Here is a 72,089-nt window from a genome sequence, read left to right as displayed (position 1 = left end):
CAAGCTTCTGCCCGTAGACTAGTATGCGGACCTCGAGATCCAATCCCGAGTCACGTTAGCCTCTTGTGCAGGGCCCGGAAGGCGAGGGATTTACGGCCAGAGCCCCCCCTGGCACCCAAGCGTCCTCCTGCTCCAAGTAGAACTCAACGGAGAGACCTCTCACGGCGGGTTCGGTCCACGTTCCCGGCGCGGTCAACAACCCCCTTGGTTAGGGTCAGGCAGGCAGTCGGGGGTAACTGAAGTTGCCTCTCCCTTCAGGCCTTCAACCTGAAGTATTTAGATATCTTTTCATCCTTTAGTTCATTGAGCAAACAATGCAAACAGTGCTTCTAAACTGTTACAAGCACAATCAATTCCAGTGGACGTTTAGCTGGCAAACTGTTAAGGAGTGATTCCTTCTCTCCGAATGCAACCCGCATTCGATTCCGGAATCAATTGCAACTTGGCAAGATTCCTATCGTCCTTGGGTTAGGGTCATACCCTGCCAATACTTTAGGTTTTGTTTATGGTAGATTCCGGCGACCATGTCGCTTTAGTTTATTGACTAATCATTTGCGTCCAAGCAAATACCTAGCTTCCCTTAACTTGACAAATTTTCCCTAATGAGGATAGAGTAAGAGGATGACTACCCTTTCCCCTTTGCAAGTTAAACTTGTGCAAGAACCTGCCAACCTTAATCCACGGAATGGCAAAACTTCTTACGATCAACCCGCAAGGCTAAGTGACGTTGCAATTTACTGCACAAGTGTCGCCTCCATCATTTTGCCTAATGAATGGCGTATTCAGGTCACGGAATTAACTTCAAACGAGAAGGAGGGTTTAGGGTGTCTTTTTACCCACCCCATCCTTAATTTCACTAAATCGACAACGTTTAGTCCTAGGGATCCAACTCAATTCGAGTTTCATTATTTTGAATGCTTGGTCCTTAAGGTAGGAATCCTAGATTGTTGTTTACATGAGCATCCAATTAGCTCAACATTTTTGGGAATATGGTTAGGACTATTGGCTTGAAGGTTTTGACTTAGCGGCAATTGGAAAACTTGGCCGAATCCTTAACCTAGTTAGTGTTTGGGGTGTCTATCGTACCATATGATTCCTTTGTGGCTAGGTGATTTGGATAATTCATTATGCTTGTCTCGCGACAAGGATGAATCCTTCCTAGAGACAATAAACTAGATCTAAAGGAAAAAAAATAGTTGCAACTAACACAATACATGTAAACATGTGCTTCATTGCTCCTACGCATCACATGGTTCACAATAACTCTATCTTTCCTTGGTATAGTAAAAATGCATGATAATCTGGATACTAACCTTCCTAGGACCTACTAGGACTTACATCAAATAATCATGCTTACAACCTTGTTGTCTACACTTTAGAATCTCATGCTTTGATAAACCATGCAACCTTTCCTAAATACGGCTCCTGATGAATGAAATTTCTGCATGATGACTATGCAACACGCAACTTTCCCCTAGCTACAATGTAGTTAATGAAGTTCATACCAAACTAAAGCTAGTGTTAACTTATTCCATGTTACATGCTACTTGCAAGTCCATAAGATCATTTTCGTACTCTTCTATTTCTTTTCGGATAATATCTTATGGGTGTTAACTTTTCCTCATGAATCATTACAAGGAAGATGTTGCCTAAAATGCGGCACACGCTTATTCCTACCATGTCTAGTAACCAAATGCACTTATCAATTTCATTTCTTTGCCCTATATGTTTAGACTCATTACTTTGATAATGTTCCAAAATAGCAACATGCAGCTAGTCTTTTAAGGCGGACAACTCTGGAAATGCAACCGTTTCAATTTCATGACATGCATCAACCTTGTCTAATGTTTAAAGAGATAATTTATCAAATGTATTTTTAACGCTGCCACATGCATTAAAAATAAGCGTAAAATGCATTCTCCCTTATGGAATTAAGCGCGCCTAAACATTTCTTTATGCGAGAATAAACTCGAAAAAAACCTGGACTTGTGGGCTCGGGGAGATATCCACTTGAATGCTTGGAGATGAACCTCCCGCAGTCGCGCCTTGCAACTTCTTAGGAGCCATTGTAGTCATGGTTAGGGACTCCTTTACTCTCGCTTTTCGAGAAGGCTAGGAAATCGATATCTTCTCCTCGCTTGGGAATAAGAATGTCCCTAACCGGATTCAAAAACCGAAAAGTCGCATAGCATCAAGGCCTATGGCCTTAATCCTTAGAAGCTTCTTAAGAAGCTTCTAAGAAGCTTCTGGGCCTGCAGCAACGTCGAGGGGGGGGGGTATCCAATGATTGGGAAGGGTTCGTCGTGAAGAGGGCGGAATGGCGGCGGACTATGGCGGGCTGGCGGACTGTGGCGGCAGCGCGGCGGCTTCCTGCACGACGGCGACGGCCTGATCTCCCTCCTTTCCCCAACGGCGGGGCAGCAACGTCCTCTCCTCCTTCTCACAGCACCGTCCCCTCCTTTCTCTTCTCTCCCTAACGGGAGTTCATATAGGCAAGGGGGGGGGAGGGAAGAGAAAGCCTCCACACACGTGGCCAGTGCATGGGTTCCCCCCTCCCATGCAGGCCACGACTCATCCATGGGCCATCCCCCCCCACACTCCCTCTTCTCCAGCCATGCATCGGCTGGGGAAAAGGGATTAAAGTAAAAAAAAATTGCCTTGAATATTCAGAATTGCCCCTTCCAAGAGGGTGTTTCCTCGCGGCTTTTACGGTCTTCAACCCCAGCCTCTAATTCACAATGTGGAGACCTCATTTTTGAGCGTGCATGGTATGGATTAAGCTACCAATAATTACGATGTAGGGGATAACCTTGCACAGGATTTACACGGCGTGTGTGGAGTCAAGTTAAAAAATATTTTTGAGCGGAAAATATTACAGATCTTCCCTCAAAAAAACCCACGAAACAACACTACTAAACACATGATCCAAAATTCTTGATCACTTACTCCTTAATGAAACTTCAACTCAACATTTAAAATTTTAAAACCTTCAATCTCTGATTTTACCACTTTTAGAGAAATTTGATATTGAAACAACTATGGCATAGACTATGATAACACGAGCTTTCAGATTCACACAACTCCTAATTTTTTAGGGATGGCAACCCCAAGCAGCAAAATGCCCCACAAAGCGTGGTTGCATCAATCAGTGTAAAACCAGTTGTAGATCTTTTCTATTCTTCTTTTCTCAGAGCACACATAAATAGAATCCAAATACATAGGTAACCAAAGCTTTTTATGGCAAATTTTCATGTCAATTCAATGGCTACAAGCATTTCACTATTGTAGACATTCCATTACTACATCAAAACAGAGCTTTCATTGATATAGCAATGGAAAATCATGATGACTTTCATGGGAAATTGAGTTGGTGATGTAGATGCTGCTAAATTTACATATTTTCTCATAGAGCACAGAAATTGCCTCTTAGATCATTACACAAAATAGTTCATAACTTTCTAATCAAACCTCCGATTGCGAAGATTTAAAAAAGAAAGTTGTAGCTCTCTTTCCAATATACAACTCTTCAAAACAACTCAGAGTCAAATTCCTTAATTTGCTACCTTGAGATAGCTATGCGTTGTCTGCAGTCCTAAGTTTCTGCATACTCTACACAATAGACACAACTACTCTGTTTCAAAAGCACAAACTCGCAAATGGGAAGACACATTCTTTGACTTCAGACTGTCATTTTAGCATACCAACAGATACATCTCAGTATATCTTGCATTGATGAAGAGTTGCGAGAGCTACAAACTTTATGAACTCTAATCTATTATTTTCCTGGCTGCAAATCCTTTCAGATTTCTACTAACTCAAACCCGTGCATTCAACGCTTGCTCATAATACATATTGCGTGCCTCATACCCAGTTTTAGATGTAGAGGCCCTTTAGTTCTATTCTTCTCTCTAACTGAAAGCTCACGCAACAACTAACAAACATCACTCTCATCATGAAGAAGAACAACCCTTTGTTGTCTTTCACTCATATCCATATACCACAACTAATCTGCAAACTCTCTGCCCCACAAAGTAGTAGAAGAAAAAAAGACAAAAGGAAGACTCTTATTACCATCATCTAAAAACTAAGAACTTGCATCAGCCCTGCCATCATGCTCCACGGCTCCAATTACTTCAACTTCACAGTCTCTTTCTTCTGACAATTTATTCTTCTTCTTCTGAGCTTTAGGTTTCTCCCTTCTTTAGCCTACAAGATCCTTCTTCTCCCTCCCTTGAAGTATGTGAAGTACATTTGGCATACTTGCAGGGGTAGTATCTCTCGAAGTAGCACCCATAGGGGTACCACCTACGGACAACTAAGTGAAATCTAGAGTCATGGGAGTAGACATCCCTATAGGTGTGATGAACCTTGGAGGTGATAAGTTTCCACTAGCCCCAATGAGATGGGGACACTACATCGGTACCACCACAACATCCACCTAAGCTACCCTCTCTGGAACCAGTACAAGAGCGAGGATAGTAATCGGCCATAGGCTCACAACATCTATACCTCTATAGCACCTCCACAATACCCACTTGATTCATCCTCTCTAGAATTTTTGCGAGAGTGAGGAGTAGCAACCAATTGTGGGCTCACAATATCTACATCTCTAGAGCACATTGTAGGACTACTTCCTCGCTCTAGGTCTAGTCTAGAACATTGCCTCTGTCTACTACTGGAGATCGAAGCATCAAAGCGTACTAAGATAGACCACACAAAAAGGCCAAAGACAACTCCTAGTCTACCATACCTTTAAAGTAGTCAATCTGATCCGAAGACATACAAGTGAAGATCTCCTATAGCTCCTCATCTATCATCCCTCGGCTCATTCGGATCTCTAGGTATCGTCAAAGATACTACATAATTAGAAAACAATGTTCCCGTAATCAATATAAGGATTTAGGTAAAGCACAAAAATATAACTTTATAAAAAATAATATTAATTAAAATGCATATACTAAAGTATCCTTAAAAGCAGATTATCAACAAATTGAGCAAGGGGACAGAAATACCACACTAGGCCTATGGCTCCATGTTAAGATATTGGAATGGCTCAGCATACACTAGAAGGTCTATACATAGGTCTCCACAAAAAGACGAGTCTAGTTCATTCTCCAAAAATTCTAGGCCTCCTATCTCTTCATCTACATTACTCATGCATATCTTCTCCACATGCTTCAAGCCCTCCTCTGTTAGAAATCAAGCTCACCATCAGTGTGTCTTCATCTATGACCGACATCTATGACAGTTAGTGTGTACAACTGTCTACATGTGACTACATTAAATAAGTCGGGTTAGTAGTCAGTCAGTGACCTGACTAGAGTTAGTCAGTCTAGTCTACATTTACACTAGGTCACTTTATCTTGTAGTGTGTGTGTGCTTTTCAGTTTAGTATGTGGAAATGAAGGAATGAGCTTGAGAGCCTGAAGGCTCATGGATATGGAGTTTCTCCCTTTCTCTCTCTCTATTCTTTGAACATGGTATCAGAGCCTCATCCATGAGGCTATGGGAGAATGGGCATGACAACTTGCAGTGCAAAGGAGATGGAAGTAAGGAATGAGGAAGAAGCTAGACACTTGCAAATGAAGCCATAGTCAAAGGAAGGAATCAGCGTGGACTGCCTCCTGAAAATCAACGTGGACTGGCCTGAAAATCTGCGCCCCCTAGTCTGAAAATCTACGCCTGCTGATCTGAGTGGACAGCAACCTGTCAATCTTCAGTGGGGCACCTGGACAAGGTTCATAGAGCATGTATGCTCACTATTGAAGGTATTTGAAGTGTGCAAGGAGTAAATGCTTGTGTGGGAGCTTTGTTATGAGCTGGAGTGACAGACACAGACCTGTAATCATTTCTGAACTGCTGTAAACATGAATGGATAGCATGCATTCAGTCATTACTGACACACAGGAGCCTTGTACTACACTCAGAAGGCATCTTTGGAGCACAAGAATGTGTCAAAGCATGTATACATTGGATCAAATGTCTTGGAGCTAAGATCTTTTGCTCAGAATACTCAGATCTGAAAATCAACAACAGGCTGAAAACTGTCATACACAGTCAATGACAAGTACTGTGCATTACTGAAGCAATACAGGTCATCTTGGGGGTTCCATCATCTATATGAACTGGCCTATACATGCTGAATGCATGGAGAATTGAAGCAAGCAATGAGCATCATTGAAAACTAAATTTTGAAGCTGAAGTGAATGCAGTTACACTGTCCTGGTTAATTACAAACAGCTCATGAAGGTTATGTCATTGGTCAATGAAGACAGGTTGTCTATGCCTACTCAGATGCTCATGTATTGAACTTGCCACTACAAAGTAAATGTATGGCATGGTCAAAAGACATTTTGGAGCTACTTGGAGCTTGGTATGCTGAATTTTGGTTGATTGCAACCTGCAACTGAATTTGTTGGCACTTGTATGTGATGGTTATGCACTGTTCTGTGCCCTTATGATCATGTCTTGACTGCCAAATGTACTAGCAGCTACCTGGGAGATTTTGGAACATGTATGACATGATTACCACTCAGTTTTGGACTTGAAATTGCTGCTGGTTACTCACAGTTTACAGTTTTCAGACTGCCTGTATGTACCCTGACAGTGAGGTTACATAAGCTTAAGCTGAAGCAAACACATAGCTTATGTATTGACAGTTATATCTACAGTTGAGATCACTTGTTTGAGGGTTGTTTTGGGGTGTCAGTGGGCTGAAATACCCTGGTTTTTTTCTGCAATTTAGTGCAGAAAACTGTCATAAACTGTTACGGACTGAATTTAGTCAGTCATACTTATTGGACTGCAGGGAGTCAGGCACTTGCTAGACAGTCTATTGCATCATGGCTAATGCACATGGGACTGACAATATCACTCAGATAGTTGGAGAGAAGTTGGATAATAAGAACTTTGTATTATGGAAATTCAGAATGAAAAACTTTCTGGTTGGCAGAGGTTATTGGGATCTATGTACAGGAGATGAAGTTGCTCCTGAGTTGCCTGCACACAATCCAACAAATGAACAGAAAAGAGCCTACAAGCTATGGAATGAAAGAGCATGCAAGGTGCTACATTGGTTTTCCTTATGTATATCTGATGCTATGGTAATTCAAATCACTAGATGTGAGACTCCGAAGGATGCTTGGGACATAATGATGAAAAATTATGGAACCATGACACATGCAAGAAAGATCCAGCTGAAACAATAGTTCAACAACATGTCTAGGAATGGCAAGAGCATCCAGACGTATACCACGGAGATTAAGACCATAGCTGATCAACTTGCTACTATTGGCTCAAGTGTATCAGAAGATGATATGATTGCTGTTGCTTTGAATGCTTAGGCAAAGAGTACAAAGCTTTTGATACTTCCATTTCTGTCAGAGAAGAGCCCCCTAGCTGGGAAGTACTAGTTGCTTTGTTGCTACATGAGGAAGTCAAACTTGGTTTGAATACAGGTTCTAGTGCATCTCAGAGTAGAGACACTGTGTTGTACTCTAGCCAGCGTGGCAGAGGATCTAGAGGTTGTGGCTCATTTCGAGGTCGTGGTGACACTCGTAATACTTATGGACACCAGCAGCAGCAGAGTAACTGGCATGGTGCAAATACACAAGGCCAGCGTGGATCTGGTGGGTTTAGAGGCAGGGGGAGATCACCCCGAGGTAGAGGTGGTGGTTCTGGTTCATGGCAATCGTCTGATCAGTCCAACAGGGACAAGGACTGCCATTATTGTGGCCGGTATGGGCATATTGCAAAGGATTGTTACAAGAAGCAAGGAGATATGAAGACAAAAGGGAAACAACATGGGCATTATGCATCCTCTAGTGGTGGTCAAGATGATCAGGTTGATAGACTCTTTGCCATGCAGCATGTGTCCAAGACTGTGTCAAGGCAGAACAGAGATGAGAGGTGGTACATTGACTCTGGTGCGTCAAACCACATGACCCCGCATGGAGAGTGGTTTGATGAGTTGGTTGCAGGTACACATGGTCATGTATGTACTGGGGATGATACCCAACATGACATAAAGCATAAAGGGATTGTTCCATTGATGATGCCTGATGGAAAGAAGAAAGGCCTGCATGATGTATTACATGTACCGACCATAACAAAGAATTTGTTGTCTCTGGGTCAAATGGCAGAACAGAATCTGCAAGTGAGGTTTAACAAGGATGGATGTTTCATTGAGGAGTATGGAAATGGCTGCAAGCTAATTGCCAAGGGAAGAAGGGATGGCACAAGAGAATCGGACATGTCAATGTACAAAAGCTGAAATCTATGCAGGAGAAAGAAGTAGTACTTGGATTATCTAAATTCAAGTATAATGATTTTGGTCATGTATGCCCTGCATGTCAGTTTGGGAAGCAGGCACGGTTTCCTTTCATGAGACATGTAAAAAACAACACTAGGGCTTTACAGTTGGTACACTCTGATGTCTAGGGTCCTTCACATAATGCTTCCTTTGGCGGTGCACGATATTATGTCTCATTTATTGATGATTTCAGCAGGTACACTTGGCTTTATATCTTGAAACATAAGGATGATGTATTTGATGCATTCAAAGGCTTCAAGAAACATGCTGAAAATGAATTGGGTTGTTACATATCATGTTTGAGATCACATGGAGGAGCTGAATATGTCTCAAACTACTTTGACAGGTATCTTGCTAAACATGGGATCAGAAGACAGCTCACATGCAGTTATACACCGCAGCAAAACGGTGTTACAGAGAGGAAAAACAGGCTTTTGATGGAGTCAGCTAGAGCTATGCTGAATGAAAAATGTCTGCCAAATGGTTATTGGGCTGAAGCAGTGGTGACTGCTGTATATGTGCTGAATCGAACCCCTACAGCAGGGATTCATGATGTCACTCCATATGAACGGCTGTATGGTCATAAACCTGATATTTCACACTTGAAGGTATTTGGCAGCATTGCATATGTGCATATATCGGATGAGAAGAGGAAGAAATTGGATCCTAAGGCAGTGAAAAGTGTGTTTATTAGATATGCACAGGAACGGAAAGCTTATAAGTGTTATGTACCTTTTACGCATGAGACACTCATAAGCAGAGATGTGGTATTTGATGAGTTAGCATCTTGGTATGGGAATCCTGTTGCAGTGCCTACTGATGGCTCACCCAGTATGAGTCATGCTGAAAATACTCCTGTAGAGAGTACTTCCATGACTGGTCAGACATGTGATGTATCATCTACAGTGAGTCCTTGGACAGGACGATTACGGAGTCGCACTACTGCATCCACTGACACGGATATGTTAGTGAGGGGGAGAACAGATAAGGGAAAAGAAAAGGTTTTTGAAGATGTAGCAGGTCCACTCACTGCAGGTTATGATTCATCTAGCAGTGACAGCTTAGATAGTGAATTGGGGATTCTTTCTGTTATGACGCCAGGTGCTAGACAGAGCCGTTATGTGCCGCCTCATGAGAGGCAAGCTCACAGTGAGCCACAGCTCAGGAGATCAGAGAGGGTCAGACGACCTGTTGACAGGTATACTTACACTGGATATTCAGCCCGTCATTATGCTTATATGACGAAAGTAACAGGTTTTAGAGAACCAAGTAAGTTTGATGAGGCAGTTTTAGATGAGAATTGGCGTGCTGCTATGGATGAGGAATATTCAGCTTTGGCTGAAAATGGTACATGGGATTTGGTACAGTTGCCTGAGGGCAAAACACTTATTGGATGCAAGTGGGTGTGGAAAGATATAAGGCCAGGCTGGTTGCAAAAAGGTATGCGCAGCAGTATGGTCTTGATTATGAGGAAACTTTCAGCCCTGTAGCAAAGATGGCTACAGTTAGAACTGTGATTGCTTTGGCAGCAGCTAGAGGCTGGAAACTATGGCAGATGGATGTAAAGAATGCATTTCTCAATGGACAATTACAGGAAGAGGTTTACATGGAACAGCCTGAAGGCTATGTACATCCAGAATTTCTAGCACATGTATGTCGGCTGAAAAAGGCATTATATGGGTTGAAACAGGCACCTAGAGCATGGAATGCTCGCATCAGCAGTTATTTACAACAACATGGTTTCCGATTGGGAGATGCTGATCATAGTCTATTTGCGAAGAAGACATATAGTGGCTATGTTTTTCTAGTTGTCTATGTTGATGACTTAATCATTACAGGAGATGATGAAAATGGGATTGCAGACATAAAGACATGTTTACAGGCTGAGTTTAAGGTCAAGGATCTTGGAGAGCTGAAATATTTTTTGGGGATTGAGGTTGTCTCTACACCTCGAGGTATATGGCTGCTACAGAAGCAGTATGCTCATGACATGTTACAGAAATATGGTATGGCTGATTGCAAGCCCATGGATACGCCTTTGGAGCAGAATGTCAAGCTGCAGATTGATGTTGGGACAATGATTGAGAATGTTAATATGTACAGACAGATGGTAGGCAACTTGATCTATCTCACGATCACTAGACCTGACTTGAGTTATGCTGTGGGGCTGATCAGTCAATTCATGCAGAAGCCTTGCAAACCACACTTGGATGCAGTCAGAAGAATTCTAAGATACGTAAAGGGTACCACAGATCAAGGGCTGTTTTATGCATATGGGAAACCCCTTGACTTGATGGGGTACACTGATGCTGACTGGGCTGGTTGCACATATGATAGGAGGTCAACCAGTGGCTATGCATTTGGATTGGGTAGTAGCATGATCAGTTGGCAGAGTAAGAAACAACCTACAGTTGCATTGTCCAGTACGGAACCAGAGTATCATGGTGCGGCCTTAGCGGCCTGTGAAGCTAAGTGGTTACAGAAGTTGCTGAATGACTTGGGAGTACACTTGGATAGCAAAGTCAAGCTGTACTATGACAATTTGAGCAGTGTTATGTTAGCAAGCAATCCTGTTTATCATGCAAGATCAAAACACATTGAGGTTCACTACCATTTCATCAAGGAAATGGTTTTAGCAGATCAGATTGACTTGGAGCATGTGAAGACTAAAGACCAGGTGTAGCAGACATCTTTACCAAATCACTTGATAAAGATAAGTTCATTCACTTTAGACAGCTACTTGGAGTGATGCAGATGATTTGAGTTTTGTTTTTGAGCTTGAGGGGGAGTGTTAGAAATCAAGCTCACCATCAGTGTGTCTTCATCTATGACCGACATCTATGATAGCTAGTGTGTACAGCTGTCTACATGTGACTACATTAAATAAGTCGGGTTAGTAGTTAGTCAGTGACCTGACTAGAGTTAGTCAGTCTAGTCTACATTTACACTAGGTCACTTTATCTTGTATTGTGTGTGTGCTTTTCAGTTTAGTGTGTGGAAATGAAGGAATGATCTTGAGAGCCTGAAGGCTCATGGATATGGAGTTTCTCCCTTTCTCTCTCTCTACTCTTTGAACATCCTCACCCTCCACCCCCCGCAACATCAACCTCTCTACTTGTATACTCTCCACGACCACATTGGGGACATTTCTTTCATCAAACACTTGCACACTCTGAGGTGTTGACATCACAACATGCCGCCATCGAGGTTGTTGGGGATTTGGATAGAAGATTATATGTTCAATATCACATATAAGTGTGTCCCAAAGAGTAAGTCAATATTTGTGACTATTTTGTACTGTGAGAAAATTAATAAAAAAGGTCATGCACCTATTCACAATCACCTAGCAAGACAAACATGTTGTGTAGATCTTTCCATCTTTTCTTGAAATCTACCTCTAGGAATCCAAATGAACCTCATCGAACGATTGTCCTAGCTCCTTTCAATATCACTTTAAACCACTGTACATCGAATATGAGCATGGAGAAGCTATGGTATCTACTGAGATAACACTTTGCAAGTTGCCAAAATACTGCATCTCATCTACTATTGTACTTGGATCCGTGTCGTGATGTTATGAGGATAGAGTGTGAAAAAGCATGAAATGCATCATCATCTGAATTCTTTATTGATTTAGAGAGTCAATGTGATCTCAGCCATTAGTACTAGTGTGAGTTGCATGGATTATCCAAAAATACTAGATTTTTGGATAATTTTATATTTTTTATATTATTTATTGTAAAAATTTGAAAAAGTTAGAAAAGTTTCTAGATTAGAATGGCATGCAAAAAGCTAGTTGCTTTTCAGCCAATTATGGGATTTTCACAAGAGGAACAGATTGACAAAATTGCACACATCGCGATCGTTGTAAACAAACTAAAAACTGCAGATTGAACTTAAAGAAGAAGAAGGAGTGATCTGGGAGATCTGTGATCAGATGTCGTGGAGTTTTACCCCCCCTTCGGAGCCAACGGAGCCATCAGATTTGGGTTTCGAGAAGCAGAGAAGGACCTGTAATTTTTTATGCACGTTTTGTTCTACGAAGAAGCTCCAGGAGATGTAATTCCTAGAGATTGCTTCTGAGTAGTGCAAAGATTCCAGGTTCTTTTAATACATATTGATTCAATTCAGTGTGCTTTGTCTTTGTAGTGTTTACCACTTCGGTATTCTCTATCTTCTCTTCCATCTCTTATCTCTACTGCCTTTTACTTCTAATCCCCAGTGGATTCGACCTTTCGATAAAAACCCCTCTGACATTAGTCAACGTGACGTGAAATGTTGTCAGAAGAAGGAAAGATAAGATGGGAGAATATTTGAATATAATCTTCGATGATGTTATGCAATAGTTGGTGCAAAATATGAATATGCTTATGCATGTACAACAACAACAGGTGATGCAAGCTTCAACTCAAACAATTAGTGTTGTGATGAATGCTTTGCAAAAAGATGAGTGTGAGGTGAATTTATTCAATTGTAGGAATGTATCTCCCTATGTATATGCCTATGTATATGCCTATGCTCAGAAGATGGAATTCTTTGGGGTGGCTCAATTTGCATGGAGCCGATATTGCGTACGTGTTACTGTACATGAACTAAAAGCACAGATTACTGAATTATACATGTATGATGCTGACTGGGTAGCTTTCAAGAAGACACTTACAGATAAGAATTTTACATTGAAGATACTAATTTGATTACATGCAATACTTTTTAGGAGTGGGTTTTATAACCCAATAGGGGTCTTGTGGCTACAGAATTGTTAACAGAATTTGAAAGTCAATTTGAGCAGTTGGATCTTGTAGAACAACAAGATTTTGCAAGTCAGAAAATTAAATTGTTTCTACAGGCAGCTGATCCTGAGCTTCAAGAGAAGCTTGATGATTTGCTGGAGGATCAAACTACAGAGACAGGTTTGAAAATAGAGTGGAGATATGTCAAGGAAGCTGTTACTGCACTTGTGAAAAAAAATTGAAGAAGAGAAAGATTGCGGAAAAACAGTTGAAGTATCCAGTAAGCCACCCACTTCTGTGGCTAACCCTATGGCTGTACCTGTTATTGTTCCCTCTGTTTAGGGAAGTTGTCTTAGATGAATTGTTCAAAGGCATGTGGGATCTTCAATTGAAGGTTGCAAAATTGGATGAAAAAGGACATGAGGAAAGGGGACGGGTAGCAGCCCCTAAGCCTGGAAAAAGGTATATGTGAACTGGCATGTACGTAAAAATGTGCATGGTTACGAGCATTCCTAGGCCTTGCTAGTTTCTATAGGAAGTTTGTGCGTAATTTTTCATTACTTGCTTTACCATTGACTAAACTTTTGAAGAAAGGTATTGTTTATCATTGGTCCGATAATCAACAGAAATCCTTTCACTTATTGAAACATGCATTAACCCATGCCCTTGTTTTACAATTGCCTAATTTTAATAGACCATTCTTTTTAGTAGTGACCGATGCTAGCGGATCTGGAATAGGAGCCGTACTTATGCAGGACAATCATCCCATAGCCTATTCTAGTTGTAAGCTGAAACCCTCTGAACTGAAATATTCCACATATGATAAAGAATTATTAGCTGTGGTACAAGCCTTAAGACAATGGAAACACTACTTAATGGGCTCTGAATTTATGATTAAGATCGATCAACAAAGTATTAGATATTTACTTAGCCAACCACAAATATCTGACCGACATATCAAATGGGCAGCCTTTATTCAGAGTTTTCATCCTATCATTCAATATCAACCCGGTAAAGAAAATGTAGTGGTCGATGCATTAAGTAGAAGACCTGCCATTCATAATATTTCTGTTATATCATTTGATTCTTTGATTGCTATGAAAGATACTTATCATCAGGACATTACTTTTCATGCTGATTGGAATAAATTAGTTCAAAATAACTTGATTCCTATTGATTCACTATCTTATAATGATGGATTCATGTTTTACGAAAAGCGATTATGTGTTACAATTTCATTCAGATCTTTTGTTTTGAATGAGATTCATTGTCCTCCATATCAAGGTCATAGAGGTATCATATCTACTTTGCGTACATTAACTGAAGATTTTTATTGGCCGCATATGGACACTGATGTATCTAACTTTTTTTCTGAATGTTTGATTTGTCAAAGAGTTAAGAGACATCATGGTAAACAGTATGGGATTACTTATGCCTTTATCTATTCCATCGAGACCTTGGGAACAAATTTCTATGGATTTTATTACTGGTTTACCTAATAATAAATCTAACCATGATATGATTTGGATAGTAGTAGATAGGTTTAGTAAACAAGCATATTTCATTCCATGTAAGAAAACTTTAACAGCATCACAAGCAGCACAATTATTTTTGAAAACTATTTTCACTAACCATGGATTACCAAAAGTTATTATTTCTGATTGTGATTCTAGATTTTGTAACAACTTTTGAATTACTTTGTTTGCTAACCTAGGCACAAAAATTGATTTCTCATCTGCATTTCATCCTGAAACTAATGGACAAACAGAAGCCACTAACAGTACTATACTAGATCTTTTACGTGCTTACACTATTTCTAAACCACAGACATGGGATACGCATTTGCATTTATAGCAGTTTTCATATAACAATACACCACACACATCTACAAAGAAAGCACCGTTTGAAGTGATTTATGGTTATAGATTGTCTACACCTATTGCATCTTTATCAAATAGAATTCAGAGTGCTGATGATATTGCTAGTATGCACAATGCTATTTTTGATGAGGTTAAAGACATGATTGCCAAAGCCCAGCAATTATATACCCAACAACCCAATAAGAAAAGACAAGCAATGTATTTCAAAGTTGACGACTATGTTTGGTTGAGAATAGAAAAACGTAGACTACAAAGTTTAGATAGACACCCAGTTGTGAAATTAGCCCCTCGATTCTATGGACCATTTAGGATTATTCACAAAATTAATGACAATGCACTCAAGTTAGAATTACCACCTAACTGGAAAATTCACAACACATTTCATATTAGTTTATTAAGACCCTTTAGAGGCCAATTACATGTACACCCTGTTTATGAAAACCCACCTTTGTTAGAGGAAGAGACTAAAATACTTGAACCTGAAGCTATCATAGATACTGATTTTATGACCACCAGAACTGGCCGAAGATATTCTAGATATCTAGTCAAATTTAAGAACCATCCTGTAGAAGAAGCCCAATGGATGCACGCTAGAGACTTAAATTCTTTCCCCACTCTGTTAGCTCCACATTGAGCTAATAGCAATTGAGGTCAATTGCTATCCCACCCCTGGGGTTTTGATGCCAGGAGGCATATTTCACGGTGGATTCCATGCCACGGTGGATTCCGTGAGGTTTTACGGTGGATTCCGTAAACTTTGATGACCGGGGCTCATACAAAAAGTGGATTCTTTGTGCGAGAAGTTGATGGGGACGCCTTTTCTTTTCGGGCATTTCATTAATTTAGTGTGTACATGGGTGATTCCATAGCGGGTGATTCCGCAAAATGCATATTAAACTAATAAACGTTTATGAGTTTAGAGTGCGCACTCGTAATAAATTAAGGTTAGGATTGATTTCTAACCAGTTAATTTATTTATGTAGCTGAAGACTGCTAGGTATTCACTTTTGTCAGTTTAATTGTATTATTTTACTAACGATTGTGAATGCTTCAGTTGATGTGTAGAGATAGCAGCAGTGGTGGCGGAGGAAAGTATTGGAGGATAGCGAGTATTCGATTTATCATTTATATTTTGATGGGTGCATACCTTAGGCATGGGGCATATATTTTGTCGCACCTATTTATTGAGGCGTTGGATATTTATTTATTATTTTGTATGCGCATGGGTGCACGATTATGTTATTTGTACTTGGACATTGTATTGGGCATGCCAGACTCTTTGGGCACCGCCCACTAGCTTTATTTCTATTTTGTGCTAAAGAAAACTCAAAAGCTAAAAGCTTGCTATTTTGTAATATGGGCTATTATTTGAGCTTAAAGATGATTAATACATAAAATACATGCTTTGTGGAGCGCTCACACAAGGCATGGGAGGAGATTGCATCCAATTGGTCTCTTGTTCATGTCGTGCATGATTTTTACCTTGAGTTTTGTTCAAAAAGTAGAGTTCTTTTGTTCTTGGGGACCTTTCGGCGTTCACTACGCGAGCGTACAGCATCCAATCTGCGCACCATAATAATCATCACATAATCTCCGGATAGCACTGTACTAGTTGTCTACACTACTGTCATAGACCAACACCCAATCTCCCTCCTAAATCTCTCTAGGTCTTTATCTGTGTCTACTATCAAGTCGGTCTTTGCTAAGAATTCTAGCCTCTTTGAGCTTCTCATTAGCTCTCTCAATATCCTTAGATCTCCTCTCCAGTTGATGAATAGGAAGAGCCAAAAGATCCTCTCTAGTCATCTCATCCTGCTAACAAGGTAAAGCACTCCAAGTGAGTGTGCAAGTCTCTGTAGGCATGGCTGGTTTTTATCCATATATCAACTCAGCTGGCATATAACATGTCATCACACTGTGGGTAGTGCGATCAACCCATAAGGATAAGGCAACAATCTAGGCCACTCCCTAACCTGTCCACGGCATGCTTTGGCCAAGGCTTTCACAATCGGCGGATGGCCCTTCTTACTCTTCCCATTACCTTTTGGATTATATGCTGAAGTCAAAGCAAGTTTAATATCAAGGTAAGAGAAAAACTCCCTAGCATCATCAACATCCAACTCACCTCTATCTGCTGTAATTTTCCCAATGTGACCATACCTACAAATAACATCATCCAACATAAACTTACAAACCACTGAAGTAGTCTTCGTCCTCAATGCTCTTCCTTCCACCTAGTTCATGAGATCCTCTCGTGCCAAAGCAATGTAACACATTTTCCATAATCCAACTGGCATAATAATCAAATCAAGAACCCACTTATAATGAATACATAGCGAGTAAGTAGGGTGAAGCTCATCTTTATGCCTCACTGAAGAAAACAACTAACAATCAGTGCATATCTCAACAAACTGTGAGATATCACTATATGTGCCTCTCCATCGGTAGCGATATCTAATCTTCTCATAGATTGCCCAAACAACTCTATGTCCTGCCTAAAGAATTTCATGAAACTCTCTCATGATTCACACTTGTGAAGCTCTGTCACATACAACTCTCAATGGTTGTCCTCCTAGCTTCCGTGGATGCTTCAAAAGCAGCCCACTCCACAAGAAGAAACCGTAAGCTTTCCTCCTGATCTTCTTGAAGTCTGCATCAGTCCATCCATCCTGTCGAGACATGGTACTCAAATAATGGCCAATCTGCAAATATTCTCCTATATACAAAGACTTATCAAAGCTCTCCAAAGAATATATATGACAAGTATGATCAGTATACATGGTTGAAAGATCAGGTCCATAATCAACATCATCAGTGCAAGAAGAATCCATATCATCATACCTCGCTTGTGAAAGCATATTAGCTACTAGGCTATCTTTAGTTGCTATGTGCCTAAACTCGGGATTCATGAATTTTATGTACCCAATCCACCTAAGCATGGAAATGTCTGGAGTAGAACAACTCGTGATCATACCGTACCTTCACTACCGCTCATTTAGGACTCTCGGCCCAAAATGAATGGCCTACCTATTCCCATCTGCATTGTTGTGCCCAACAACCCATCCAATGCCGATATGACTAATATCATCAATGAGTACAATAGATCTCCCACACTCATAATCTTTTTTTTTGAAAGAGTCAGAGCAGCTCTCAACAATATCTTTAGCATTTTCTGCATAGCTCTAGTGTGTCTCATGTCCTAAGAAAAAAATTTCCCTTTCATCAAGAGTTGGTAGAGATAATCTACAATATGAGTGAAATGAGAAATCCAAATAAGATAAAATACACAAGATCCAAGAAACCTATGATCCTCCAAAGTAGAAGATCAAGTCTCTACAATCTTCTCTATGGCATCAACCTTTGTAGTAGTAAGGGAAGGCCTCCGACCATAAAAACCACACATATGTCCAACAACCAAAACCTCTCTTGCACTAAAAATGGACTTCAATCCCGACAAGGTAAAACTCACTTCCTCTAGCTTGCAAAGAGTCCTCTCAACATCTCTGATATGCATAGCCACAAAGTACCTGCATCCATGATCATCTAAAGTCTCATCCTTTTCTTTCTCCAAACAAACCTTTGATAGGAAGGTCATCAATGAAAGGCATGGTAAGCTCTGGAATAAAATCCCATAAGGCCTTTTTCATCCCATTCATCATATGAGCAACCATATTAGTAGCTCCATGTGGAAGTGTATACATTTGGACAAGGCCTAAAGGTGTCTTCATTATAGTCAAATCTCTACTCTCAAGGGCAAGCTCGAACTGGTCATAGCCAAAATAAAGATCACCAAGTGAATAGGTAGCATGTCCAACAAAAGCCTTTGCAAAATCATCCACAATAGGTCCTGCACCAACATTTGATATAGTGACCACGTTCACCAGTTGTAAGTCCTGTATGAATCTGAGTGTCCCATTCTTCTTGGAAACTATGAACCATCTATTAGAGTACAAAGCTGAAGATGGTTCCAGAATCTCGATTCCCCATCCTGATCCATTCATTCAAAAGCTCCACCAATTTAGGCAAGTGATCCCTAGGCACAAGAATAGGCCATAGATTCCAAGAAACATGCAGAATGGTAAAAATTAACCATACGCATCACAACCCTAAGATCAACGCATCCTATCTCATGAGGGAAAAAAACAAAGGCTCTCCCATGTCAACTCAACATCTTCTAAAAACATCTCACCTCTGTTGGAAGTAAAAAAATCTTCAGTCCAAATCTTCATCTCTTTTAGTGTCTCAGTTGAAAATATGTGTTCAATACCTACAGGATCTCGCAAAGGAGGTTGCATAGCTACTCTCTTAATCATGTCATTAGTGTCCAAAGGTAGCGGTCCTTTAACAAGGCAGACATGTCTCTTCTCAAAACTCCAAAATGAGAAGACCACCACCAATGTTGAGGCTAAGAGATGCATAATAAATTATGGCAATGCACTCGGTAAGGTCATCAACATAGCCTTGGGACACTTGAGCCATTACAAGTGGCTCTAATAATAGCAAAGGAGAGTCTAGTGATGGAATCTAGAACGGGCTGGCACTGGCTCGTGCACTAGCCGGACCTCTATCACATGCACTCAACAACCCCACGGCCTCGCGGCCAGGAGCGTTGATGACACATATATTGCCTTCCTAAATGTCTTGCGTTTGTACTACATTGTTCGTAGTCCACTCTTCTCTCACCCACTACTCCTCAGAGGGACTCCCTTACACATTGCCTAATGGCACGAAGCACACATATAGGGGGTCCTCCAACGGCTGAATGCCGCCACCCCTCTGCGACTCTCCTACACCTTGGGGATTGGCCCCTCGGTGCGTCGCTCAACATATAAACATTTCGTACAAAATCCACTCAAGGTACCATTTAATCGTATATAGGAATGTACCATTGTCCTTACTTCTCTTTTCCCTAGACCCCACGACTAGCCTATGGCTTAGGGTGTCCTGTCTCACTGAACGTGGGTCAAGATCCTAATGAAAACAATTGCTGTGCATCCAGGATTTCTGATACCTTTAAATATTTCCATGATTTATGCATAGTGTGGATGCTAAGTGCTCAAACAATTATAAAATCAATATTGCGCACATGTGAAAAATATCCTTTCAATGATTTTCAACTACCGTTCTTATGCGGCGTTGCACGAACCTAGCATCGAGGAAACCCTTGTGCTACTAGGCCCTTATTTTATAATTATTCACCGACCTATATGGCATGCAAACAAAAACAAAAATCTTTTCATCATCTTACTTCACATTTAGACACATTTTAACCATTCTACCCTCCCATCAATCAAATGTTGCATTGTGGTATGGATTTATAGGGTATTTTGCCATCATTTTATGTGTAAAAAGTGGGAAAAACACACTAGAACAAGAAGGTGGGGTTGAACTGAGGCAAATCCTCATGCTTCAGTCCCCAAAAACATTCACAAACATTGTTCTTAATTTTCATTAATTTTCCGCACCCAAAATGCATTTTTCCCCTATTTTTAGTGTTTTTTCTCTCTTTTTCTTGTATTTTCCCTTATTTTTTGAATTATTTAATTACTGAAAATTCAAAATAGGTTATGGGCTGTGGCCCTTAGTTCCTTTTTGCGTCAAAAATGAAAATTTAGTTGGTGTTCCTATTGATTCTTCCATTTTTATGCCCAAAAATATCATTTTCCCTTGATTTTCCATATTTTACGTGTTTTAGTGTATTATTTTGAGCCACAAGATGCATATTTTTCTGATTTTCTGATTATGATCAACAAGTACTCATGGAAAATAGCAACATAAACAATTTTTATCCCACACCCCATGAAATCTCAAATTTCCTTTAAAAATTTTGAATTACCGCTTATTTGCGTGTTTCAGGTTTTATGTCCATGGCTGCAAATCTGAAAATCAGCAGCACTTCATGCCTAGCACGATCACAAATCACCATTTCCAGCCCGGGAAGCAATCCGATCCATGCCGGACAAGCCTCCACCATTCTTTCTTCTTCCTTCTTCTTCCCACATGAACTCCCGCTTAGAAGAGAGAGAGGGAGGAGAGAGAAAGACTAGATTTCTATCTCAACATTCAGGCCATCAATTGAGGAGCGAAGGGCGGCGAAATGACCAGCATACAGAGGGGAATGAGGGCCAATGATCTGCTTGATAGGTTGTATACAACCTCCATGCCATGATGAAGGAGGAGGAGGCGCATTTTTCGGGCGCATCCTGGCGCCTCCTCTCTCCACGATTTCATGCTTCTTTTTGCATCAAACTTTCATGTGACATTTAAATTTCTTGGGCTCCCAAAAGTGATGCCCACTTTGGCCACTCTAATGTCCACCTCTTCGCATCTTGCCCAACTTCTTGGCCATTTCCCCGTCCAGACTCGGAATTGAGCTCTGAAAAATCCTGGGCGTCCGGCTTAGCCTCCCGCATTGGCTAGTAGCTCGTGTCAACCCGCACGTCTGCCTAAAAATTTATGAAAAATCAACAAGTGTCACTCGGGCACCTTTAAAGCACTTTGATGCTTAAAATCGTCCTAGATCGAGCTGCCGCCTTTCACATTGAATATTTTTCCCTTGATATTCATAATTTTTAGCTATTTTTAAGCACTTCTCGGCATAGTATTGGTAAAATTCACCCCGAGATAAGCAGCTAACTTCATGACAATGCGTCGTCGGGGGTCTTGGATGACAACTCCTACACTGCCTTTTTTGCATGCACCCCTGGACGCCCCATCAAAGTACAAGGTGTACGTCCATAAAGGGTTTACATATCCCGCCATCCAGAACTCTACTCGTAATTATGGTAATCGAAATTCAGCATATTCAACAGGTGGACTGTAGGCTCCATCTCTCCATCATCATTGAATTCAACAGGGATGCTCGTCAAAATTTGTAGGCAGTGATGGCAGAAGACCTTGATCTCCCAAATAAATGTCCCGCCTTCTTGCTCAGTCACCTTATATCCTTTGCTCCACCAAATGAGCTTTCCCTGATGATACCTCTGTTCTAAATATGGGTGTTCTAAATAAGGGATCAGACAACCCATCAACCTCTATCACAATGTCCTTGCAGATATTTGATTGATCTCTCTCAGACCTGCAAGGCAGTCATAGTATTAGTGCAATCAGAAATAATAAGTTTTAATCTTATTAAGATTAACCTTATTTTTAGATTCTATCCCCTCAAGGTCAGCTAACAAGACTGTGGACTTATTCTTTCCTATTCTAACGATCCTATAGGCCTCGTCCCATTTGGGCTCTAGCTTGCCTGGAAATAATTCACGTCGTGCGTCATAATATAGAACAAGCTGTCCTTTCTTGAAGGTGTATTTCTTGGCTTAAAGGTCGTGTAGCTGCTTCATTCGGTGCTTTGCCACTTCTTGGTGCAATAAGCTCTGTAGCTTAAGCTCATCTAAATGTGCTAGTGTCGTCAAGCGCTCAAAAAGTGCATCTTCATCACTCAAAGAATGATTGATAGCAAACCGAATAGTCGGCAGCTCAATCTCCAAAGGCAAGACACACTCCTCCCCATATACTAACTTGAACGGGGTATGGCCAGTGGCTCGTTTGAAGGTCGTATTATAGGCCTACACTGCCACGTATAACTTTTTATCCCAATCCCGTTTCTTTTCCGACACAATTTTGGACAGGATGTCCACAAGCTGCTTGTTGGTACTTTCAACTTGCCCATTGGCTTGCGGGTTATATGGGGTTGTCTTGTTATGCTTGATTTGCCACATCTCTGTCAAACCTTTGATTACCTTATTCAGGAAATGGGTTCCGCGGTCCGACACTAATTCTTTCGGTGGACCAAAACGGCATATTATCTGCTCTAAAAGGAAACTAGCAGTTTCTTTAGCATCATCTTTCCTTGTTGCACGTGCTTCTGACCACTTTGTGAAGTAGTCAGTTGCTACAATGATGTACCTCTTTTGCGTAGTTGACGACGGAGTAATAGGACCCACAAAGTCTATTCCCCACTTCTCAAATGGAAGTATCGCCATAATAGGGGTGAGTGGTCGTTTCCTATTCTCTCGACTATCATGTCGTTGACAAATATCGCATCTCTTAACATACGCAAACGCATCCTGGAAGATGGCAGGCCACCAATAACCTGTTCTTAAAGCCTTTTGTGTTGTAAGCCGTCCCGCAAAATGGCCGCCGCAAGTAGAATCATGGCACTCTTCCAAAATGAATGGCACCTCATCAGGCATCACACATCGGCGATAGATGTCATCAACCCCTTGATATAATGTACCTGCGATCAGGGCAAACTTTAACGCTTGCTGCTTAATTTTCCTTCTCTCAACTTTAGATAATTCGGATCCCGCCTCTCCCGTCGATAAATAATGCGTTATTGCAGCATACCAGGAGGGAATAGATGCCGTATCTATTTTAAATAACAACTACATGTCACTACCTTCAGCCACAGACTCTTTTCAGCTCCCCAAAGTCTAAAGACATTCCACAATACCTTGCAACCTTGGTGGCTTACTCCTAATTTCATAATCAAACTCGTGCAAAGTGATTAACCACTTCGCTAGACGATCAGGCGGCTGTAGCTTATTCATCAATAATCGAAGTCCCTCCGCCTTCATATAAAGCACAACTTTCTCATAGAGAATATAATGCCTAAATTTCTTGGTTCCAAAGACCATCGCTAGACACAACTTCTCCATGTAGGTATAATTGATTTTGGATACCCCCAGTTTCCGGCTAGCAAAAGCAATCGGGTGGTACCACTTCTCTTCCCAAATTTTGGCTAAACAACAACTGATACTATACATGGTGGCTGTTGAGAATATATAGAACACCTCACCTCTTTTAGGTGATTTTAAAACAGGAGCTCTTGCTAGCTCTTGTTTCACATCCTCAAATGCTACCTTACAAGGGTTACCCCATTCAAACGAACAGCTAAAGGACAGTAAATTTGTAAGCGGCAACGTTCTTTCTGCCAAGGCGTTTATGAATCTACGGTAATAACCAACCAAAGACAGAAAGCTATGAACTTCTTTTGGAGTGCGTGGTGGACCCATGGCAACTATAACTTTGACCTTCTCGGGGTCTGTCGCAATTCCAACCGAACTGACCACATGACCCAGCAATAGCCCATAAGGTACTCCAAAAACACACTTCCGTGGGTTTAAGGCGATGCAAAATTATCTACAGGGCTCAAAGCATTTTCTTAAAATGATCAGCTGCCTTCCTCTCACGGTGGCGGCCCCTAAGTCATCAATAAACACCTTTAACTCTTCAGGGGATATGTCACCGAATGTCTTATCTGCTGTTCGTTGCCACGAACCAGGCGCATTGCATAAACCAAAGGCCATCACATGGTATGCAAACGTACCAAATACAGTGATAAAAGTTGTTTTCAACTTGTCCTCTTCTGCAATTGCCATCTGGTTATATCCTGCAAAGCAATCCATAAACGAATATATCTCCCTACCTGCTAATTGATCCAAAATCTGGTCAATAAATGGCAACGGGTAGTAGTCCTTAACTGTCTGCTTATTCAGCTCCCTAAAGTCTACACATAATCGAATTTGATTATTCTTCTTCTTTCTGATCACAACTGGCGAACACCATTCCGTGTGTTGCACAGGAAAAATCAAACCCGCTTTTCGAAGCCTCTGTAACTCTTCAAACAGCCCGTCCCTCAGTTCGAAAGGCATACGCCTTACTTTCTGCCGTACAGGACGACTGCCCTCTTTCAATGGAATTGTATGAACAACAAGACTAGGAGGAATGCCTCTCAACTCATCATAACTCCAAGCAAAGATATCACGGAATTCAGCAGGTGCGCTTACCATCATGAGGCAGTGCAAATTCTGTGTCTTCCTCGCAAGGGAAAGTAGATTCAAGGGATCCCAAATTGCTGTGGCATCTACAGCTTCCTGGGCACCTTGTTTCATCATGAGGTCCACAGTTACAAAGTCAAGCTTGGTAATATGTGGGTCCTCCCACGATTGCTCTGCAAGGCTCTAATGTACCCCTTTTAGCTGTACCAGATCTAAATGTCAGTCTGCCCTCTGCCAAAACTCATCTCTTTCCCTCAGAAGCGAGGAGTGAATAGTCCTGTTACCATACAAGCAAAGATATCACGGAATTTGCAGATATCAACAAGACTAGGACGAGAGAGTGGAAACAGCAGGTGCGCTTACCATCATGAGGCAGTGCAAATTCTGTGTCTTCCTCGCAAGGGAAAGTAGATTCAAGGGATCCCAAATTGCTGTGGCATCTACAGCTTCCTGGGCACCTTGTTTCATCATGAGGTCCACAGTTACAAAGTCAAGCTTGGTAATATGTGGGTCCTCCCACGATTGCTCTGCAAGGCTCTAATGTACCCCTTTCAGCTGTACCAGATCTAAATGTCAGTCTGCCCTCTGCCAAAACTCATCTCTTTCCCTCAGAAGCGAGGAGTGAACAGTCCTGTTACTATCTACAAAGAGCAGAAAGTTTTTTTTTGTACCAAGAAATTCTGAGATGCTGAAGTCTTCTTGAGATACTACTGATAAGATCTAATCATTTTTTAGATGATATTGATCAGCTCACGGCCCTTGATTGGTTCTTCCAACCTCCCGGTACCTGTTTAAGAACAGGGCTGCACTGCTTTGAGATCCCATATATTACTGGTTTTGTGTATATGATAGAAAGCTCTGAGAGTATCAGAAATCAGATGTGTTGAACAACAGCTGGTTCTCTCATTGTCAATGCACTAAGGGACATGCTTGACTGGATTATTAGATAATGCCCATTATTATGTTCAATGTAACTGTCATCATATACCTGAATGCAAAACAGTTTATGAGAAACTTCAGATTTTTCTGAACAAGAACCTCATGCAACTCACTTGACAAGGAATATAGTGAACTTTGGCATCAAAAACTCGATTTCTTCTTATTAGTCTCTTCCCTTGTTGCAACTTGAACTCCATGTTCAGCAGCCCTTACACGAAATCTATGACATTTCTGGTGAACCCGACGTGAAAGTGCTGCGTCAAATTTTCAGCAAGATGGGAGACTCGCAAGAAGAGATGACAGATGACAATGTCATGAAGAACCTGTTTCAGTCATTTACAACCTATATGCAGCAGCAAGCTCACGTGAAACGTGATAGTGATGCCATGGATGCCTTGAAATTTGTCCAACAGGAGATGAAGCAGTTTAATGGCCAACAAGTGTCAACTTACCTGCATTTGTATGAAGAAAAGATGAAGTTTTTTGGGGTTTCTCAAGATGTTTGGAGCCGCTACTTCTTGCGGATCGTGGTGCGCGCTCCTGAAGTCTGAATTTCAGAAATTCAAGAAACACATGCAAGTTGGGCAGAGTTTAGGAAGGCATTAAAAGATGAATATTTCCTGGAGGATACAGGTCTTATGAACCGCAGGAATTTCTTATCATGGGTTTCTATGCCTAATAAGGGACTTTCAGTTACCGCCCTTCTGCGAGAGTTTGAGAGCCGCTATGATCAGTTGGATGGAACTGAGCAGAAGCTTTGGAGATGCAGAAAGTGGAATTATTTTTACAAGCCGCTGATGCTGATTTATAGGAAAAGTTGGATGATCTTTTGGAAGATCAAGCTACTGATTCAGGTTTAAAGACCGAGTGGAGACATGTCATTGATGTTGTGAATGCTCTTGTTAAGAAATAGCGTAGGAGAGTACGATTGCATCGTAATACAGGATCTGCTTCTGAAAAATCCTTGGAGATCTCTTCTTCTACCCCTGCTGCAAGTTCTATGCCTAAGCCTACTCCTCCTGTTGTAAATCCACCAGTTTCTACTGCTCCAGTGCCCTTATCTGTAGATGATGTTATTAAAGGCTTGGCAGATTTGACGATTGAAGCAGTCAAAGCTGAAGTTGGTAAGTTAAAAGAGCAACTTATGTTAGTACCTGCTGTAGCACCTGCTCCAGTGACTGCTTTTCCAGCTGGCCAAAGAAAAGGGAGACGATGTATTTGGTGTGATAGTACAGAGCACCAACACTGCAGAGATTGTGATGCTTTTTAGGAAGTGCGTAAGAAGAATGTAGTGTTCTGGGGACAAGATGGGAAGATATGGCTGACAGAGATTGGTGCTCCTCTTGACACGAACTTTGGTAAGGGAGGCATGAAGAAACTTGTTGATGATATGGCTGCGCGATCAGCTTATGTGAGTGTTAGAGGAGATGCTTCAGCTTATGGAGTCCAGCTTGAGCAGAAATCAGATGGAGACTCTGCTTTATGGTCCTCTGCCTTGGAGATAGCGAGAAGAGGGAAAGTTCAGGCATCTACTATGACTTGTGTGGGCTCCAGCATTCGAGGAGAAACGGGATGGGATTCTCCTGTTGACAAGTATTCTATTTTTGCTTATATGGCAAAAACACAGGGTTTAGATGCCATGGTTGAGGAAAAGAGAAGAAGAGAAGAGGAGGGTCTCAGCACCTCCAAAAAGACTAGAGGGGGTGACTTTGTTTCACCACCTGTTACAGCTCCACCTATGACGAGTTCTCCAGCTCAATCAGGTCCTGAACAATCTGTGGGAGACAAGCAGATGAAAGAGAAGAGGCAACCAAGAAAGGAACCAGGATTCAAGCTCTTGTCAGACCTTGATATGCAGACGGATATGAGTAAGATTTTTCATGAAAGAATTTTGAATAGTAAAGTCACTTTTACTATTGGAGAAGCTCTTGGGATTGCTAGAAGAGAAATACAGGATCAGATGCAGGATCTTTTGCAGAGGAAACGACATGCGATGGAAGGACCTGCTTTACAGGGATTATGGCATGGAGCTCTTGGGGAAGAGCATGATGATGCAGTGATGGTTGAGAATGCTTCTGTCAATCCGCAATTGGAGAAAATAGTTCAGCCTATGCAGTATGAAGATGATGATACCCCTATTCTCATTCCTCGCATCCATTTTTCATGTAGTCATTGGGCTAGAGCAACCACTGAGACAGTGGTAAGGATTGGAGAGAAACAGATTCCTTTGGTCGCTTTAGTCGATCATGGTTCCAAGATTAATCTTATTGCTCGAGGTGTTTATGAAAGTGGCAAGTGGCCTATGGATGCAGAGCATGGCTGGCACATGAGAGCCGCCAATAATACTTCTGGTGATATGTATGCTGCTTGTCCGAGTATCAGAATTTCTATTGGTAATGTTGAAGAGGATTATCATTGCTTTGTTCAGGATTCTTGCTCTTATCCGATTATTCTTGGACAGCCTTTCATTATAGAAGCAAGAATGGAAACGAAAGTGATGGATGACGGCTCAGCTTATGCACGGATACGCACTAAGGATGGTATGCGAGCTGTTCAGTTTATGACTGTTGGGGTAAATCATTCGAGAAACAGGGACTCCTTACGTGAGGCACCACTACCTGCGAAGGAGTTGGATTTTCATTAGGTACCGCTGTCTTGCAAGACGCCAGTGGTACGGAGCGGACAAAAGAGATCTCGCCTCCTGGCAGCCAGTCTTTCTCCACTAATTTTGTTGGTTTTTCTTCAGATAGTTCAGTGAGTTATCAGAAAATTTCAGATTTGCCTAGAGCTGCCAAGCAGTACATTGGTCGTAAGGAGAAAGAGTTGAAGATTGCAGGAATTTTGCAAGCAGAAGAGCATGTAGATGGACTGTATGAAGGGATGTCTTATGCAGATACATTGTTTGAGATGGGAACAATGCTGAAAACTGATGTATGTAAGGGTTCAAAGATCATACATGTGCAAACCTTGGATATGTTTCAGGAAATTTCTGATTTTGTGCTGAAAACAGAGTTAGAGGCTGAGAAAACTCAGCAAACTGAATTTATGGCTGATTTTAATTAGCTTACAGAGTTGCAAAGGGCTGAAACCTTTCAGCCAACAGAGTTAAATGCTGGAAAAATTCAACATATGGAGTATGAGGCTGCATCCATGTAGTCCATAGAGCCGAGGGTTGAATTCATTCAGCCAACAGAGTTTAATGCTGAAAATTTTCAGCATACAGAGTTTCAGGCTGCACCCATGCAGTCCATAGAGCAAAGGGCTGAAATCTTTCAGCCAACAGAGTTGAGAGTTGCTGAAAATTTGCATAAATTGCAGCAAAGAAAAGAGTGCATGACTGATGCCAAGGTTGACACGAAGTATAAAACAGTTGATAATAAGGTTAAGCCGGTTGCAGGGCCGCTTCCTCCTGATAGTGATGAGCAGATAGAAAAAGCTATGAAGCAGCCTATGTTAAGAGATCCTGCAAATATTGGACATAAATTTACAGCTGAAACTCTTGTAGAATTGAAGATTGGAAATGATGATTTCTTGTTTCCAGTGGAAAAAGAATGTTTTAGAGAGATGCTTGGACGTCATGGTAAGGCATTTGCTTTCTTTCCTCATGAAATTGGCTGCATTAGTCCCGAATTGGTTGCGCCTATGGTCATCTTCACTCTCCCTCATGTGCCATGGAATATACATCCTATACTTGTGCCTAAAGCACACTTGCCAAAGCTGATAGAGTTGTTGAATGAGAAGATTAAGATGGGGATTTTGGAACCCTCTTCTGCACCCTATTCTAACAGGTGGTTTACTGTACCAAAGAAGAATGGTACTTTGAGGTTTATTCAGGATATGCAGCTCGTGAACAAAGTGACAATCAGGAATGTGGAAACAGGTCCAGTTGTGGATGAATTTGTTGAGGCTTTTGCAGGACGAGCCATCTATTCTCTAGGTGACTTGTATTCAGGTTATGATCAGTTTCAGCTTGCCTTGGAAAGCAGGGACATTACTACTATGCGGATACCTATTGGTCTTGTGAGGATGTGTACCTTGCCTCAAGGTGCCACCAACTCAGTTGCTCATATGATGAATGCTATGCATAGAGTTCTACGAGACTATATTCCGCAGTATACCATGCCTTTACTAGATGATGTGCCTATTAAGGGTTGTGCAGAAGAAGAAAAGAATGAAAGTCTTGATTTGCGAGGATGTAGACAGTTTGTGGCTGAACACTTGGATGCTTGTGAGCAAATATTGACACGATTAGAGGAGGTAAACTTGACTCTTTCAGGGCTGAAATCTATCTTTGGTGTTAATGAAGTCATCATAGTTGGGCATATGGTTGGATATTATGGTAGGAAGCCTTCACCTGCAAAGGTGGATGCCATAAGCAGGATTGCAGAGTATTGCTCGACTACTTCAAAGGTGCAGAGATTTGTGGGAGCTTGTGTATTTTACATGATTTGGATTCCTCATTTTTCTCACATAGCAGATGTTCTCTATCAGCTGCTTCGAAAGGGGCAGAAATTTCATTGGGATGAGAAGCATTCGAAAGCCATGCGTAAACTCAAGAAGCTGTTGCAGTCAACTACTCTTCGCAAGGCGGATTATCAGTGTGGATGGCCAATCATGTTGACAGTTGATACTAGCCCTATCGGCATAGGTTGGGCAGTGGGACAAGACGATGCTGATGGAAATAGATATGCAATCCGTTTTGGAGCTAAAGTTCTTAATGAGCGGCAGAGCAGATATCTGCAAATTAAAAGAGAGTTGTGGGGAGTAGTCACTGCACTGAAGTGTGACAAAGGGTATTTTATTGGAGCTTCAGTTGTTGTGGAAACAGATTGTTTGCCTTTGCTTGGCATGATTACTAGCTGCTGGACTCCAAATATAGCGATGCTTCGGTGGATTGTCTATATCAAATCATTGAATCCAAAATTTCGACACATAGCAGGGAAAGATAATCCAGTTGCTGACATGCTATCTAGAGCGAGATATGAGGATGAGGAGTCAATGCTTGCAGAAGATGATGAGACAGAGTTTGCAGCTTCTGTCCTTGTTCATGATTGTCATGTATCTACTGTTGAAGCCTTTATTGAAGAACTTTATGTTGATGAGTGGCTGCAAATTGGACAATATCTAAGTTCATTGACTCGAAGAGCTGATTGGACAGATGATGAATTCAAGAAAATCAGAAGGAAGGCTTATGGGTATTTCTTGAAAGATGGTTTTCTTTGGAAGCATCCAAAGAAGAGAGGTAGCCTACCCTTGAGAGTAGTTTGTGAGGTAGCGATGCAGATACAGATTATGCGAGAGTTTCATGAGAGCTCATGGGCTGGACATAGAGGTGTGTGGGCTACCTATGAGAAAATCAAAGAAAGATACTGGTGGAAAGGGATGTATAAAGATGTTTCTCACTTTGTGGAGACTTGCAGGGACTGCCAGCTTTACTCTCTAGTGCGGCATCGTGAATGAGTTGCATCCGACCTATCCACTATGTATGCATTATAAGTGGGTGGTAGACTTGGTTACTTTGCCAGTGGGACTTTGGCAAATGAGATATCTTGTCTTGGCTAGGGAGGATCTTACAAACTATGTTGAAGGCAGATCTTTGCGGTCGAAGACCACCACTACAGTATGTAAATTCTTGTTGGAAGAAATATTTTGCAGGTATGGATGTATAGGCAAGATTACAGCTGATCCTGGAGAGCTAGATGCAGACGAGGCTAGAGAATTTTTCTCACGGCTTGGGATTAAGTTGGCTCTTACTACTGCCTATAATCCAGAGGGAAATGGGAAGAGCGAAAGAGGACATCCGCCGATAGTTAAAGCATTGGCAAAAGCTTGTAGAGGTTGGATTGGAGATTGGCCGAGATTAATACCTTTTGCATTGTGGGCAAACCGCTCTACACATAGTGTGACTACTGGATATATGCCTGCAGAGTTGATGTATGGGCAAAAGCCTGTCATGCCTATAGAAATTTGTGCTCTCACGTGGAGTGTTCTTCCATGGCATGAGAATTTATCAAGGGAGGAGCTTCTAGCTCTTCAGATTCGTCAACTAGAGAGAAGGACAGAAGATGTGCAATTAGCAGTTGATCGTTTGAAGGCAGCCCGAATCAGAAACAAGGACAGGTTTGATTTAAGGCATCGCTTGAGGCCTAGAGCCATAAAAGAAGGAGATTGGGTTCTAGTCTACGACAGTAGTCTAGAGAATCAGCATAGTAGCATTAGAAAAATGGTTCAAAGATGGTTTGGACCGTATGAGGTGAAACAGGTTTTTGGCAATGGAACCTATGAATTGGCTGAATTAGATGGAACAGTATTAAGGGTGCCCATTGCTGGAAAACGGGTCAAGATTTTCAAGAGAAGAGAAGATGAAGAATATTCACTTGAAGCATTGGCAGAAGAAGAGCAGGTAGAAGAAAGTCAAGCAGAAGAAGCAGAGAATATGGATGATGAAGCAGATGGAGAAACAGGTCCACTAGAAACTGATGAAGGACTCGACCTGTTTGTGGACTTGAATGATCCTGGATAGTTGGCTCATCCGGAGGATGCGCAGGTTTAGAGGGGGTGGATGTCGTGCTGCTGCGCATCCAAGCCGTATACACCTCCATATTTTATTTTATTTTTGCATTTGTGCTATTTTTCCGCGTGTGATTCATTGTGTGTGAGATGCATTACGATAACCCGCATCCAATGTATATATTCCGTAAGTGTGTGTGTGTGTGATTCTGTTTGGATGCATGATGTATGTGTGTTAGAAAAATATGAAAAACTGATGCTAAAGGACATTATCAAGCTGATAATTTCAATGATGATCTCTAAGAAAAGTGCAGGGAATTGTGGAATCAAAGGAAGCTTTGTGAAAGCCGATCATCAAATGAAATAGAGTTGAAGGAAGTCTCTCAAAAGCTGCTTAAGCGAGTAAAGGAATCCTTCAACGGGCTATTGACAGCACTAGTGAAGCACGAGGGAGCATTTTGCAACCCAGTCCTCAAGGCTGAAGTCGAAGTTTGTGCGCAGATCACCCATCGTAAAGCTGACTATTAATGGGGCAATTCATGACTCCAAAGATACCCTACGTTAGTCCTCAAGGTCAAAATCAAAGTTGGTGCATAGATCTCCTATGGGTGTAAAGAAACTAGAGTAATTCTTGTCAAAGAGGAGTTTTTTTTAAAGCTCAGCTAAAAGAGGAGAAGGGGAGACTAATTTGGTCTGAACTATTTTTGGGGTGGGAAGAACCGAGCAACGTCCTGTACCTCAAGGATGAAAACTGTTTTGAAAATACTGAATGTTTTTTTTGCCGCCTACCAGTAAAGGAGTTGTTGTTGCGCATTCTTTCTAAAGGAAGGCTTCGTCCGGGAAAAACAATATGGCGTTGAGCTGGTGACAAGTGATCATTCAAGTTGGCGATGGAGAAGCAGCTTCATCATCGACAAAAGCAGCGTTCTGAACTTCATGTCTTTCGTTGTAGACCCCAGGAATCTGAAATTCATGGAGCACACCAGTGACATTAGCTAGATGAAATTTCATTGAGCTAAGCCTATAATTGAATCAATGGGCGTGGATTTGCCATCATCAGCATCCTCTGCAAGAAAGCAGTTTGTTTTTGGACGGTTGGTCAAGTTCATCCAGGAGAAAACGAAAAGGAGAAGATACATCATGGAGGCAGAGGAAGCGAAACAATAACAAAGTTTACTGATCTTTCAATTCGATATTGGTGCACAGGTTCGGAGAGCTGGACGGAAGGGAACAGAAGGATGAGGCAACGGAAGATTGCACTTTCTGGTGGAGCCTTACAACAGTGTGCTCTCCACTCACTCCCTATTGGAGCATACAGATGTTGCTATACTTTTGGATAATGAAGCTATCTATGATATCTCAGAAGGTCACTTGAAATTGAGAGACCCACCTACACCAATTTGAACAGATCGGTCTCTCAGATTATTTCTTCACTTACAACTTCTCTTCGTTTCGATGGAGGCTCAGTCACTGCTACGACTGAGAAGAGCATGAATAGAGGATGTAGAAGCCACGTGTTCTTGACGTTGCTTTCAGGCTTATCACCAAAAGGAACTCTGACTACATCTTGTTTATCCTCATCGGCATTCTTGTTGGCGAACGGATTGTGGTAGCTGGCAGCAACCAGTTATGGGAGTACATGAACCGTGAGAAATTGTATGAGGATAGCCCTGTGTTGGACGAGAGAGTGGAAACAGCAGGTGCGCTTACCATCATGAGGCAGTGCAAATTCTGTGTCTTCCTCGCAAGGGAAAGTGGATTCAAGGGATCCCAAATTGCTATGGCATCTACAGCTTCCTGGGCACCTTGTTTCATCATGAGGTCCACAGTTACAAAGTCAAGCTTGGTAATATGTGGGTCCTCCCACGATTGCTCTGCAAGGCTCTAATGTAGCCCTTTCAGCTGTATAGATCTAAATGTCAGTTTGCCCTCTGCCAGAACTCATCTCTTTCCCTCAGAAGCGAGGAGTGAACAGTCTTGTTACTATCTACAAAGAGCAGAAAGTTTTTTTTTGTACCAAGAAATTCTGAGATGCTGAAGTCTTCTTGAGATACTACTGATAAGATCTAATCATTTTTGAGATGATACTGATCAGCTCACGGCCCTTGATTGGTTCTTCCAACCGCTGCACTGCTTTGAGATCCCATATATTACTGGTTTTGTGTATATGATGGAAAGCTCTAAGAGTATCAGAAATTAGATGTGTTGAACAACAGCTGGTTCTCTCATTGTCAATGCACTAAGGGACATGCTTGACTGGATTATTAGATAATGCCCATTATTCTGTTCAATGTAACTGTCATCATATACCTGAATGCAAAACAATTTATGAGAAACTTCAGATTTTTCTGAACAAGAACCTCATGTAACTCACTTGATAAGGAATATAGTGAACTTTGGCATCAAAAATTCGATTTCTTCTTGTTAGTCTCTTCCCTTGTTGCAACTTGAACTCCGTGTTCAGCAGCCCTTACACGAAATCTATGACAACGTGTATGTGTCATTGGAGGTACAGAGGTAAGAGTTTTAAAGTCATGATATGCTCATGTTGGAAATTGTTTATGTATCACACTTGTTGGCTCTATTTAGTGAGTATAATGACTAAAATTAGTATTTCAATCTTTAAATGCACGTGCATGTGCTATATATTCTAGCTTACATGCGTTCAGATATCGCTTAGTATGGAATCATCCCTCTTGAGTTCATAAAAGACAATATTACTGCAAATGAGTGGGTGTGAGATACATCACAATCCCCAATGAGAGATCAATATGAGATCCAATGATGTTAAACTATTGTAGATATGTTTTGTAAACATATAGTAGACTCCTAATCCGTTATATGACTACCAAATACTATAGGTGGCATCCAACGTGGTAAGGCTTTTTGGAGCTCATTCTTGCAAACATACACAAAAGAAGGGGATACCATTTTAGATTGCAACGCAGGATGTGGTGACTTTGCATCGGTAGCACTACATTCCAATAGACTGATTGCATGTCTGTATGGCTTCGCCAAGGATGGAAGATATCTAAGAGAAAAGGTAACATGTTTACATAAACTTATACAATATGTTATTGTAATGTAGTGTTCTTTTCCGTCATACCAATACATGGGTGCTCACCCTTCCACGTATGCATGTAAAGCTCCCTCCCACAACCCAAAATTTAATTTTGTTCGATATGAATGGAGTGCTTCTACATAGGCGGCCAAAGAAAAAGGGATCGTTACCAGTGAAGCCCCTAGAAGTGGGAAGATATTGGATGATTTTGCAGCTAGGGCTCGCCAGGTTTTTGAAGGAAATATCTACATTGTTTGGCATTGCCATTTGGAACTCCATGAAGGAAGACAACTTAAATGAGCTACTCCAATTGGTTAGAAGTGAATATGTGAAGTCATCAAAGCAAGCATCAACATTTGTATTCCAATATGAACAAGGAAAGTGCAAAGCAACTCCCACAACAACTTCTGCTAGAACGAGTTATGAAAAGCCCCTTTTTATGAAATGTTTTGATGACATTGATTGGCCGCACTTCAACCCCCAACAACAACACTATTTGTGGATGATAGCATGGAGAGGATGCAAATGAACCCACCCAACACCTGTATATGCCGACCCCCATTTGAGGGAAATCCCATGGACACTATCCTTCTAGAGCACATGCTTCTCTACTTGACCAAGCTAGCGTGCTTCCATGGTTCAGTCCTAGACTTTGTTAGGGATTACCAATTCCACCCCCCAACAATGGAACTCGATTGATATTTAATGTGCATGATGAATATGTACTTTCAAAATTATTAGATTCTTTTTATTTACAAGTGCAATAAAATGAGGATGAGAGGGAAGAGGAGAAAGAGAGAGGAATGTGCAAGTGAAGGAGATTCTGTATAGGCATTCGCTCAATTGCAATACTACAATATGTGTAAACGGAGCACATGAAAAATATCTAGGGAAGGGTGGAGTGTAGAAACATGCATGCATGTGAATGTATATGTGCAGTAAATTGAGTAACAATGAGATAATATTGTTTTCTCGATATTAACTATTCAAACAAAGTGAAAAACAATAGATATCACATATTACTGCAGTGAATGTAACAAATATTTGATACCCTACCCTCTTGTAGTAAGTCCACACAATAATGCTCGATTGAAAGTAGCGAAAACATGTGCAATGTAGTTTTGCTTATGTGTGCACAATGGAAGTGATATATCATGATATAATATCAAATCATGCACATAAAAGTGAGAGTTATGTGAATGTATATATGCATGTGGGATAACAATGTGATATTCTTTTTGTCCTGATATTAACAGCCAAAAGTGTTAAAGATATTTTACCTCATGCAAACCCTTGACCCTTGTAATAATAAGAGGGTTGTGAAAAATGGATGGATGACCCTTGCAAAATTAAGAGGGGGAGAGAGAGAGAGAGAGAGAGAGAGAGAGAGAAGTTGCTAATTTAGAGAGTGTGTGTGTGAGAGAGGGGGGAGAGAGGTTGCTATTTGTGTGTGTGTGTGTGTGTGAGAGAGAGAGAGAGTGTGTGTGTGTGTGTGTGAGTGAGGGAGGGAAGGGTGAGTGCAGGAGAGGGAGAAAGTAAAAAGATGCTAATTGAGAGAGAGAGAGAGAGAGAGTATGTGCGTATGTGTATGTGTGTGTAAGAGGAGGAGAAAGAGAGGAGTTGCTTATTTGGTCTAGTGCTCTCTAATCTAGTATTCATTAGTTGCTTTATCTAGTTGCAATATTTGAGAGAGAAAGGGGGAACGAGAGAGAGAGAGAGAGAGAGAGAGAGAGAGAGAGAGAGAGGAAAGGAAAGAGGGATAGAGAGAGAGTGCGTGTATATGTATTTGTGAGCGACACAAGGAGAAAGAGAGCAAGCGAGAGAGAAGGTGAGTGTAAGAGAGGGAGAACCGAGAAGTTGCCAATAGAGAGAGAGAGAGAGAGAGAGAGAGAGAGAGAGAGAGAGATCTTAATTAACATGGGGGCAGAAACATGGGAGGGGACGGTAGTGGTGGAAGCAGTAGAGGTGGAGGTGGTGGTGGTGATGGTGGCAATAGTGGTGGTGGTGGTGGTAGTGGTGGAGATGGTGGTGGCAGTAGGGGCAGTAGTGATGCTTGATATGTGCACAAGAGAATAGGAGGAATATGTGGAATATGTGGAGCAAGAAATGGAGGTTGCCCAGAAAAGATCGCTTAAATGCTCACTCGAAAAGCTTGCTTCTTGCCTTCCTCATGTCTTACCATCCATTGTAGGCTCTAGTTCCCAGGTGCATGAAAAGGAGCATTTTTTGAAAGTAAATTATTTAGAAGAATATCCAAAATAGGGTACTTTTTCGAACATTTTAAAACAATGTATATATTATTAATAAAGGTTGGGCCAACTACATTGAGCTACAATGGGACAACTACCCTGCTTATTATGATAAGCAATCTATTTCTTCTATTTATGAGGTTCGGGAACCATCCCAAGCAAGGGACACAAATCAAAATATGAATCTTCATTCCAAGTACACCATGAGCGATAGATAGCAATTTTCTCCTAAGAGCCAAGAGCATCAAGAACATTCTCAACACCTTTCTAAAGAAGGAGAGCCGCATGGTTGTGGCCCATTTTACAAGTCATTTTATTCTCATCCCTCTCATATATCTTACAAAGTTGAGATTCATTGATCAGCTCATTCATCAGGATCCTCGTCATTTGGAGAAATGTCATCACAACGCTATTTCCAAGTCAAACTAGCACAACCTTGTTGCTTCCTAACATTGGAAATTAAGTTGTCTTGGGTTTCCTTGGTTTTTGTGTAGCTTTGTCATGATGGTATATCATGACAATATCCATGTGGCCTTTTATTGCTATTGCATTTGTGGGCTGAAGGTATTCCATGTGGATAGCCTTTTCTTGAACATTTTTGACTGATCAAGTTGCGATTTCCAAGCCAAGATTTCATAGATCCTTTCATTGTGAATGCCCTTGATGAAGGATTTTGTGACTACCTTGGTGGTGGGTCTCTCTATGTGGTAGGGATTCATTTATATAGACTCCAAATTTAGAGACATAATCTCTCATGCTTTTGTCCTATGACTACTCAATGTTCTTGAGCCAAACAATGAGGTTATCCCCATAGCCACCTTGGGTGAACTATTTGATGATCAGGTCCTAGAGCAGTATGAAAGAGGTCTTCTCAGTAACATCTCTACGAATAAACTAGGTTCACCCGTTTTCTCCTAAGAAAATTCTAAAAGCTTACGCTTGCTTTGCATCACCAAGAGGATTATTGGCCTCATAGAATTGCTCAAATTTTTACTAAACTCTTGATAAAGCTATAGGGGTAAACACCAACATGATACTTGTCAATTTACTTTGCAACAACTAAGGAAATGTCGGCCTAGTCTCTAGGACCTACATTGTTTCCGATTCTAGTTAGGATGGATTTTGCAATGTGGGTCCAACTCGCATCATATCAAAGCCAGGAAACTAATGTCATTACACAAGATCCAAGAGGATAGAATCCTATGATGAGCCTATTGCTCCTGCATTCAACAACATTCTACAAATACTTACCATTTCCACTTGCATAGTCCCAAACTAATTTCTATTGTCATTGTTGATCTTTAGTCGTCAATTTGAGGGTGTTTGTCCTTAGGCCTTTCAACTCTTGAAATTTCCTTTTCATAGCCTTACGGATCATGGTTGAGGCGTCAAATTTTGTAGCTTGTTGGCAGCTATTGATTGAGGCCTTGAAGTATCTAAGGCTTCTCATGTGTCCTCACCTCTCTACATTATGCTTAGTGTCATCCCCATGCCTCTAGATGGACTAATTAGATAACTTGGTTGATTAGGTCATTGATAGGGATGTTTTCAATATCTATAGATTTGTTAGGACTAGGATCTCTACTCAATGTGAGCATTGGAAGGTCATGTCCACTCCACAAGTGCATGCACCTACATTATGAACTTAAGTCGTAGGTAGTCCTGTTAGTTCATTGTTTTGGTTCTTATTTTTGGTCCCTAGTTTTCTTAAGTCTCGTATCTTTATCTTTTTCCTTTTACGATCATTGAATATTGAGAAAACAAGGTTTTTTAAATTACAATTCGGCTTGTGCTTGCACATTATGCACAAATAGACTTTCTATTTTCTTCAAAAAACGTGTGTAAAACACTTATATGTAGCACTTTAATTATCGAGTGAATATGCTTTTGAATTCAAGTTCAACATGGGTTCTTTAAGTTTTCTTGATAGTTTGTTTTGGCCTATTGAGTTTGCCTTTTACTGGAGTTTCATTTTTTTATTGTGGCAATTCATCATTTCTATTCACTATGTGTAAGTAATATGACTACATGCCAATGGTAGAATGTTGTGACTGAGCCGGGGTGCATTAGTTCATGTGTACCCTAGATTATGTACTAGGAAGATGTACTAATATGTGTATTCACTAATGTCTAGAATGTCTAAGTATGGTGCTCAACATGCAAGCTTTGTTAGGGTGAATAGATGGGGGTGACATAGTGCACAACATGTTAACACATCTCCCCCTTCCCTTTGAGCCTCCCTTGTGAACACAGTGGGTATTGAGACAAAAGAGATTCTCGCAAGTACATGTCAATGTGGCAAGGTGTTAAGCACCTATCTATGCACTTGGTGGTCCTAGTTCTAGTAGTGAGTGCACAAGGTGTGTATGTCTAGTGTAGGTGGTTATGCAAGGATGTGTGCTAGGTGTGGTTGGACTAAGTGAGATGTGCAAGTATGGTGCACAAGGTGGTCCACTAGTGTATCAAGTTGTGCATCGTGTATATAGGTGAGGCTTAGTGCAGAGTAATGCATTGTGAGTAAGAGTTAGTGCATGTTCATAATGAGTTGTGTGCAAGTGCATGTGCACTAGTGTAATGGATTAAGTGTCAAGGGATGGGTTTAGTGCAAGTGCAAGGTTCTAGTGCACACAATGCACATGTGTGACAATTCTAATACCAATGCAAGCGTGCACACATGTGTGTGTGTTTGTGCATGTGTGCATAAGAAGATAGAATTTACGTAGCAAAGATATATTAATGTAATATCTCTTCAAAAAGAGAGTCCCATTTGGATCCAAATTGTCTAATGATAGGTAAAAAGAATAGTAAAGAACTAGCCAAAAAACTTTTGAAGCCACCAACGAAGCTAGGCTATGGTGGAAGCAATGGTATAAAGACCATGCAATCACCGAAAGGACAATAACTTGGAAAAAACTAAAGGAAGCAGTGCACGGCAGGTACATGGCCCTTGCATAGAGAACTCGAAAGATGAATGAGTTCTTCAAGTTGAAACAGTTGGGCATGTCTCTAGAGGCATACTACTCAAAATTTGTCTTGTTCTGAAATATGCCCTGACAATGAGTATCCCCCAGCAAACACAATATTAGTGACTTCGGGAATCTTCCAATTCCCATTTTTTGAATACTAAAAAGGTGGCACCTGGATAACATGCACATAAGTTTCTCAAAACCATATGATGTTACCTATCATTAGAAAGCACTTGAAAAATGGATTCTAAACAGCTATAGAGCGCTTGATTTAGAGTTATAGTGTTCAAGTTATGACAAATCCAAAGATTTGACCACTTGTCCCAAACTTTTGGGAAATTCCCATATTCCCTAGTATGGTGTTAACAAGTCTCGAAGTTCTGTGATGGGTTGAATCCACCAATAAACACTCTGTTGGAATTAATGCGTCCTTTGGATTTGCAAGATGCATTGATAAGAGCAAGACCTATTGCCCAAGAAGTCAGTCGAAGTTCAGACCTTGGGCTTACAGAGACCAGAATTCAGGGCTATCGAAAGCTCAAATTAAAAGGGCGCAAGGATAGAGTCAAGGCCAACTGAAGAAGCCAAGAGAAAATGCAATCAGTGACTTTGTCCCCACTAAAAGAAGGGATCAAAGCTTGCACTTTTTCCACTGCAATGAACCTAGGCACTTCAAAAGGGAATGTCCCAAACTTGATGGAGATCACTGTCAAGGGAAATTTGGTGGCCAACAAGCCAAGGTTACCCGTGGCTAGGGTCGTGCAGCATTGGGAAGGGCAAAAATTTCCAATATTTCCACTAAAGGATTCGATGAAGAAGAAGATCCATCCATGGAAGTTGAGATTGAGAGGGAAACCATTCATGCCACTCTCCATAAAAAGGGGCCGACAAATCGCCAATTCTCAGTGATTCAAACACCATTGGACCACTAGGATAAGAAATTCAAAACCTTGATTGACCGTGGCAGTACTCATTCTTTCATTTCACTAACCTATGCAAGAAGGTTAGGGATAACCACTGTAGCTGCACCCACTTTGCTTGTCGAACTAGCAAATGGGTAAGAAATCACTTGCACTAGACAAACTGCTAAGGTAGAATTCCTACTAAAAAATGAGCCCACAACTGTTAAGTTCGGGGTAATGAATCTAGAAGTCCATGAATGCCTACTCACAATGGATTAGCTAATCCCCAATGATGCTCACATTAATTGTGGAAAGGGTCAAGTATCCTTTCAAAATCCTAAGGGTGAGCTAGTTACAACACAAGGAGAAGCAGGTAAACCAAAGATCGAGCTAGCTGAGGCAACACGAATAGCACAAGGAATAAGAAAAGGATTACCCGTCTACCTGAGCAAGCTAAATAAACCAAATCAGGTAGAGGACGCCAATGAAGAACCATCATGGTTACAGGAATATGTGGATGTGTTCCCAGAGGAATTGACTGAATTACCACCACCTAGGGAAGCAGATCATGAGATTAAGCTATTGCCAGGAGTTGCACCAATTGCAAAAAGGCCCTACAAGATGTCCATTCCTGAAGCCATTGAGTTAAAGGAACAACTCAAACAGCTATTGGACCAAGGGTACATACGCTCAAGGAGTTCTCCTTGGGAAGCTCCAATCTTGTTCCAAAAGAAGAAGGATGGTACACTTCGCCCTTGCATTGATTATAGAGGCCTGAGGCAAGTAACCATACAAAATAAATATCCCATTCCAAGGATAGATGAGTTACTTGATCAATTGCATGGAGCAAAAATCTTCTCCAAAATTGATTTGAGATCAGGGTATTATCATATCCCCGTCAAGGATGATGATATTCCAAAGATGGCATTGAATACCAGATATGGTCATTTTGAATTCACTATAATGTCTTTCGGATTAACTAATGCCCCTACCACCCTTAACAGGCTAATGCAGGACATTTCTAGACCATACCTCAATGATTTCACACTTGTCTTCTTCGATGAAATCTTGGTTTATTCCAATGAAGAGGGGGATCATGAATCCCAAGTTCACATCGTCCTCGAGACCATGAGGACTCATAAGCTCTATGTTAAGAAGAAAAAGTGTGCCTTCCTCAAAAGGCAGTTTGAATATCTTGGATTTATTGTGTCAAATGAAGGAATCTCCGTAGACCCTACCAAGGTTAAGGATGTCCAATGGTAGTTTCCACTAGCTACTATTAAAGAAGTGCATAGCTTTCTTGGATTAACAGGTTGGTACAGGATCTTCATTAAAGACTATGCTTTAATCACAGCACCCCTCAAAATTTTACTGGAAAAGCAAGTTGCCATAGTATGGATGCCCTCTGAACAAGCAAGTTTTGATCAACTCAAGCATAGCTTGGTGATTACACCAATTCTGAAGCTCCCTGACTTAAGCAAGGAATTTGAAGTTGTCACGGATGCTAGCTCACTTGCACTGGTTTTTGTACAAATGCAAGAAGGGCATCCCATAGCCTATTCCTCACGGAATCTAAAAAACCATGAAAAGAATTATGCCACCCATGACCTGGAATTGTTGGCACTGATTCATGCCCTCAAAATTTGGCGACATTACTTGCTTGGTAACAAGTTTTCTTTGGTCACAGACCATAAGAGCCTTAAATGGATCTTCACCTAGACCAACCTCAACATAAGGCAATATCATTGGATAGAAGTTCTACAAGAGTATGATTTTGAGATCGGTATCGACTCGACAAAGAGAATGTGATCGCTAATGCCCTAAGTTACAAGGCATTCCTCAACTCTCTTATCATGGAGAAACCCTCAATGGCCAAATCATTGGCAATTATGGTGTCAATACCTAGCAACTCTATCCTTGAACTAGCTAAGGGAGAAGCTAGCCATGACCTAGAATATCTGGAGATGATAAGGGAAATTTTGGAAAATGACAAAAACCCTAGACTTAAGGTCAAATATCAAGAATTCTCCGTCAATAAGGGACTTGTCTATTTTAGGACAAGATTATGCATAGCCTTGAGAAGGAAACTCAAACAGAGAATACTTTGGGAAGCACATGTCTCCCCCTTTTCAGGCCATCCTGGATATGTCAAGACCCTCAAGACGGTCAAAAAGAGCTACCATTGGAAAAGGCTTAAGGGAGATGTGCTCAAATATGTCATAGAATGTTTGTCTTGCCAGTGCATTAAGGTAGAACATGTCAAGATGCTTGGGAAGCTGCAATCTCTTGACATCCCCCAAATGAAGTGGGAATTTATCAACATGGACTTTGTTGTTGGGTTACCCTCAATGCAAGAAAGCTACAACTCAATTATGGTTATAGTAGACATGCTCACCAAGGTTGCATACCTCATTCCACTCAAGAAAAACTACAAGGCTTCAGATATTGCCAAACTATTCATCAGGGAGATATTCAGACTCCATGGATTTCCTAGAAGGATCATTAGTGACCGCCACACCCTCTTCACATCTCACTTCTAGAGAGGGATATTCGGGGCCATTAGGACTCAAGTCTATTTTAGTATAGCCTATCACCCTCAAATTGATGGCCAAATGGAGAGGGTCAAATAAGTCATTGAAGATATCCTTAGAGCTTATTGTTGTTGTGAACCCAGGAAATGGATCCAATATCTACCATTAGTAGAGTTCACCTATAATGCTTCCTACCAACAAAGCATCTAAATGGCACCTTTTTAAGCATTGTATGGGCATATTCCTTAGAAGCTTCTGGGATATCTCACTTCTGGAGAAGCTTCTAAGGAGATTCTCGAGGAAATGGATGAGCAAGTTAAGGCCATCAGAGACAAGACATTAGAGCCGCCAAGGATAGGCAGAAAGCCTATGCAGATCTAAATAGACAAGAGCAACTCTTCAATGAGGGAGACATGGTTTTTATTCGTGTATGACCCAAGAAGAGTTCCCTATCATTGGGAGAATTTAAAAAACTAAGTCCAAGATATTGCGGACCCTACAAGATCCTCAAATGTCTAGGGCACAATTCCTACAAACTCCAAATCCCTGAGAACGTAAAGGTTCACAATGTATTTCATGTTAGTCTACTAAAGAAATATATATCCAATCCTAGCCATGTTCTCAATAATCAACAAGTTGTAATGCCAAGACAAGGAGTCCTTGAGCTCTAGCCAGATAAAATCCTAGACACTGAAGATAAGAGATTGAGGAGTAGAATCCTTAAGGAGTACCTCATCCAGTGGAAGGAATTTCCAGAAGAAGATGCCACATGGATTGATGAGAGTACTCTCAACCAACAATACCCCCGATTCCTTTCGAGATGAGGACATCTCGATTCCTTAAGGAGGGAAGGATGTAATATTTCCCTCCCTCCCGCCGCGTATGACTCCCCCTTAAGTAACATTTTTTTCTTCCTTAAAAGAAGATTTAACCCTCCCCCTTACTCACGCCGCCAACTGGCAGACATGGGGGGGGGGGGCTATCATGTGTAGATAGAGGAAGGGGGGCTGCCATGGGATGACGAGCGAGCATGGGGGGGAGCTCTAGCTGGTGGAGGACAGGACGATGTGGGCAGGGAGTCACGATTACTCCACTTCCCCTCCCCCATACTCTGCATGGCGGCAGCCATCTGCCTTGCTGCCCTAATGGGAACAGGTGGGGAGGGGGGTTCCATACCTTACCAATCCCCCCCCCCCCCCCGCCCCCAATACATTATAAAAGGGCCCTTAGGCATAAGAAGGAGGAGTAGGAGGATCAGTGCTCTTCCTTGCTGTGTCCAACTGGTGAGAGAGTAAGAGAAAAGAGGAGAGAGAGTGTGTGAGAGAAAAGAGAGGGAGAGAGAGTAATAGAAACAAAAAAGAGAGTGTGTGTGTGTGTGAGAGAGAAGAGAGAGAAAGAGAGTAAGAGAAAAGAGAGAGAGAGTAAGAGGAGAGAGAGAGAGAGGGAAATTCCCCTTGGAGGCTTCCAAGCTTCCCCTTTCGTTTTCCCCCTCCTTGAGAGGGTTCTCACAGACGAATTCCTTCCACAAGGAGTCATCTCTCTTGTAACCTTAGTGCATAGCCACGAAGCAAAGATGAGTTATACGATGCCTCCCAAGCGTAGTAAGGTCCAATCGAGCACAAACCCCGCTTCAACCGATGGAGCTACAAGTCAAGGAACTATGACGCTTGGTAACCAAGTGCGCCCCATGAATCCTACCTTTATGGGAGCTCTTAAAAACGTAGATCGACTTCATTGGGAAGGGAGAAGTATCATGCAAAAATATATGATAACTAACCACCATTTAGGTTGCATTATTCGATCATGTTGAAAATTGTGTTTTATTTCACTTTGGCATGTTTTGAACGAATCAATTGCACATAAGATTTTGCATTCATGCACACTAAAAATCAAGGACTTTATTGATTGTGTTCGTAGTGCTTTAGATTATGCACTAGCATTGGCATGCTTGAAAGGTAAAAGAAACTCAAAAAATGGGTTATTAGGACAATAAAGCATAGTCATCATTAAGCAAGAATCGTACTTTTTGCATCGCAAAATTTGTGAAATTAGAAAGATAGGATTAAAAGCTTGAATCAAGTCCATGAGAATCATGAGGTACTATGATAACAATTAAGTATGTTTAGGTCATTGCAATACTAGGCTGGGTATTAGGCTCCTATAAGCCTTTAGAGAGAAGTAGCTCGCACTTGCATTCGGCTTGATGACTTCGTGTTTGTCGCACGAAAGAGAAATACAGTATTTATTTAAGATTTTCATAAGTGCCTTGAAATGAATTCCCGAGAGTAGAATTCCGCATTACATCATCGTCCTAAGAAGGACTCACATTTAGATTACGTGGTATCACAGATGGTTTTAGTTGCACTACTAGTGATTCATCTTAAAGATAGTTATAAGACACAGATATGAAGAACTAAACGTAATTACTTAGGGCAGTTCAATGAGATAAATCCTATATACTCAAGGATAGAGCGTAACTCGACGTATTTAGGGATTAAAGGTAAATGAGCCAATCTATTGTTACTTCATAGGAGGACCTTGAGACAAGTAAAACACTCACTGGTCTCTATCCTACATCTGGCCTCGATAAAGCTGAAATAACCTTGAAGATATCACCTTTAACCATGACACAACCCAACATTAATACAAGAGAGTTCGAGTGTCATTTTTTCCAAGACAAGAATCCTAGACTAAAAGCTAGCAAGCTAGGACAGCTACCATACGAGAACTTTCACATATAGATCCAATTGCATAATTGCTCACTCCTATCACATAGGAGTGGGTTTAGAAAGAAGATATTTCCTATCCCTTGGAGGATATTGGAAATTTCGGTCAACGCAGGAAAGACAAACGCTAAGCGTCAAAGATAGGGACTCCACCTTAGCAGATGTCCTGAGCACTCACCTGCGCTATTGTTTGTGCTTATAAATTTAGGAACACTGCTTATAAAAAGATTGTATAACCCCAAACTCATTAAAAAAATGGGAATAATGAATCAGGTTGGACCTTTGGAAGGCACGTCAAACCACCCCGAGCTTGCCACCAACCCTAGCCAAGGGGGTTCTAAATAGTCGACGTGAACGTGGACTAAACCCGCCATGAGAGGTCTCTCTGCGGGTTGGTTTAAATGTAGGAGGATGCTTGGATGCCACGAGGGGCTCTAACTGCAAGTTCCCTACCTTCGGGTCCTACTCAAATGATCTACGTGACTCGAGATAGATTCTTGAGGGCCCTTGTTACTAGTGTAAGGGAAAATCTTGGAGGAAATAAAACGCATCCTTATGGATTACGGATATTGTTCCTTTTGAACAAGACTTGTATCTTAACCAAAATGCTAATATTAAGTTTACTTCCCAGGAAACTGTCTGAAATTGTCTTCCTGTCAGTGCCATAAGATTATATTAACAAACCCTATTCCGTAAAAGTCATAATTAAGAAAGCTTCTTTTAAACGTCACCTATAAATGTGATAGGGCTAATTAGATAACCAAAGTACGCCTATTGAGGGAAGCAGGTGGGCACAACCCCTGACGGGTCTGCCCTATGGAAGGGTGGTCCCAGAGAACTGGGAGGCATCTCACAATATTCTTCCATCGTTCGACCTTTAGGCAACACGGGTTTGCACCCGATTCATACCGTTTTAAGGCACCGGAATGGAACTACGTCCTATGGGCAAAGGGGGTATGCAGTGCATCCCTCTCGTTTCTCATTCTCCTTGAACCAAGTGGGGTATGGATCTGCTTCGAATTGGGTACTTTTGCGTAAAGAAGAATATCCAAGACTTGACGCTAGAATGGCTGCCAGGAGACCATGACCATTCGGAACTCAAGTTGCAGGTCGATCCTAATGGGTTCAGCCATGAGCATTCGGTTGTGAGACGGAATTGGGAAACCCTAGGCGACAGGCCCTGTGACATTCCAAGGGAGTGCCAAGTGGTGACTCTTAGATTCGTTTCTCAATGGACTACTAACACATGCTTGGATAGCCAATTGGTGGGCACATCACATGCTAAAATATATTGTATACATCTCTTTTTCATAGTTTTTATCTTGTAAATATTCCTTTACTTCTTTTGCTAATATCCTAGGAATACACTCCAAGTGTAGATTATTATTTAATATATTTATATGTGCACACTTAAATCGTGTAACTCATGATGCAATAAAATACTTTGAATATATAAATAAATGATATTTTTATTTATAGAAACATATAGAAGTATACAAAGTTCTTTCCAAATGTTTTTTCGCAAGAAGTGCTAATAAGACAAGATCAAATTCTCAATGATTTATATATTTTTGGTTTCAGAAATACAATAGTGAGAGATATATAACTCATACGAATCAAATAGTTTTCAAATATTTTTTCAATGTGCATCATTGAGCTTGAATATGTATCCAAAAGTTGTATTTCATGTCAAAAACTTATGATTGTATTTCATGTTAAAAACATATAATGTAAATACACTATTAAACTGGAAACTTATATCTTTGTTTTGTTTTGTGAGTATCTTAAGAACTTATATTTTGAACTTGTATTGTCTTGTCTAGAACTTCAATTTGTCTCTAATATCTTCTAATGTCATGGAAAGTATCACTCAATCTCTCCATAGGTTGTCACTTAAAACTTAAAGATGGAAATATGTTTACAAAAAATAATTCATTTATGGTACTTACACTAATAGAACAAACATTACATTCATTACTTCTAATTAAACTTATAGTGTACTCATAGAGAAAAACATTTACTTAGATGTAAGTACATATCCCTAGCCATATTAACATGCTAAACCTGACTAAACATTTTGAGGTATAGCTTTCAAAATCGATAATATATCCCTTCCAATAATATTTTGCATCCTTTTGTTTTGCTTTTCACCTTCTGAGAGCCCTTGCAAGATGGCAGTATGATAATCTAATCATTTACATGAAAAGTTTTGGGCTTCCAAGTTGGACCTATACTTTTGTTATAAATGATGTGAGAGTTTATGGAACGAGAAGAATGCCTTGTGGATGCTATGGAAAAACATAAAAGCCCACATATTTTGTAGAGAAAGAAACTCAAAGAGAAGGTCAAGAAGGAGAATCAAGAGATCTTAAATAAATTGGTGCAAAAAATAAATCATGTACTCAAATCTTTTGATTTTCAAAATATCGAGTATTAACTTCAGGTTCCATCTTTATCATACCTTGTGACATCTTTTGTCAATAAATAGGACTGTTGGGACTACCAAAACATGTTAGACGTAGGATATTTCAACTTTAAAATATCTCCCAATTATCAAAATATCGAGTATTAACTTCAAGTCCCATCTTTGTCTTATCTTTGGATAGGTTTTGTCACAGAATAGGACCACCAAAAGTACATATCAAACTTTAGATATTTCTTATTAAAAAGAGAGAACTACGAAATAGATTCTACTATTTCCAAAGCAAAGGGGACAATAATATGATATTATTGTATCCTAGGCAAATAGTCTTTACCTCTTTTCTTAATCAAGGGATTAACAAAAGTGCTATTTTTTTATGTTTTTGGCCCGAGTGGGGTGCACACAAGTGCACATAGTGAGTCAGTGTAAGTGCTCATGCACAAGAGTGCATGCAAATGTATACCAATGTACACATGTGAACATAAGCATGCACGGATGTAGACAAATGCACATGAGTGCACAAAGCATACATGGGTACTATAGAATATGGGATTTACTCATTGATTTTCTTGTGAGCAATAAGAAGAAACATGGGTACTATAAGGTGCCTCGTTCCTTTTTCCTTTAGCTCATCCAACCTCCCTTGCAAATAGTCTGTGTGTTGATAAAAGAACAAGGAAGGTTGTCAAGTGGCCCTTCTTCCCCTCCCCTCCCCCCACACTCTCTCTTCTATGCTCAATGCACCACTTCCCCCCCAAATTTAATGTTGACAGACAATCAAAATTCAATGATTGAAGGAGAGAAAGTTATAAAACCTTAGCTTACAAGGTGTGGTAATTAGGTGCCTTTCTTACTTTGACTCCTCTCATGGTTTCTCCTAAAGTAGAGAAAATATGACTCAAAAAAGGACCTCGTAAGAACTGGATTAAGAGAATATTACTTTTCCTAATCTCAAAATGATGGTGTGCTTGGATGTCATGATGATACTCAAAATTTGTTTTGAGCAAAACCAAGGTGGTATACAATTAAAATTTTCCAAAAACTCCCACAAGAATATGTTTAATATAATAACTTTTAGGTATCTCAGCACTAGTAGCTCTCTACCCTAGTGATATAGGGTGAAGCCTATAAGATAGAGGGAGGTGGCTCCATTCCCACGAGTGGCATCTACCTTTCACACAGATTTTGCATTGTGAAATGTGAGCATTGGTTGGCTCCTTTATGAGACTTATCCACATGGTTCATCTACATTGATGGGCATAGCATTCGAGTCTATAAAATTGTATTTTTTAAAGTTCCTAGCATTAGAAATGGAGATTTGAATTTAAAATTTCCCCCTTCACCCTTACACATGGCATCTCATGAGTTTATGTCCAAATTAATATTCAAAAATGAAAGTTCTCTTTTGGCAAAACTACACTTCTTTTGAGAAAAACCATGATTGGTGAGCCGTAATGGATTCTTTTGTTTCTTTCCTTCCTCATGTGATGTGGTGTTTATAATCCACATGTGATGATGAGAAAAATACATTATCCTACTATTTTACATACCCTTGTGATATTGTTTGAATGCAAGTCGTGCAAGTGACTATGTTGGGATGTGTTCTTGGTCCCAACAATAGAATCGGAATGTTGCACTCCACGAGCTCAATGATAAGACTTTAGATACCTTCTTATTCATTCATGAGGTTCAACCACAAAGTACGATAGCTATCTCTCACCTAGCCTCTTTTACATATCATGAATGCTAAGATTTGCTTGTAGTGAGCTTGGGTTGCCTTTCTTCATCAAGCATGAAGGACACTCTTATGAAGTTCCATAATCCACAAGTGTGCTCCTTTCATTGTCAATCCTCTAAAACCTTAGCATGCAAGGAAGAAACATGAGTATAGGTATGAGAGAGTGCTCACGAGAAAGAAGAAGGATTCTCCACCCACATCGTTCCTCACTCTCAGTCTCTCTCTCTCTCTCTCAACTATCTCACTATCTCTCTGTCTCTCTCTCTTTCTCAAAAATAAAAAGTAGGAAGCTAAAAACTCAAAATTTCCAGAGATATGAATAGCTTGTACTATTCTTTCTCTTCCTCTAAATATAAGAAAAATTAGGGTTAGAGTTTTCCCATCTCCCTTGACATCCTGTCTCTTTTTTGTTCTTTTAGCCTATCACAACTCTCTTTACATGCAATCAAAATTTTGTATTGATGAAAAAATAAACCGCAAACAAGATGTTGCTAAATACAATTTGTATGGGAGGGAGCATGGCTCTTCTTGCAATAAAGAGCTATGTTGTCAACAATGGATTCTTTGGTTTAAAATACTACTTGAATTTACTTCATTTTCCCAAGGATAAACATGCACTACCATGCAAGTGGATCTACAAGTTCAAGGTATCTCCACCTAATGCATTACATAAGTATTAGGCAAGAGTGGTGCCCAAGGGACTTATGGAAGAGAAGGGGATTGATTTTGATGACATCTTCATCTCACCAATAATCAAGATGACCATTGTCCATACGGTACTTCCATTGGTTACCCAACGAAGACATGGAGCTTGTTCAAATGGATGTGAAGATAGCTTTCTTGCATAAAGCTTCACATGAGAACATTTATACGCATCAAGCTAGAGGGTTTATTATGGAAGGCCATAAGGAATAGCTTGTGTACAAGCTACATATTAGCTTATATGATTTAAAACAAATTTCCAATCGTACAAAGCATTCATTTGTACGAAAAAAACTTTTGTACAAAATGATGTTTTGTATGAAAGATCTTTTCTTTAATTATTTTATTAATCCAATACGATAATCAACATAGTTATTATTAACATATTCTTATATTATATCCTATATTATTAGGGACCATTGTTTTATAGTTCTTTTTTCATAATATAGGAATCTCTATTCATATTAATGCAATCTAGTTGGAGTATTTCAATATGGTGGTGGAAAGTTAACTAGTGTTCCATTGCCTCCATATTTAAAACTAAGCTAAGAGGATAGCCCCAAGTCAAATGAGTAGAAGGCTGAAGAATACTCTACATGTAGTCTAGTTTACACTTATATCTAGTATACACAACATGACATAGTCCATGAAGGGAAGCCCCTATCTAAACTCTAAGAAGGAGTATACAAAAATCATCATAAAGAGAGTGGCAATTTGTTGTCCGTATATGAAAACATATATCATGGTTCTCCTAGGATCATGGATTTTCCACATCCACACTATCTCGATAGGCACAAAATCAGAACCTAATAGTTCTCTTGACCTCTCTCATTCCCAAGAGAAAACTCATGCCTATGTGTATGACTTGGAAAATCTCCTTGCCACATATACTCTAGATGGATATACATGTTTACAAACAAACATGTGAAACATGCTAACTCAATTGTATTATTATTTAGGTCATATCTATAGTTGTGATCTTGGTTATTGCACTACAACTTTGGATTGTAGAATGTACATTTCTTGTAGATTTAATTTATTTATGTTTAAATTAATACTCAATCAAAGAAAATAGAAATTATGGAAAATATTTACTAAATAAAATTGTTAGAAATGCATAAAAGAGGACAAAGGGAGTCAATATTGAAAGCAACATTTGTGGTCTTTTAGAATTGATAATATAGGCCAAGATCCAATTGTTTTATCAATGTCACCCAATGATACATGGGCTTTTACATATTATCCAAATGTAGCATTCCTTATTTATGTAAAGAACTTTTGTGCTAGATTCCAACGAACACTTTCTGTGTGGCCCATTCTTTGCTATTAATTCCAAACACTGAAAAGCACCCAGTCATCTTCTTCTTTGGAGGACTTGATGCTACTTGGTGGATCCCTAAAAAGTGGTCATCATCATATCGACTCATGACTAAATTTAAGTCATGTGGGGCCTCATAAAGAGAACAAATTATGCCAACTACAGCTCCACGAGATACCTCTACAAACACATTACTATCATTGGTTTGACCATTAGAATATGTATTGTACCCAAACTCATCTTGAATACTTAAGTATCTCCAAGAATTTGTAGAGTGATGCTTGAAGATACCCTCCTCCACCATATTAATGGTATCATTACATCGAACTAGCAAGTTGTTTTCAACCACACCTGAAAATACTTGAAACTTTTGGAAAACTGCTGCAAACCCAACCACATCACATCTTAGCACCTTGTAGTTGTGGAAATAACTCCCCTGATTCTCCACAAACATGTCAATGTTTCCATTGGCCCAATCAAGTACAGCTATGGACTTCCAATCTTCTCTCTGTAGAATTAACAACATGGATTTTAATGTATTACACAACATACATGAACATATATTTCTTGATCACATTTTACTTTTGCAAAATTAACAACATGGATTTTAATGCTTTACTTGGCATACATGAACACATATGCCTTGATCACATTTTATAACATTCTTAGTACTTACTTAAAATATATATGACCTATAGTAAGTACACATTAACTACTTTCATTAATGCAAGGTACATAATCTTAACATATTCTTCAGTTCTTATCTTTCAATCATATTCAATCCCACAATGGTGTACATACATTAGAATCATATTTTTAAACACAAGCCACTTACACACTTACTACTCACTCTACTGATGATGAATAGCTAATGGTCTAGATGAGCGTAGGCCAAGGTTCTTACTCTTTAGTTGACAATTTGTAACTATGAATAAGGGGAAGATATACTAAACCTAATAGCTAATATTGACATGCTAAGGTAGCGTTCTCTAGAGGGATTGTGTAACCTTATAGTACTATAAATATTTTCCTCTCTTGAAGGTCAAATGATGCTTAACCTATGACATTGGCCAACCTATTTTCCTCTCTTGAAGATCAAATGTTGCTTCTTCCTTCTTGTTTCTGCTTTAAAGAACGCCATACCTTTGTAAAGGATGCTAACTAATGTCTGAAAGGATCATGACAAGGCCATACCTGCTGTAAAGAACGCCAATGGTGGGTTGCGTCTTGCATGCCGTAACCCATCTGGCGCCGCGTCATGACTCCCCAGTAACCATAATCAGGGTAGAAGGCGACGTCCGGCTCCACCAGCTGAACGAAGCCACTATCGGTGGAGCGGCTGGACGTCCAGTGAGCGTCGGAAAGGGGCAGCTCCCGGTATGTGACGCGACCTTGATGTGCGGCGGGCAGCCCCTTCAACATATCACTGTACCGATCCTGATCGTCTGCAAGCGGCGGAGGGTAGATCTGCGGGGTGGAATTGACCCGAGGCAAGTGGTGCGCGTGAGTATCAATGTTGCCATTATTGGCATTATGTTGCTGTAGAAGGAAGGGCATGTATTGAGGGGGCAGAGACAGTGTGTGAGCGGGAGGGGGACGATGCGATGATGATGCGTGCAGGATCATGAGGGCCCGTCTGCGACGATGCGGGCGCTAGGACGTAGACGGTGACGTTGGCCCTGTCGTTGATGTTGAGGAAGGTGCAGTAGTGGTACTGGTTAATGTGGCTGTGGTTGATGCTGTTGTTGTGGTTGACCATGTTGTTGTTGTTGTTGATATAGTAGTTGTAAGGCTCTGCGGCAGGGGTTGTGAGGGGCTGTGCTGACGCTGCTGAAGAAGAAGAAGAAGCTGAAGATTCCTCGCGCTTCCTTCTGAAGTGCTGTCGAACCAATTCAGTAACTTGGACGAGCAGCCGCACGCCTCCAGTGACTGCAGCGAAAATGGACAAGGGATCCATCTCTCCCTCTCCCTCTCTCTGAATCCACACCTAAACTGTGGAAATGTGTTAAGGCAATCCTGAGCTTTTCCTGCCCCCCGCTCTCTCTCTCGCTCATATGCTTAACCGCATATTCGTAGCAATAACAAGTTAGTGAAGTAATAAAACCTGGCCGATAACGTAGCACTGGGTCAACTTCCAGTCGTGCACATGGACCTTTTCAAAGGGTGTGGCATGTGCACTGTGCAGTGTGGCGATACCCACTGGCAAGTGCAACTGTGCAAGGTAGCCGGGTCAACGGTCACTAGCGCTCCAGCCAAGGTGATATAAAATATCTCGCTGCCCACAAGTGGCACCTATAATCTAAAGACGAGATGTATTGTGTGGTACCATTAAGACTAGTGATTCGGTCAATATCAAGCTATACAAGGTACTTCCCTACGCATATGGAATATGGATGATGAGGTTGCTTTTTTTGGGTTTCGTAGAAAAGAAATCCAAACTACATAGATTGGTTAAGAAACTCTCGTTAACAGTCGCTCTTTCTCTCTAAGATTTTACTATAAGCGCTCCGTGCTTAGATTCTCCAAGCGTTTTGAACTGATGTTTTCACTAAGGCACGGAAGTATATTTCATGTGGCAAAAGGATTCATGGAAGGTTGATATAAGGAATATAATTCAAACTTCAAAAGCTTTGGTAACTTAGACTCGTACAATGTTGAATGCATGAAAATGCAATATATCGAGATGTGGCACTCACACTGATACGTAGGGAGTGGAAGACCAACACTAATACAATCAAGCCTACACTATATCTCCAAAGAACCCTTATGACCATTTATCAAAGTTTCTTAAAGACACACATTTAAAGGTGATTTTTATTTACATTGAGCCTATCATGGCATGCCTAATCACACACTAAGCCTATAACATTACATAAACTTGGCAATCCATAAACTATGTTGAGAGTTACTTCTTCTCTCTCTCTCTCTCTCTCTCTCTCTCTCTCTCTCTCTCTCTCTCTCATAACTACCTTGTCTAGCCAACATTGCCACCCAAACCCACTACCTATGTTGCACAGTTGGTAGACTTGCAAAGCTCATGAGGCTTCGCCTCGTTTGGTTTTTACTTTTGTGAGCATAGGGAAGCGGCTATTCATGCAGTGCACAATGTTTTTGCACCTAAATGTGTAAAATCCCATTAATGTGAATATCTGTTTATTGAGATTATTCATAGAGGCATAGGTTTTATGAGTCGAGTAATAAAGCCATATCATATTTTTCATAATAAGACCTTCAAAGAATGCATTCTTTAGTGTCACTCCATTAGGCCCTAACTATCCATTAAGCTCTATGTGGCAATGCATTATTGTCAGGTTCATGAGGCTATGCCTTGGTGGCTTCACATTTGTACTGGGGTTGAGGACCCCAGAGGTCATTCACACACACTATGACAACATGCAGGCCTACTTCTAAGACTCCAAGGTGCACTATGTATTGCGCCTATGGAACCTCGACAATGCCACCGCTGTGGTGCAAGAAATAGAGGTAGGCTTCATGTTCACGCAACACTAGAACCTAGTGGTGGTAGCCAAGGAGCAATTGGACTGCCACAATGACATGGAGTATGACAAGATAACCAGTGAATGACAATGATAATGGTAGTAGGGAAAACATTGATGCTGATTGGGAGATATGATGTAGAAAAAGTTGAGTCGACAATGCAAATAGAAGAGGTTTACATGGGCATGCCTAGTGCATGGATTGCTTCAAGAAAAATGCAATAGATTTGTAAGCATGTATACAACTTATAACCATGCATTTGAGAACAATGTACATACCATTTAGGAAAACATGTCTAAACTTCAGCCTGTAGTTTTGGTATTATCATCATGCAAAATAGAAATAAGACATAAGCATATGCACATACTCGTCTCTCATACAGCTTCTACAATCAACATTATGTTTCCTACATGAGTTGCCCAAATTATGAAGGCCCTATTCAATGTTTTGTAACCACATGCTTGACTTTGTGTGTGTGTGTGTGTGTGTGTGTGTGTGTGTGTGTGTGTGTGTGTGTGATGTACCTATACACTTTCCTTCAAATTTCTCCCCAGTCTCCTATCATGAAATCTCCTCTATTGGTGAATACATATAGTAATGGTGGGGAGAAAATGATGGTTTCTATTTTCATTGCAACATACTAAATAAACACAAGAAAAATAATTACCACAAATGGTAAGGTTTTCATGCAATGCAACCATGCATTTTTTTGGAAGGATGCAATTATTTTGCACACACAAAGCACATTTGTCATGCACATCTAAACATTGCAAACTTTGTTCTATATAGATGTTGCCAAGGTTGCACCCAATGTAGAGAATTTTAGACTCTTTATTGACTCCAACATTCTTTTTATATACATTTTCTTCAATAAGCACCATGTGAAAACACTTATTATACAAATTATAACTATGGACATGATGCCAGGAGGCATATTTCATGGTGGATTCCGTGAGGTTTTACGGTGGATTCCGTAAACTTTGATGGCCGGGGCTCATACACAAAGTGGATTCTTTGTGCGAGAAGTTGATGGGGACGCCTGTCCTTTTCGGGCGTTTCATTAATTTAGTGTGTACATGGGGGATTCCATAGCGGGTGATTCCGCAAAATGCATATTAAATTAATAAGCGTTTATGAGTTTAGAGTGCGCACTCGTAATAAATTAAGGTTAGGATTTATTTCTAACCAGTTGATTCATTTATGTAGCTGAAGATTGCTAGGTATTCACTTTTGTCGGTTTAATTGTATTATTTTACTAACGATTGTGAATGCTTCAGTTGATGTGTAGAGATAGCAGCAGTGGCGGAGAAAAGCATTGGAGTTTAGCGAGTATTCGACCTATGGATTATATTTTGATAGGCGCCACGCCTATATTTTGTCATGTCTATTGAGGCATCGATTATTTATTATTATTTTGTATGCGCCTATGCGCACGGATATGTTATTTCTATTTGGACATTGTATTGGGCGTGCCAGACTCTTTGGGCACCGTCCATTAGCTTTATTCCTATTTTTGTAAAAGCAAACTCAAAAGCTAAAAGCTTGATATATTTTTGTAAATTGGGCTATTATTGAGCATGAAGAGGAAATATACATAAAATACATGCTTTGTGAAGCGCTCACACAAGGCATGGGGGGAGATTGAACCCAATTGGTCTCTTGCTCTTGTCGTTCATGCTTTTTACCTTGTAACTTGTGCAAAAAGTAGAGTTCATTGTTCTTGGGGACCTTCTGGGGTTCACTACGTGAGCATACAGTGACCGATCTGCGCATCAGTGGTATCAGAGCGGAGCTGAGATCAAGAACTTCCAATCGCTACCTATCTCGTGCGAAGGCGGAGCTCGTGGAACGATCGGGCTCTACGGTCAATCTCGTCGCGAACCGTCGATACAGGCAGACTTCTGGCGATCAAGAACCCCTATTTCTGTCATCAGATCGTGAAGGACCGGGCTGTACAGGCGGAGGACCACTCCTTCATCTCCATCAACAAGTCGTGGTTAACCAGAGAGATAAGTCTCAAATCCATATCTTTCAAGACTTAAGCAAGCTTCAAAGCTTAGGGAATAGAAGCTTAAGCTTCAAATTTGTAAATCGAGGTCTCGGAGGGGCCTCCGATTTTTTCACGCGGCGAAAAAAACGGCGCCCCCCCCACGAATCTGCGCCGTTTTTTGCCATAGCCGCCCCCCCCCCACTAAGCTTAAGCAATTAAGCTTAATCAAACTAAGCTTACTCTTGCAAGTCATCTCTGGTCAACAACTCCAGGTCCCACACCAAAGAAATCAAGTTCTTCAAGTAATCTGTGATCAAGTCGGCAAGTTCATTAAGTCGGCTAAGTTCTGCAAGTCTGCAACTCTGCAAGTCACATAAGTCTGCAACTCTGCAAGTCAGACTAGTCAACTCGAGTCGGAACTGACTTGTGCTCAAAATTCCTAGAAGGACTGTTCCTGCGCAGAAACTCTAAACTGCAAAGTTGTTCGTTGGAAGGTATTCTACCCACACGCAGGTTTGCTGAAGCATTTTCAGCATACGAAGAAGGAAAAATCGCAGATTTTCTAAAGATTGAGAAAGAAATACCCAAAAACACATAAGCCTTGTAACCCCGAATTTGAGCTACGCTCATCCCGCTAACTTGATTTTGAGTGAGAAAGGTCTTTTGAGTTTTACAGGATGACGGAACCACATATGGATGATCTTATGGCTGAAGACGACCTACCTGAGCCTACGATGGAGCAAAAGCTGGACCTAATCATGATGCAATTGGAAGAAGAACGAAGGGCTAGGCAAGCATTGCAAGCGCAACTGGCAAAATTACAAAGAGCGTCTACCGACAAAGAAGAACCTCAAGCTGAAGATTTGATTCGACGTACCATCGACGCCACTCTTGAAGCTCAAACCATTCACAAGGAATCAAAGATAAGTAAATGAAGTTTCAAATTCCGTACTTTCAATGGCATACGAGAAGGAAAGACTATTCTAGCATTCATTAGTCAGTTTGATGACTATTTCCATGAGGAAACCTATGCAGAAAAAGATAAAATCAAGTGTGTTACTAATCATTTAGTAGACAGAGCATCATTTTGGTGGACTGTAGTACGCAAGAGCATAGAATGTCATGCTACTTGGGAAGATTTCAAGAAGAAGTTCATGCAAAATTTCCTTCCACCGCAATTTCATGAGAAAGCTATCAAGGAATGGGATCTACTCCAGCAACGGGATCGTGAGCCTATACCTCAATATATAGAGCATTTTTGGAATGCACTCCTCCAGCTACGCATGCTTGAAGACGTACCAGAGGCGACACATAAGCGGAAGTATATGTCTGGACTCCTTGGGCATTACTACACTGAAGTTAACATGTTCAAGCCTGCTACTCTTGAAGACGCCATTTCATTAGCTCACATTACTGAAGATAAGCTACGCGGTAGAGACAGACGACCACAGCAATTCCAAGCCAATGGTAATTATGGATCTAAACAATTCCATTCCAATTTTAGAAGATTTAATCCAGGTCGTTTCTCTTCATCATCTTTCTGCAAGAATTGGGCAAAACCACCTGCATTACCATCCAATGTAAATCAAAATCCTAAGCCTATTCCACAGCCAAATCTAAATGTACCTAGACTTCCCGCCATTGCAAACAATGTAACCAAAGCCAAGCCAATAGTATGCTATAAATGCCACCAGCCTGGACATCTAGCAGCAAATTGTCATTCAAAGAAGCCACCAGCTCATATCAACTATCTTGGAGCCATGGATGAAGACGAACATGAGGATATGCCTGATTTCACTGAAGATGAGGTCGACACTACTACTACTTCCGATACTTTACCAGGTATGCCTACTCCACATTCATTATTGACTATGAAATATTTGGTGCATGGAAAGGAAAAGACTATTTTGCATGATGACGGTAGTACTCATGATTTTATTTCAGCAAAATTGGTAAAGGAATTGAAATTACAGACTGTACCTACGCATTATCGCATAAAAGCTACATTTTTAGGCACTAGGTATAATGGTACATAAGAAGTGCAAGACTTAGAGATTCAAATTGGTTCATACACTAAAAGAAGAAATTTCTTAGTTATTCCATTACAGTCGAGTGACATTATTTTAGGTATGCCTTGGCGACACCAGCATAACCCAGATATAGATTATTCCACACACACAATGAATATTAATTTTCAAGGAAAATCTATTATCTTATATGGTATGCATGCATCTAATTTTTTTCCACTGCTTTCGCATACTCAAGCTAAACGTGCATTATGCAAGAGTAGTAAATCCTATCTCATTTGGGTGAATGAATTGCAAGTAAAGGATAATCATATGCACCCTAGGCATAAGGAATTTATTGCATATTTTAAGGACTGTTTTGCAGAAGACCTACCACCTGGTTTATCTCCTTCACGTCCAGAAGACCATAAGATAGATTTGATCCCTGGCACACAACAACCTTGCAAAGCACCATATAGGCATAACCAGATAGAGCAAAAAGAAATCCAAAGTCAAGTTGAGGAATTACTAAATAGAGGATTGATTAGACCTAGCAGTTCTCCATTCGGTGCACCTGTACTGTTAGTCAAGAAAAAGAATAATACCTATCGTATGTGCATTGACTATCGAGCTTTAAATAAGATCACTGTAAAGAATAGATACCCTATTCCTAGAGTTGATGACCTTATGGACAAACTGCAAGGATCTTCTATATTTAGTAAAATTGACCTTAAGTCTGGTTATCATCAGGTGAGGCTAGATAAGTCTGACATATTCAAGACTGCATTTAGAACACAGTTTGGTCATTACGAATTTTTGGTCATGCCATTTGGATTTGTCAAGATTGTGGGAGAGAAGGAAGGAGTCTCGCTTGAAGCTTTCTTGCTTGCACAATGGGGGAAGACACACAAGGGTGGAGGCTGAAAACAGTTTTCCTCTTCTTAGTTGTGTAAGCCAAAAGAACTCAAGTACAAAGAAATAGAAGAACCCTATATATGGGTCTCAAACCAAACTCAACTAACTAAGGTGGCATACTAACTGAGCCACGAACTAGAGTAGATAAGGATAGCTATCATGTAGCTATTATTCATGGGCGGTGTACCAACCGCGTCTGCAACTGACAAGTCGGTGACATAAATATACAACGGTCACCCTGGCGTATCACGAGTGGAGCTCGATATCTCAACACTCCCCCTCGAGCTCAATCCCAATTCCTGCACACCAAGCAGGTCTCTGAACTTGCGCAGCTTCTCTGCGCCCAATGCCTTCGTGAATATGTCAGCTACCTGATCCTCTGTGCTGACATAAACTAGATCAATAAGACCTAGTAAAACCCTCTCTCGCACATAGTGATAATGCACCTCAATGTGCTTTGTTCTAGCATGATAGACTGGGTTATTTGCCAAGTGTATACTACTCATGTTGTCACAATAAATGACAACTGGCCCATCTGTAGACTGATGCATATCATAAAGTAGCTTATGCAACCAAGCTACCTCACATGCAGCCATTGCTGCACCCCTGTACTCAGCCTCTGTGCTCGACAAGGCAACTGTAGGCTGTTTCTTGCTGCTCCAAGTGACTGCAGCACTCCCAAAAGAGAATACATATCCACTGGTAGATCGTCTATCAGAAATACTACCAGCCCAATCAGCATCAGTGTATCCATGCAACTGTATCTGAACCCCAGTCTCATAAAATAGTCCATACTGCAATGTGGACTTCACATACCTAAGTATGCGTCTAGCCGCATCCAAATGTGGTTTCCTTGGAGCCTGCATAAACTGACTTACCAATCCAACAGCATAGCTCAAATCTGGCCTGGTAATAGTCATATAAATCAAACTTCCTACTATGCGTCTGTACATAGTAGGGTCTTCTAGAAGCTCACCTGCATCTGTGCTCAGCTTCACATTTTGCTCCAAAGGAACTGAAATAGGCTTACAGCCTGTCATCCCATATTTGGACAGCATGTCCAATCCATACTGCCTCTGCAAGAGCTGTATCCCACTTGGTGATCTAATCACCTCAATGCCCAAGAAATAACGCAGCTCTCCCAAATCCTTCATCTCAAACTTCTGCTTCAATAGCATTTTCACATGAAGGATATCTTCATCACTGTCACCTGTCATAATCAAATCATCAACATAAATGACAAGCAGCATAATACCTTTCTCTGTTTTTCTCACATAAAGTGAGAAATCTGCCTTGGAAATCTGAAAGCCAATAGTGACAAGATACTGTCCTATCTTGTCAGACCATGCTCTAGGTGCTTGCTTCAAGCCATACAAGGCTTTCTTCAACCTGCAAACAAACTCAGGATGAACACCATGCACATAACCTGGTGGCTGCTCCATATAGACCTCTTCTTGCAAATCACCATGCAAGAAGGCATTCTTTACATCCATCTGATGTAAAGACCATCCCTTTGATGCAGCCATAGCAATGACTGCTCTTACGGTTGCCATCCTTGCAACCGGACTAAATGTTTCTTCATAGTCAATGCCATATGTTTGTGCATACCCCTTGACTACTAATCTTGCCTTGTATCTGTTCACAGAACCATCAGCATTGTGCTTCACCTTATAAACCCACTTACAGCCAATTGCATTCTTACCTTTAGGCAAAGGTACTAACTCCCATGTAGCATTTGCTTCCAAGGCATCCATTTCTTCATCCATGGCTTTCTCCCATTTTTCTTTTCCCATGGCTTGCTCAAAAGATGTGGGTTCTGGTTCCTGTATCACTTTGACCATATATGCATAGTGAATGGCTGTAAATCCATCATATTTCAGCCTATCCACAGGATACCTAGCTCTTGTAGACCTGCGCAAAGTAGGTTCACTCCCAGGTGCTCTCAAAACATCCCTGGTCTTCCTTACTCCAGGTGTAACAATAGAAGGAATACCCAACTCATCATCAATGCTCTGTTCTGAGCCACTGGATTCACCATCCACATAAGAGTGACCTGCATTCACATCAAACATGGGCTGATCAACCTTCTCTTTTCCTTTTCGTGATACCTGCATACCACTATCTGCATTGCTTTGAGAAGATTCTCCTGATCTCAATCTGCCTGTCCATGGCGAAGAATGTGAACCACTGCTAGAGGACGCTCCAGGTCCACTAATATTTTGTGACTGCTGCTGTGAATTCTGTGTAGCATTACCATTTTGTGCATCTTCATCATCAATCACATTTACTGGTTTATACCAGCTACTCATCTCATCAAAAACAACATCTCTGCTCACTGTAAACTTACGAGTAGAAGGGTTATAGCATCTATACCCTTTTTGCTGCAGAGAGTAACCAATAAAGATGCACTTCTCAGCTTTTGGATCCAACTTGGATCTCAGCTCATCTGGCACATGTACATAGGCAATGCAACCAAAAATTTTCAAATGAGAAATATCTGGTTTCCTACCAGTATACCTCTCCTCTGGAGTCATTCCATGTATTGCTGCAGTGGGAGTCCTGTTCATTATGTAGACTGCTGTAGCAACTGCTTCAGCCCAATAAAAATCTGGCAAGTCTTTTTCATTGAGCATGGCACGAGATACCTCTCCAATATGCCTGTTTTTCCTTTCTGCAATTCCATTTTGTTGTGGGGTATAACTGCATGAATATTGCTGCTTTATGCCATGCTCCTGCAAGAACTTTGCAAACTCATTTGAGAGGTACTCTCCCCCTCCATCTGACCTTAGGCATTTTATCTGCAAGCCTGTTTCTTTTTCAACCATAGCTTTAAGAGTTTTGAAATGCCCAAAAACTTCACTTTTCTTTTTCATAAAATACACCCAAACTTTTCTGCTATAGTCATCAATAAAACTGACAAAATAATGACAGCCTCCAAGAGATGCAGCTTTAGTTGTCCACACATCAGAGTGAATTAATTCCAATGGCTTCTCACTCTCTTGAACATGTCTAGGAAATGGTTTCCTTGCCTGTTTTCCAAACTGACAGGCTTCACATACCTTATGCATTTCTGCAACCTTGAATTTGGGCAATCCTGCAACAATATTTTGGGCCTGCATTGATTTAAGTCGTTGTACATTAACATGACCAATGCGTTTATGCCAGATATCAATATCTGCAACTACACCGGTCCCATGTGCAAACATTGCTGCACTCAATTCAGACATGTCTGCATCCAATGTAAACATTCTGCCCTTCTTCTTTCCTTTTGCTATCAAGCGACCTTTATTTTTCATATCCTCAACAAAGCATCCATGAGGATTAAATCTGACCTGCAAGCCCTGTTCAACCATTTGACCAACTGAAACCAGATTCTTGGTAATATTCGGGACATGAAATACATCGGACAGGTATTTCTTTTTCCCACCCTGCATAGACAAGGGAATTTTTCCAATCTGCACAATAGGATGTGCAGTATCATCACCAGTCTCCACAAATCCTGGTTTTTCCATTTTCCTTGCATCCTCCATCCATTCTGCATGACCTGTCATGTGGTTTGATGCACCTGAGTCAAAATACCATACATCATTGCTTTCTTCTGCACTTGTCATAGAATTGTTCATGTGCTGCACCATGAACAAATGCTCATTTCTGTCATCACCCTGTCTACTAGAAGATGCATAATTCCCTTGTTGCAGTTTTCCATTCATGATGTCATTCTGCTTTTTATAGCAGTCTTTAGCCATATGACCCATTTTACCACAGTAGTAGCATTCAACATTACTGTTTGCATTTTGGCCTCTTTGCCATCCACCACGACCTCTTTGGCTCCCCCTGCCTCTAGAGTTACCACGTCCTCCTCCATAGGACTGGTTTTCTTGAGTTTGCTGCATATTCTGATTTCTGCCACGGCCTCCAAATCGGCCTCCTCTACCTCTGCCTCTACCTCTTCCAGCATTTGAGTAGAAGACAGCTTCTTTTGAAGTTCCTCCTGAAGAAGATGCACCACCATTTCTCTGTTCCTCAGAAATTAGAAGAGCAATCAACTCCTCAAAATCAGGAAATCTTTCACGAACTGAAATGGATGTCCGAAACTGTGCATAATCCTTTCCTAGACCATTCAAGGTCACGGAAACTAAATCATCATCTTCCACTGGCGACCCAATGGAAGCAAGTGCATCTGCAATCTTCTTCACCTTCATGTGGTAGTCGTTGATGCTCATACTTTCTCTTTGCACATTATGCAACTCTTGCTTGAGCTGCATTTTCCTGGCTTGCGTATTTGTGCTATACATTTTTGACAAAGTATCCCATGCCTCCTTTGGCGTACTTGCATCCTGAATATGCACAATCATAGAGTCTGAAATACTGATAGACAGCCAATACATAACTTTCCTGGCTCTCTCATGCCATGTTTTAAATGCCTGCATTTGTTGTTGATTGGGAACATCAGGAAGAACTGGTTCTTCTTCATTTCCTGCAACAAATTCCCAATATCCTTTTCCCATAAGGAAATTCGTCATTCTAAACTTCCATGCCTGGAAGTTGTTCTTGTCAAGCTTTTCAGTGACAATCTGTGAAAGAGAATCAGACGCCATTACAGAATACTGCAAGAAATTCTGTCACTGCAAAAAACACAGCTTCACCCTCACAAGGGCAAATCTGCAACACTGGCGAAAGTGGTATTTGACCACACAGTCACTTCCTAGTGACGATTTTGCATAAACAGGAACCAAGGATGATTCTGAAACTCCCAATGTCTCTGCGCACAAGCATACGATGCAATTTCTACAGTAACTTTTCACCGACCTGTAGAACAGTGGTCGCACAGCATAAAACTGAGCCTTTTCTTGAGTGCGTGCAGAAAACTTCCGTCTGCAAAACAGGCCCCGAAATGGCCTCAAATCAAAAAAACAAGGTCGCCAAGGGCTAAAGCCCTTTCCCGCAGCATATACTGCCCTCTTGCTTCACCGCGAAGGGCGTCTCAACCTTAGACAATGCACTCCTGCAATTTCCGGCTGTGCTACCTGCAGAGATCTGCTCCCAAAACAGGAAATGAAAGCAACACTGCTCCTCTTACCAGACCACCGCGAGCTTGGCTTGCTTTCTTGAGCTCCTTACCACGAACAAGGCTCTGATACCATGTCAAGATTGTGGGAGAGAAGGAAGGAGTCTCGCTTGAAGCTTTCTTGCTTGCACAATGGGGGAAGACACACAAGGGTGGAGGCTGAAAACAGTTTTCCTCTTCTTAGTTGTGTAAGCCAAAAGAACTCAAGTACAAAGAAATAGAAGAACCCTATATATGGGTCTCAAACCAAACTCAACTAACTAAGGTGGCATACTAACTGAGCCACGAACTAGAGTAGATAAGGATAGCTATCATGTAGCTATTATTCATGGGCGGTGTACCAACCGCGTCTGCAACTGACAAGTCGGTGACATAAATATACAACGGTCACCCTGGCGTATCACGAGTGGAGCTCGATATCTCAACAGGATTGACTAATGCACCTGCTACCTTTAGTAGAATGCTGAACCGTATCTTTTTGAAATATCAATATTGTGTAATTGTTTTCTTTGATGATATTTTGGTGTTTAGTCAAAATGAGAAAGAACATTATGAGCATTTGTCATTGGTTTTTCAGTTATTGAAAGAAAATCAACTGTATGCAAATCCTGAAAAGAGTGAATTCTTTAAAGCAGAAATTGAATATTTAGGTCATATTGTATCATCTGATGGAATTAAAGTTGATCCTAAGAAAATTGATGCAATATTGAATTGGCCTGTACCTAAAAACGTGCATGAGTTACGCTCATTCCTTGGTCTTGCTAGTTTCTATAGGACGTTTGTACGTAATTTTTCATTACTTGCTTTACCATTAACCAAACTTCTGAAGAAAGGAATTGTTTATTATTGGACCGAAAATCAACAGAAATCCTTTGACTTACTGAAACATGCATTAACCAATGCCCCTGCTCTACAGTTGCCTGACTTTAATAGACCATTCTTTCTAGTAGTAACCGATGCTAGTGGATCAGGAATAGGAGCCGTACTTATGCAAGACAATCATCCTATAGCATATTCTAGTTCTAAGCTGAAACCTTCTAAGCTGAAATATTCCACATATGACAAAGAACTATTAGCAGTTATACAAGCATTAAGACAATGGAAACACTACTTAATGGGTTCAGAATTTATGATAAAGACCGATTAGCAAAGTATTAGACATTTACTTAGCCAACCTCAAATCTCTGACCGTCATATCAAATGGGCTTCCTTTATTCAAAGTTTTCATCCTATCATTCAATACCAACCTGGAAAAGAAAATGTAGTGGCTGATGCATTGAGTAGAAGACCTGCCATTCATAATATTTCTGTCATATCTTTTGATTCTTTGATTGCTATGAAAGATACATATCACCAGGATATTACTTTTCATTCTGATTGGAATAAATTAGTTCAAAATAATTTCATTCCTATTGATTCATTGTCATATAATGATGGATTTATGTTTTATGAAAAGAGACTGTGTGTCATCATTCCATTCCGATCTTTTGTTTTGAATGAAATTCATTGTCCCCCATATCAAGGTCATAGAGGTATCATATCTACATTACGTATGTTAACTGAAGATTTTTATTGGCCGCATATGGATGCTGATGTATCTAACTTCGTTTCTGAATGTTTGATTTGTCAAAGAGTTAAGAGACATCATGGTAAACAGTATGGATTACTTATGCCTTTGTCTATTCCATCTAAACCTTGGGAACAAATTTCTATGGATTTCATTACTGGTTTACCAAATACTAAATATGATTTAGACAGTTGTAGATAGATTTAGTAAACAAGCATATTTCATTCCATGTAAGAAAACTTTAACAGCATCACAAGCAGCACAATTGTTTTTGAAAACTATTTTTACTAACCATGGATTGCCAAAAGTTATTATTTCAGATCGTGATTCTAGATTTTGTAACAACTTTTGGATTACTCTATTTGCTAACCTAGGCACAAAGATTGATTTCTCATCTGCATTTCATCCTGAAACTAATGGACAAACAGAAGCCACAAATAGCACTATTCTAGATCTTTTACGTGCATATACTATCTCTAAACCTCAGACATGGGACACTCATTTGTATTTATTACAGTTTGCATATAACAATACACCGCACACATCTACAAAGAAAGCACCGTTTGAAGTCATTTATGGATATAGATTATCTACACCTGTTGCATCTTTGTCTAATAGAATTCAAAGTGCTGATGATATTGCTAGTATGCATAATACTATTTTTGATGAGGTTAAAGATATGATTGCTAAAGCCCAGCAATCATATACAAAACAAGCCAACAAGAAAAGACAAGCCATGAATTTCAAAGTTGATGATTATGTTTGGCTGTTGTAAATTGGGCTATTATTGAGCATGAAGAGGAAATATACATAAAATACATGCTTTGTGAAGCGCTCACACAAGGCATGGGGGGAGATTGAACCTAATTGGTCTCTTGCTCTTGTCGTTCATGCTTTTTACCTTGTAACTTGTGCAAAAAGTAGAGTTCATTGTTCTTGGGGGCCTTCGGGGATTCACTACGTGAGCATACAGCAACCGATCTACGCACCAGGACACCTAAGCAAATGTCATCATTTTCTTAAGCACAGGGCAACTAGATGATGAATGTTGGGTGTAAAGCCCCTTCGGGTGTAAAGCCCCTTGTGTATCTTCTGTGTAGAGGATGATGGGGTAATTGGACCTACAAAGTCAATGCCCCACTTCTCAAATGGTAATATTAAATCCATAATAGGAGTTAGTGGCCGCTTTCAATTCTCTCAACTATCATGTCTCTAGCATATATTGCACCTCTTTATATATGCAAATGCAACTTGGAAAATGGATAGCCACTATCTAGCTCTTAAGGATTTTTTGTAGTCAACTATCTAGCCAAGTGTCCTCCACAACCAGAATCATGACGCTCTTCCAAGATAAAGGGAACCTCATAAGCATAACACATTGGCGATAAACATCATCTACCTCTTGTCGATATAATGTTTCTGCAAATTGAAGAAAACTTTAAGGCTTGTTATTTAAGTTCCGTTTTCTTAGCCTTAGATAGAGAAGCTCTAATCTCTCCTACAGATATATAATGCGTTATTGTAGCATATCAGGATGGAATGGAGACCGTGTCTATTTTCAACAAACCCTCAAGGTTGCTAACTTCGGCCAACACTTCCTTCAACTCCCCAAATTCTACAAGACACTCCACGATGCCTTGCAATCTGGATGGCTTACTCTTAATCTCGTAATCAAATTCTTGCAAAGTGATTAACCACTTTGCTAGGCAATCAGGAGGCTGCAAGCAATATCTCAGCCCCTCTTCCTTTGTATAAAATACTCTCATATACAATATAATGTCTGAATTTCTTTGTAGCAAAAACCATTCCTAGGCACAATTTTTCCATATACTTATATTTCATGACGTTGCATGTCCATCATTGCGAACCTGAGGGTAGAGTTTTTTGCCACGAATTTGAACTCATTAGTCAGCATCATTAGGAATTTGTTTTCCATTGTGTGCATCTTTTTTTTTTGCCATTCAGTTTGAACTGTCAATTTAAAAATTTGATTGCTTGGTTCCATCCTAAATTTTTTATATTCGTTGAGTAGTACTCAAAAGCATAAATAGTTGCATATATGTATGTGTATGTTAGCTCATATGAATGCTTGGGACCCTTAGAAAAGGGTATTCATTCACCCTTAGACTTGTGTGCATTGGGGAACATTTGGAGGAGAGATAGTCTTAACCCTGAATTCCTGTTTTTTGTGTTTGTCACCAAGCTTCTCAAAACGAGGAAGACTATTATTAGTTTGAGGAGAAGCGAGACCTTCAGTAAAGGAGTTTATGGCTACAGCATGTCATTCATCATCGACACCAATTTCTTCATTAGGATAGCTATGTTCATTATTCACGATAGCTCAAAGGCTATGGATGACTAGGAGAGTGACAACATTGCTATCTCACCAGTGCTAGTTTCACATGCCAATCAAAGTGCTCAAAATACACTGGAGTAGGTGGCGCTTAGTGAAATATGGTGCTAGACTTACAGAATCATGGAAGCTTTCTGATCGGGGTATACTAGCTTTTCTAGCTCTTTTAGCTAGCTTTAAAGAGAAAAAACTATAGTAAGCTTTTCTTTATGCAAGCTTTCAGCTTACACGGGTGAGGCTTTCAGAGGCACGTTTTTTTCATCTATCATCTACTGTAGGAGAAGGCAAATGGGAGGGTCATCCTGCCATGACATGTCGTGCCTGGCACCTTTAGCCCACCAAGAGTTATGCAGAAAACACGGTAGAGCCTCATACAATCTATCAAGAGAGAGTCCTACATCATGAGCATATATGTACTAGAGTCATCGACAATCTCGCTATGGCAATGGCATGCTGATTAAGACTAGCCACTATTTGCATTGGGGTGATTGGCGTTGATCTGCAGCTTTTTGGAAAGCTTGTCATGATATTAATTAAGGCATGATGATAAATTTGTAAGCGTTTGATCTTCGACAACCTTTGCATGCGTTCTAGGGCATCTTGGAAATATTGAAGATTATCACCTTTAGATCAATGTGATCATAGGAGGAAAGATGGACGACTACCAACCACTGGAAATTGCAGAGCATGACTCTCTGAAAGTCACTGAAAACATCATGTGTCATGCCTAGATGAAGCAAACAGAAGATGGAACCAACTCGGCATGTAGGAGAAGAAGACTCTACGGGTCATGAAGCTGCTTTTTAAGGTGCGGATTGTACATAATCCATGATCATAGAGTCATGATTTCGGATTGACTCTTATGAGTGCGAATTGGATAGCATTGTCTAGAAGTCCAATATCTATGACAGGGCAAGCGTCATGAAAACTAGTAGAATTCGACGAGCTCCTAACCATAGTGGGTTCACAAAGGAGTAATTGAGCGATGACATTTATTTGGTGTTGTGGATTGCATTGTGATATGTAATCTTGCTACTTATATGCTAGGTTGAAGGCTTATGGGAGCGCTAGAGTCCATGTAAGAGATGTAAGTCTCTTTGGGAGTGACTTTACAATCAAAGAGGCTCAAGGGCTGCATGCATAATGAGGTGATGATGTTAAACTTTGATCTTGAATGAAAGAAGTAGATATCTTTGCTTCACAGCAGTGACAAGCAAGTTCACTTATGACTTGCATAGTTGAGAAACGTTTTATAGACACATCTTCAACATCAAACATCAATATCGTGAGGCACTCATGGAATCATGCTTGTGTTGTTAAAGGCAATTTGTAATACCTTCTTCATCAAACAAGTAAGATGTATTCCATATGATCATATGATCAACCTTGGGCCTTAAAGGTTGGCATTAGATTCCACATTCTTATGATATGGATTTTCTAGTGGTTCATGATGTTTGTGAACCTTGATATCTTCAAAAAAAAATGAGAGAATTGGAGATAACTTCTGGTGACACTACAAGATATAGACCTTATAGCGACGTTTAAAGCGACAAAAATACAAACAACAAAATTTGCCCCCGTCGTCGCAAAAAGCGTCATTATTGACGATGCCATAGAATCGTCGCTATATGCGTCGCTATATGCGTCGTTATATGCGTCGGAAATGTGACGCATATAGCGACGGTTACAGAGAATTTGCGATGCTGATAGCGACGACAATAGCGACGCGTGCAGTAAATTTGCAACGCAAATAGCGACGGTAATAGAGAAAAAAAAAATTTGTGGCAAGCTGCCCTGCCACATATAGCACTGTGTGCTGTACGAGAGCCATACAAAATAGTTTCTGCACTGCTGCATACAAAGCGTTTACAAACAAAAAGAATGTATACTGAAATCATAAAACTGATCGATGAAATAAATACATG

The 72,089-nt window shown here is 40.6% G+C and overlaps 1 protein-coding gene across 1 annotated transcript; it reads right to left on the bottom strand.

Moving 5' to 3' along the window:
• Positions 1-52,604: 52,604 nt before the first annotated feature.
• Positions 52,605-55,062, bottom strand: LOC148028734 (uncharacterized). The gene is made up of 2 exons (XM_087687501.1): positions 53,962-55,062; positions 52,605-53,275 (listed from the first exon to the last, which is right to left on the bottom strand). Exons 1-2 carry the CDS (start codon positions 54,391-54,393, stop codon positions 52,733-52,735), a joined length of 975 nt encoding a protein of 324 aa, XP_087543627.1. The 5' UTR covers positions 54,394-55,062; the 3' UTR covers positions 52,605-52,732.
• Between the last annotated feature and the right edge of the window lie 17,027 nt (positions 55,063-72,089).

The sequence above is a fragment of the Lygodium microphyllum genome, chromosome 11 (genome assembly GCF_053477565.2).
Source record: "Lygodium microphyllum isolate KBCC chromosome 11, Lygodium_microphyllum_v1.1.10, whole genome shotgun sequence".
In the NCBI taxonomy this organism is placed as follows: Eukaryota; Viridiplantae; Streptophyta; class Polypodiopsida; order Schizaeales; family Lygodiaceae; genus Lygodium; species Lygodium microphyllum.
This window is presented reverse-complemented; position numbering and strand designations above follow the sequence as displayed.

Coding starts and splice junctions, on each gene's coding strand:
- LOC148028734 (XM_087687501.1), bottom strand. CDS start 54,393: ATGATCCTGCACGCATCATCATCGCATCGTCCCCCTCCCGCTCACACA. Junction 53,276..53,961: donor ATTGGCGTTCTTTACAGCAG/GTATGGCCTTGT, acceptor TTAATTCTACAG/AGAGAAGATTGGAAGTCCAT.